We start from the raw sequence: 72089 nt of genomic DNA on the forward strand, positions 1-72089 counted from the left end.
ATACAGTACAGACCAAAAGTTTGGACACACCTTCTCATTTAAAGATTTTTCATGACTGTGAAAATTGTACATTCACACTGAAGGCATCAAAACTATGAATTAACACATGTGGAATTATATACTTAACAAAAAAGTGTGAAGCAACTGAAAATATGTCATATTCTTGGTTCTTCAAAGTAGCCACCTTTTGTTTTGATGACTGCTTTGCACACTCTTTGCATTCTCTTGATGAGCTTCAAGAGGTAGTCACCGGAAATGGTTTTCACTTCACAGGTGTGCCCTGTCAGGTTTAATAAGTGGGATTTCTTGCCTTATAAATGGGGTTGGGACCATCAGTTGTGTTGTGCAGAAGTCTGGTGGATACACAGCTGATAGTCCTACTGAATAGACTGTTAGAATCTGTATTATGGCAAGAAAAAAGCAGCTAACTAAAGAAAAACGAGTGGCCACCATTACTTTAAGAAATGAAGGTCAGTCAGTGCGAAAAATTGGGAAAACTTTGAAAGTGTCCCCAAGTGCAGTTGCAAAAACCATCAAGCTCTACAAAGAAACTGGCTCACATGAGGACCGCCCCAGGAAAGGAAGACCAAGAGTCACCTCTTCTTCTGAGGATAAGTTTATCCGAGTCACCAGCCTTAGGAATCGCAGGTTAACAGCAGCTCAGATTAGAGACCAGGTCAATGCCACACAGAGTTCTAGCAGCAGACACATCTCTTCAACAACTGTTAAGATGAGACTTTGTGCAGCAGGCCTTCATGGTAAAATAGCTGCTAGGAAACCACTGCTAAGGACAGGCAACAAGCAGAAGAGACTTGTTTGGGCTAAAGAACACAAGGAATGGACATTAGACCAGTGGAAATCTGTGCTTTGGTCTGATGAGTCCAAATTTGAGATCTTTGGTTCCAACCACCGTGTCTTTGTGCGACGCAGAAAAGGTGAATGGATGGACTCTACATGCCTGGTTCCCACCGTGAAGCATGGAGGAGGAGGTGCGATGGTGTGGGGGTGCTTTGCTGGTGACACTGTTGGGGATTTATTCAAAATTGAAGGAATACTGAACCAGCATGGCTACCACAGCATCTTGCAGCGGCATGCTATTCCATCCGGTTTGCATTTAGTTGGACCATCATTTATTTTTCAACAGGACAATGACCCCAAACACACCTCCAGGCTGTGTAAGGGCTATTTGACCAAGTAGGAGAGTGATGGGATGCTACGCCAGATGCCCTGGCCTCCACAGTCACCAGACCTGAACCCAATCGAGATGGTTTGGGGTGAGCTGGACCGCAGAGTGAAGGCAAAAGGGTCAACAAGTGCTAAGCATCTCTGGGAACTCCTTCAAGATTGTTGGAAGACCGTTTCCGGTGACTACCTCTTGAAGCTCATCACAAGAATGCCAAGAGTGTGCAAAGCCGTCACCAAAGCAAAAGGTGGCTACTTTGAAGAACCTAGAATATGACATATTTTCAGTTGTTTCACACTTTTTTGTTAAGTATATAATTCCACATGTGTTAATTCATAGTTTTGATGCCTTCAGTGTGAATGTACAATTTTCATAGTCATGAAAATACAGAAAAATCTTTAAATGAGAAGGTGTGTCCAAACTTTTGGTCTGTACTGTATGTTGTAGATAGAGAAAACCGCCTCCGGCGTAGATATTATTACGTGGGCCAGTCTACCCTCACTGTCCGTTTGTTGGCTAATGATTTGGTGTGTGTAATGTTTATTAATGAGGATTAGGACCCCAGCCCTTCTGTCCACTGAAGAGGAACCATATACAGTACAGACCAAAAGTTTGGACACACCTTCTCATTTAAAGATTTTTCCGTATTTTCATGACTATGAAAATTGTACGTTCACACTGAAGGCATCAAAACTATGAATTAACACATGTGGAATTATACACTTAACAAAAAAGTGTTAAACAATTGAAAATATGTCTTATATTCTAGGTTCTTCAAAGTAGCCACCTTTTGCTTTGATGACTGCTTTGCACACTCTTGGCATTCTCTTGATGAGCTTCAAGAGGTTGTCACCGGAAATGGTTTTCACTTCACAGGTGTGCCCTCTCAGGTTTAATAAGTCGGATTTCTTGCCTTATAAATGGGGTTGGGACCATCAGTTGTGTTGTGCAGAAGTCAGGTGGATACACAGCTGATAGTCCTACTGAATAGACTGTTAGAATTTGTATTATGGCAAGAAAAAAGCAGCTGAGTAAAGAAAAACGAGTGGCCATCATTACTTTAAGAAATGAAGGTCAGTCAGAGCTAAAAATTGGGAAAACTTTGAAAGTTGTCCAAAAGTGCAGTTGCAAAAACCATCAAGCGCTACAAAGAAACTGGCTCACATGAGGACCGCCCCAGGAAAGGAAGACCAAGAGTCACCTCTGCTTCTGAGGATAAGTTTATCCGAGTCACCAGCCTCAGAAATCGCAGGTTAACAGCAGCTCAGATTAGAGACCAGGTCAATGCCACACAGAGTTCTAGCAGCAGACACATCTCTTCAACAACTGTTAAGAGGAGACTTTGCACAGCAAGCCTTCATGGTAAAAATAGCTGCTAGGAAACCACTGCTAAGGACAGGCAACAAGCAGAAGAGACTTTTTTGGGCTAAAGAACACAAGGAATGGACATTAGACCAGTGGAAATCTGTGTTTTGGTCTGATGAGTCCAAATTTGAGATCTTTGGTTCCAACCACCGTGTATTTGTGCGACACAGAAAAGGTGAACGGATGGACTCTACATGCCTGGTTCCCACCATGAAGCATGGAGGAGGAGGTGTGATGGTGTGGGGGTGCTTTGCTGGTGACACTGTTGGGGATTTATTCAAAATTGAAAGCATACTGAACCAGCATGGTTACCACAGCATCTTGCAGCGGCATGCTATTCCATCCGGTTTGCGTTTAGTTGGACCATCATTTATTTTTCAACAGGAAAATGACCCCAAACACACCTCCAGGCTGTGTAAGGGCTATTTGACCAAGAGGGAGAGTGATGGGGTGCTACGCCAGATGACCTGGCGTCCACAGTCACCAGACCTGAACCCAATCGAGATGGTTTGGGGTGAGCTGGACCGCAGAGTGAAGGCAAAAGGGCCAACAAGTGCTAAGCATCTCTGGGAACTCCTTCAAGATTGTTGGAAGACCATTTCCGGTGACTACCTCTTGAAGCTCATCAAGAGAATGCCAAGAGTGTGCAAAGCAGTCATCAAAGCAAAAGGTGGCTACTTTGAAGAACCTAGAATATAAGACATATTTTCAGTTGTTTCACACTTTTTTGTTAAGTATATAATTCCACATGTGTTAATTCATAGTTTTGATGCCTTCAGTGTGAATGTACAATTTTCATAGTCATGAAAATACAGAAAAATCTTTAAATGAGAAGGTGTGTCCAAACTTTTGGTCTGTACTGTACGCTACCCACCCACAGCTTCTTCATCCTGGGGAAATCAACTTCCGGAAGGTGTGTCTCCTGTAGGAGGGCTATGTCAGGTTTTAGGCGTTTTAAATGCGAAGAATTTTCATGCCTTTTTGGGGGGATCTCAGTCCTTTAACATTCCAAGTCACAATAGTCATATTCAGGGTTGAAGTAGATAAGTATAACTGGAGAGACAATCATATGGCGATGATGGCATGTAGTTAGATTACATAAAAGAAAGCAAAAACAAACAAGAAAACAGACATAGAATTCAGCCTTATATACTAACATATATAACACAACATATTAGTCCCAGCAAGAGCGGGAACATTTTGCTCCTACTCGCCGGGAATTGCTACTAGTAATTCCGTCCTTTACATTATGTTATATTTCTTTTCTTTCCTTTGTCCATGCTTTCGCCTCACCCTCACCTCTCCCCCTTCCACCAAATGCAATATGTCAAAAAGCCCCAAAAATTCGGAGATGAAGGGGGCAAAAGTTCCGATAATAATATGACAAATAAGACGACAGTCTACCTCAGTATGTCTGAAAGGAAGGAAAATCATTTCTTATTTAACTTTACTTGTCACCTTATTATTAGTTTTCTGTTCTCCTTTGCCCACCTGGTTCGTAGATCTTTCTGGGGTCTGTGAGTAGTGGGACCCGTTGTCCATTTGTGGGGGTCGTTTTAGGTTGTCTCTTGGGCACAACACCTTGTTGACAAAGACCTCCACCTTGTCAGGTGAAATAAATTCCTGGAAGGATCCATCTGAATCTTTCAATCATAATGTGGCTGGGTATCGGAGTTGGAAGCGGATTTTTTCTTTATGGAGTCTGGTGCAAATGGGGCTGAAAGCCTTGCGTTTTCTGGTTACCTCCCTGGAATAGTCTTCAACAAACAAGACTTTATGACCCTGGATGATCAGTGGGTCGTTTAGCTGTTTATATGCCCATATGATGTCCGCTTTATCATTGTAATCCAGGAATTTCATGATGACCTGACGTGGTCTGGATGCATCCCGGTCTGTGGAGGTAGAAGGTGGAGGGCCAATCCTGTGCACCCTCTCTACCTTTTTACCCTCTGGTAGCTTTAGAGCTCTCGGAACGTCGTTTTCGCATAGTGCCTTCAGGGTGCTCTGAGTGTATGACTCCGGTAGCCCCACTAGACGTAGATTGCTTCTACGGGAACGGCTTTCCAAGTCATCTATACGGTCCCTCAAAATTCGTTTTTTGCGGGCGATGTCTGTCATACTGCTGTGGTCATCTTTTAAGTCGTCCTCTATAGTTGAAATACGTGCTTCCAACTCAGTCAACTGTTTGGCTTGTTCATCCTGCCTATCCTGTAGACCCTTTAAGGCAGAGTTAAGCGTAGATTGGATTATAGCTTTAATTTCCGGTAGTAATTTAGCCGTGACCTCAGCTGCTAGATCGTAAGGATTCACTTGTGTCTCCCCCTTTTTTGACATAGAGGAACAGGGTAATTTAAGGTTAAGGTCTGACTCCTTCCTCCCTTCTGTTTGGGAGAATTTCTCATCTTGATCAAGAATAGGAGCCATCTTGGGGGTGCAGGAGTCGTCGATGTGGTGAGAAGAGATTGGCTGTTTTTGCCCGCTACGTAGGAGATAGTGGTACATATGAGTAGGTGTTATTTTTTAGAGGATGTCTTTAGTTCAATATCAACTACTGTAGCTAGGAGGGTGTAGAAATCGAGAGTCAGGCTTCTGAATGAAATGGACGGAGGGAGAGCATAAGCGGTATATCAAGGTTCACATGGTCGGTGCCTGAACCGGAAGACTCACAGATTTATCATTTGTCTCTGTTTTGTCTCCTGTTTAGAGAGAGAAAAGGTACCCAAAGCAGGTTGTCTATTGTCCGGGTATACCTTTTAGTTGCATTGTCTAGATCAATATAATGATGGTTTACAGGATTATTTCCTAGAGTGGTTGCTTTTTCAAATGTCCAGTAGATGGCGGTGGCGTGTAATTCTAGATGAAAGTGTTCATAAAGCAGTGAGAGGAAATGAGAGGTGGAACTGGCACTGAAGCGCTGTTTAATCAAATGTCCAGCAGGTGGCGGTAGCACGCAAGATTAGGTGGTTATGTAGAACTGTGATGTGGTACTAATATTAATCTTGACGAATTAATAGAATTAGAATAGTTTTGATGTAATCAAAGATTTTGTTTTATATGGCGTTGTCCAGGTCTCTTTTGGAGGAGCACAACTAGTAGAATGGAGAAAAAGTTGTCTGTTTGTGGAGATACAAGGCTAATCTTCTGGGAGTTAAATGCTGTACTTATTATAAAGATGGAGTCAGCTTTCTTCATAAAGCAGTTACAGGGCAGTTTGGCGCCCAAAAAAAAGACTAAGGGTACCGTCTCACATAACGACGCACCAGCGATCCCGACAACGATGTGACCTGGCCGGTATCGCTGGTGCGTCGCTAAGTGATCGCTGGGGAGCTGTCAAACAGGCAGGCTCACCAGCGATCAAGGGAGCAGCGACATCGTGGAAAGAATCTTTCCACAATGTCCTGCTCCTGGTTACCAGCCTGCTGAAGCAGGAGCAGGCTGGTAACCATGATAAACAGCGGGTTACTAGGGGCACACGCGCACTTAGTAACCCGCTGTTTATCATGGTTACCACTCTGCTACGGTGAGTGGGAGGTTACCGCTAACCGTAGCAGAGTGGTAACCATGATAAACAGCGGGTTACTAAGTCCGCGTGTGCCCCTAGTAACCCGCTGTTTATCATGGTTACCAGCCTGATCGCTGGTCACACACAGCGATGTGTGCTGACCAGCGAGAGGGCAAGGACCAAAAAATGGTCCAGGACACTTTGCAGCGATCAGCGACCTCACAGCAGGGGCCTGATCGCTGCGAAGTGTCTCACATAGCGACATCGCTGGTGAGACCGTGACTCAGCAGCGATCTCGCTAGCGATCTCGCTATGTGAGACAGGAGCTTAAGAGGTCCACTGTTGTGGGAAAGCTCCCCTATTCTTTTATAGGCTTCTGCTTCTCTGCTCAGCTTAATAGTGATTTGGGAGGCAGAAGGAGGGGGGAAGCACCTTGGGTGTTTGTATGTTTAAGAGGTGAGAGCTCCTTATCTTGTCTCCTCCAGAGCTATGAGCTATTTGTCACAGTGAGGCCTGCAGCTTATCTGATCTCCTGCATGGCAGCAGCTTCCATCGCCTGACACTCTCCACTCTCTTCTGTCAGCCTCTGGAGTGGATCTCCATCTCTCCAGGGGCTGCAGCAAGTTCCCGGTAGGTCTCTGGAGCTTTCCCTTGGTAGCAGGAGGGGGAAGGGGGGGTGGGAGAGCAGACACCCGGCCGTACTACAGTTCTGGAGCCCCTTCTCCTACCTTTCCACCCACGCCGTGTACTCCTGTTCCTCCTTTCTCAGGGTCGGGTCATCTCTTCTTCCTGCGGGCTTCTCCTGCTTCGCTTCAGACTTTGTCCCCGGATTCAGTCAAGTCTGCTCAGTTTTGAGGGAGGCAGGCCAGGCAAGCTGCAGGCTTCACTGCCCAGTATCTTTCTAGGCCCACGTGTCTTCTCCACACCGCAGCTCCAAGAATCCCTCAGGTCCAGCGTCTGACAAGGGGACCTTTATGGAATCAGAGTACTGGGAGGTGGGAGAGGGGTCTCTTATGGGTATTTTGAGGCCAATATAGTAAAATCAAGGAAAAGGATAGGTTTTTCAGAGACTTAGGGACAGGAGGTTAGTTACTGCACATCCTCTCCTGCTGGTGCCTAAGCCACGCCCCGAGCATGTCCTATTTTGATCCTCAAAATCAGATTAGAATAGGACAGTCTCTGACCCTCACAGATCTCATTCTCAGATCTGTGATTTTCACGGATGTGTGAATGGACCTAGAAAACTCTAAAAGTCTGTGTGGCAGCACATGGACATTTCACACGAATTTGGGTATGCAGCCTAAGGGATTTTACAGACAACATTATCACTCCAAGTCACACAGTGCAGATACAGACTAATATTTACATCCAAGAACCTACAGCTGACGTCCCATCTGTTTAGAGTCATGTTCTGCTGCTTCTTCTCCATCTGGTCAGACCTTCATGTCGACATCTCCCAGCGACGACTCATCTTGTCACGATGATCAGTACAGCCCTAAAAATAACAAGGTCACATATATTGTATACATACATACATGTGTCTCCCTCACTCTGCGCCTCTGAATACAGATATGTACCCCAACATTAATATACTATTAGACACGCACCAATCAAAATATATCCATTATTGTCCTCTCCCCCATCTACATCACGGTTCTCCTCCACTTCCATAATTGTTCTCTCCCCCACATCCATCATTGTTCTCCTCCCATCCCCATCATTGTTCTCCCCACCTCCATCATTGTCATTTATCCCACCTCCATCATTATCATCTCCCCCACCCCATCATTGTTCTCCCCCACCTCCATCATTGTCCTCTTCCACACATCCATCATTGTTCTCCCCATCCTCATAATTGTTCTCCCCCCACCTCCATTTTCATCTCTCCATCTCCAACATTGTTCTACCCCATCCCCATCATTGTTCTACCCCATCCCCATCATTGTTCTACCCCATCCCCATCACTGTTCTACCCCATCCCCATCACTGTTCTCCCCCACCTCCATCACTCTCTCCCCCACCTCCATCATTATCTCCCCCACCTCCATCATTATCTCCCCCACCTCCATAATTGTTCTCCCCACCTCCATCATTGTTCTCCTCCATCCCCATCATTGTCTCCCCCACTTCCATCATTGTTTCCCCCATTTCCATCATTGTTCTCCCCACCTCCATCATTGTCCTCTCTCCCACATCCCCATCATTGTCTCCCCCACCTCCATCATTGTTCTCCCCCACATCCATCATTGTATTTTCCCCCACCCCCATCATTGTCCTCTTCCACACATCCATCATTGTTCTCCCCATCCCCATCATTGTTATCCCCATCATTGTTCTCCCCCACCTCTATCATTGTTCTCCCTCACCTCCATCATTGTTCTCCCCCATTCCCATCATTGTTCTCTACACCTCCATCATTATCTCCTCCACCTCCATCATTGTCATCTTACCCACCTCCATCATTGTTCTCCCCCACCTCCATCATAATGGTTCTCCCCCACCACCTTTCATTGTCCTGGACCTCTCCCCAGTGTATTGGTAAAAAAACAACAAAAAAAAAGCGCTCACTTCTCCCGCAGCATCGTCATCGCCGGCAACTTTCTCTCTAACACAGGCGTGCGCTGCATGCCAACGCCATCAAGTTGTGTGTGCACCTGTGTCAGACAGAAAGCGTCGGGCTGGAAGCAGAGGACTGATTCCTGCAGCTCCGCTGCCATTTTCTCCTGTCGGCAGCTGAGTTGCAGGGATCTCTCCCTGCAGGCTTCACATGATGAGGGCAAACTGGCCATGGGCCCCCCTGGAGCCACGAGCTCCGAGAAACAGGCCAGATTGTCCTCATTATTACCGCCCTGCAAGAGCCTCCCTCCACCTCCAGGCCCCGATGCAGCTGCACCAGCGGTATGGCCACCCCTGAGTGCGGTCCCCCAGTGGCCCTGAACAGCTGCTTAGGGACCGGCCCGGGGGGGCATATTCCCCCCCTGCCCAGCCCACTCCTGCCTGACAGGATATGTGTGCCGCTGGTGGCAGCACACAAAACATTATAATGAGGGCAATCTGGCCATGGGTCCCCGGAGCTTCGGGCCCTGGGCGGTAGCCCAGATTGCCCTCATTATAATCCACCTATGGTTGAGCCCATGGATTTGCATACTTGTGGTCAGGTGCCAACTAAACTACTGCTCAATCAAGGTATGATCGTCTTTGGCACCATACCATCACAAATCAATATTGACTCTTCTGTGAACCACGGCAGAATCAAATTAAGGAGTGCGGTGGTGCTTAGCAAAAAAGTTCTGCAGTTCATCCAAGAACAATGAAAGCAGCACTCATTTCCAAAAATCAGTCCTTTATTGCGATACACAGGACATGCAGGCAGCGTGTATGGGAGTGTGGGAAAATCAATGAACAACAGCAGTTTTGTGTCTGATGCAATGCTGCTACAGGTCCAGTAGAAGCGTCGCATCAGACGCGAAACGGCTGTTGTCTATTGATTTTAACTCACCCCCTGCACACTGCCTACAAGTGGTATAATGTCATTCTTTATTTTTTTTTTTGTTTCTTTTAAATGTTTTAAATATACATATATATATTATAAAATAAAAATAAAAAAACTGAATAATGACATTATACCACTTGTCCCATATATAGGAATGCTATTTGTTTAATTATAAACTCATGTCCGCATTAACATTTCATGAAACGTTTTATGAAATAAGTCTTCTAATTTTTAGAAAAAGATCTTTACTTTTAAAACCGATTTGAACCAAGGGTTGGCACAAAGTGCTGTTGTTAATTTGTTGTATGAGCAGATGTGTGAGACCATTTTTATATATGCACTTATAGATTTTATTGATTGCATTATATATTTTTATGCATATGATCAAAGAAAGGAAAAAAATTAAGGAGAGGTATAGAAAAAGGAAAAAGTTCTTCTACAAATCCATAATTAAAAAAGAAGATTTTTAATGAGAAATAAATTAAGTTGCTTATTTTTCCAAGAACTTTCCAATTTTACTCATTTAAGAAGATGACACAACCAGGAGTGTTTGGATTTTGATCAAGTTGTAGATCCATTAGCAGCCATGTTTATGTTCAACAGTACAAATTGCTCTGAGAAAACAAATTTCCTAATATTTGCACCCACAGGGATTTTCATATTGTGAAATAATGTTGCAAACAGCTTTCCATTGTTTTAGGTGGTTTTACACATACATATAATGATGAACATATGGTAAATTGGACAGGATCACTTCTGAACGCCAAACTTGTGTCGGTTTACAACTGGAAAACACAAGAACAAAGTTTCAATAAGCGCAGGTTTAGCACACTGTCCAATAAGATCATGTACAGCATAAACGATAGCCTGGTGGAGGATGTAAATGCTGGGTTCAGTGTGATATCAGTGTAGGTGAGTAATGTATATATATATATATATATATATATATATATATATATATATTAGTATATAAGATAATTAAATATTTAAAGGCAACCTATCATCTGATCCATGCTGCCTGAACCAGTGTGTCCATAGGGAGAGACCTGTGCATCATGGGGAGCGGGCTGGAGAGAGGCCGCCAGGGACCTGTCTTGGACTAGTCATCTTAGACACATTCAGTGGCATGTAAAAGGTTTGACACCCCTGGTCAAAATGACTGGTATTGTGAACAGTTAAGCAAGTTGAAGTGAATTGATCTCTAAAAGGTCTAAAGTTAAAAATGACACATTTCCTTTGTATTTTTGGCAAACAAAAAATATCTATATTTTCATCTTTTACAACTTAAAAATTACAAAACGGAAAATGGTCATCCAGCATGGTTAGTACCTAGTAGCACCCCCTTTTGAAAGTATCACAGCTTATAAACGCTTTTTGTACTTAAACAAGAATTAAAAGACTCTTGTCTGAGGAATTTTCACCCATTCTTCCTTGGAAAATTCTTCCAGTTCTGTGAGATTCCTGGGTCGTCTTGCATGCATTGCTATTTTGAGGTCTAGCCACAGATTTTCAATAATATTCAGATCAGGGGACTGTGAGGACCATCATAAAACATTCAGCTTGCGCCTTTTGAGGTAGTCTATTTTGGATTTTAACGCGTGTTTAGTTAGAATCATTATCCATTTGTAGAAGCCATCCTCTTTTCAACTTCAGCTTTTTTACAGATAGTGTTAACTTTGCATCAAAAATTTGTTGAAATTTCATTGAATCCATTCTTCCCTCTACCTGTGAAATGTTCCCCGGGCCATTGGCTGCAACACAACCCCAAAGCATGATTAATCCACCCCCATGCTTAATGGTTGGCGAGATGTTCTTTTCCTGAAATTCTGTGCCCTTTTTTCTATACATATATCTTTGACCATTGTGACCAAAGAGTTCTATTTTAACCTCATCGGTCCACAGGACTTGTTTCCAAAATGCATCAGGCTTCTTTAGATGTTCTTTTACATACTTCTGACGCTGAATTTTATGGTGAGAATGCAGGAGAGGTTTTCTTCTGATAATTCTTCCATGAAGGCCATTGTTAGGCCGGTACGCAGGAGAAGGGCTTTCTCGCGGCGTCCGGCCAGGCCCTTTCCTGCTGGTCAGTAATTGTCAGCATTTAGGTTACGTTGTAGGGATTCTAAGTGTGGTTTCTGCGTTTCTGCTCATGTGGCGCTAAGCCACGCCCCTTGTTGTCACGTGCCGCTAAGCCACGCCCCCTTGTGATCATGTGTCCCTAAGCCACTCCCCCTTGCGGTCATGTGCCGCCACGCCCCTTGCTGTCTGGTACAGTGTGGTTGGTTGTCCTGGGGGGGGTGGGGCTGTCTCTAGTGCATTTAAGGGCTCCGTGGGTTCCACCCCGGTGCCTAGTCTATCTCTTTCTAACCTGGGGTGAGGTCTCTGGCAGTAAATGCAGTGTGTGAGAGTCGTTGTCAAGGGTTCCTACTGTGTGCTCCCTAGTCATCCTAGCCATCAATTAGGGCTAGCGGAATGCTGTGAGCAGCACGCTCTACCGTGTCGGTTCACCGGTTGGTGTCCACGCCACAGAGGCGTCATTGATACCGATTCAGTATTCCAGGGTCCGCCATTGTATGTGTGGTCACACTGCCGCTTTTACACCCATGTGTTGGGTGCTGCAGAGATTCTCCTCCTCTTTAGGAACTTAGGTTCCAGGCCTTTCCTGGCCTGCAGCTATCTGCAGCTCTATACGCCACCATCTAGTGCTCAGGCGTTTCATGCTGCCAAATCCTTTCTGCTCTGCACAGCGGTGTCTTGCTGTGCAGAAGTTTATTAGTTTTGTTTCTGGAGTGTTGCTAACTCCCAGCATTGTACCTTGTTTAGTTACTACTTGTGTGTGCATTTAACACATTAGTTCATTTCTTTCTCTGTGCTTAGCTGAACATTCCTCTGGGAATTCCTCTGCAGCTCCTCTGCAGTCCGGTGGACCCCGACGTGTCCTTTGAGTTTTATTTTATTTAAGGACACGCCAGCGTAACAGCCATATTTGGGCCGGTGTCTCTGAACAATATAACAATTTACCACAACTCGAGAGTCTGCTAAATCTTTCTGAAGGTCTTTTGCAGTCAAACAGGGGTTCTGAGTTGCTTCTCCAGCAATCCTACGAGCAGCTCCCACTTAAATTTTGCTTGGTCTACTAGACCTTATCTTGACCTCCTCTGTTCCTGTTACTGCCATTTCTTAATTACATTTCGAACTGAGGAAAGTGCAACTTTCTTATAGCTTTCTCCTGCTTTGTGGGCCTCCACCATTTTCATTTTCAGAGTGCTAGGCAGCTGCTTAGAAGAACCCATGGCTGCTGTTTTTTAACACAAGGTTAGAGGAGGCTGGGTTTTTATAAAGCTGGGAAATTTGCATCACCTGGCCTTTCCTATGATGATAGTGAACAAGCCATAACCCTAACAGGCTAATTGAAGTCTGAAACCTTGGTCAAAGTTATCTGAGCTCATAAATCTCCAAGGGTGCCCAAACTTTTGTATGAGCCCATTTTCCTTTTTGTAATTTTCAAAATGTAATTATATACAGTACAGACCAAACGTTTGGACACACCTTCTCATTTAAAGATTTTTCATGACTTTGAAAATTGTACATTCACACTGAAGGCATCAAAACTATGAATTAACACATGTGGAATTATATACTTAACAAAAAAGTGTGAAACAACTGAAAATATGTCTTATATTCTAGGTTCTTCAAAGTAGCCACCTTGTGCTTTGATGACTGCTTTGCACACTCTTGGCATTCTCTTGATGAGCTTCAAGAGGTAGTCACCGGATATGGTTTTCACTTCACAGGTGTGCCCTGTCAGGTTTAATAAGTGGGATTTCTTGCCTTATAAATGGGTTTGGGACCATCAGTTGTGTTGTGCAGAAGTCTGGTGGATACACAGCTGATAGTCCTACTGAATAGACTGTTAGCTGCTTTTTTCTTGCCATAATACAAATTCTAAGTAAAGAAAAACGAGTGGCCATCATTACTTTAAGAAATGCAGGTCAGTCAGTGCGAAAAATTGGGCAAACTTTGAAAGTGTCCCCAAGTGCAGTTGCAAAAACCATCAAGCGCTACAAAGAAACTGGCTCACATGAGGACCGCCCCAGGAAAGGAAGACCAAGAGTCACCTCTGCTTCTGAGGATAAGTTTATCCGAGTCACCAGCCTCAGAAATCGCAGGTTAACAGCAGCTCAGATTAGAGACCAGGTCAATGACACACAGAGTTCTAGCAGCAGACACATCTCTACAACAACTGTTAAGATGAGACTTTGTTCAGCAGGCCTTCATGGTAAAATAGCTGCTAGGAAACCACTGCTAAGGACAGGCAACAAGCAGAAGAGACTTGTTTGGGCTAAAGAACATAAGGAATGGACATTAGACCAGTGGAAATCTGTGCTTTGGTCTGATGAGTCCAAATTTGAGATCTTTGGTTCCAACCACCATGTCTTTGTGCGACGCAGAAAAGGTGAACGGATGGACTCTACATGCCTGGTTCCCACCGTGAAGCATGGAGGAGGAGGTGTGATGGTGTGGGGGTGCTTTGCTGGTGACACTGTTGGGGATTTATTCAAAATTGAAGGCATACTTCAATGACCCCAAACACACCTCCAGGCTGTGTAAGGGCTATTTGACCAAGAAGGAGAGTGATGGGGTGCTACGCCAGATGACCTGGCCTCCACAGTCACCAGACCTGAACCCAATCGAGATGGTTTGGGGTGAGCTGGACCGCAGAGTGAAGGCAAAAGGGCCAAAAAGTTCTAAGCTTCTCTGAGAACTCCTTCAAGATTGTTCGAAGACCATTCCCGGTGACTACCTCTTGAAGCTCATCAAGAGAATGCCAAGAGTGTGCAAAGCAGTCATCAAAGCAAAAGGTGGCTACTTTGAAGAGCCTAGAATATAAGACATATTTTCAGTTGTTTCACACTTTTTGTTAAGTATATAATTCCACATGTGTTAATTCATAGTTTTGATACCTTCAGTGTGAATGTACAATTTTCATAGTCATGAAAATACAGAAAAATCTTTAAATGAGAAAGTGTGTCCAAACTTTTGGTCTGTACTATATATATATATATTATACTGTGTGTGTGTATATATATATATATCTATATATATCTATATCTATATATATATATATATATATATATATACACACTACCGTTCAAAAGTTTGGGTCAACCATACAATTTTGTGTTTTCCATGAAAACTCATACTTTTATTTATCAAATGAGTTGCAAAATGAATAGAAAATATAGTCCAGACATTGACAAGGTTAGAAATAATGATTTTTATTTGAAAGAATGATTTTCTCCTTCAAATTTTGCTTTCGTCAAAGAATGCTCCCTTTGCAGCAATTACAGCATTGCAGACCTTTGGCATTGTAGCTGTTAATTTGCTGAACTAATCTTGAGAAATTTCACCCCATGCTTCCTTAAGCCCCTCCCACAAGTTGGATTGGCTTGATGGGCACTTTTTCCGTACCATACGGTCAAGCTGCTCCCACAGCAGCTCAATGGGGTTGAGATCTGGTGACTGCGCTGGCCACTCCATTACAGATAGAATACCAGCTGCCTGCTGCTTCCCTAAATAGTTCATGCATAATTTGGAGATGTGCTTTGGGTCATTGTCCTGTTGTAGAATGAAATTGGCTCCAATCAAGCGCTGTCCACAGGGTATGGAATGGCGTTGCAAAATGGAGTGATAGCCTTCGTTATTCAAAATCCCATTTACCTTGTACAAATCTCCCACTTTACCAGCACCAAAGCAACCCCAGACCATCACATTACCTCCACCATGCTTGATAGATGGCGTCAGGCCAGGGGCGTACATAGGAATCATGGGGCCCCATAGCAGAAGTTCTAATTGGGCCCCCCCCCCCAACAAAAAAATGTAAAAATGTAAATAATTGTTGGGGTCACAGAAGAGCAGATCTCACAACCTTCCAGCCTTTACATAGTAATTTTCCTTCTGCTGAAGTCCTAGATCCCTTTTTCATTGCCCATAAAGTGTGGTGCCAACAAAAGTGCCCCCCAAACACGGTATGATACTCCCATGGTGAATTCCTCCATATGCTCAGTATAATGACCCTACTGTACCCCACCTCAACTCCCAGGGTAAAGTATGATGACACCAACACAGTATGATCCCCCAACTGCCCCACACCTCTCCACACTCCATAGAGTAAAATGCACTCGCCATGGTCCTCCACACAGTATAAGTCTCTCGCCATGGTCCTCCACGCAGTATAATACACTCCCCATGGTCCTCCACGCAGTATAATGCACTCCCTCGTGGTCTTCCACGCAGTATAATGCACTCCCTCGTGGTCCTCCACGCAGTATAATGCACTCCCACGTGGTCCTCCACACAGTATAATGCACTCCCCCATGGTCCTCCACACAGTACAATGCACTCCCCCATGGTCCTCCACACAGTACAATGCACTCCCCCATGGTCCTCCACACAGTACAATGCACTCCCCCATGGTCCTCCACACAGTACAATGCACTCCCCTAGGTCCTCCACACAGTACAATGCACTCCTCCATGGTCCTCCACACAGTATAAGGCACTCGCCATGGTTCTCCACTCAGTATAATGCATTCCCCCATGGTCCTGTACGCAGTATAATGCAGCCCCCCGTAGGGTAAAATGCAGCCCCAGTCCTCCAGTATTATCAGTACACACTGATTTAAAAATAAATACATACTTACCGCACCTTGTTCCCCGCTGCTTCAGTCTCTGCAGCTCATCACCTCAGCAGCTGCCAGCTCCACTGTCTGACACAGTGTGGCGCGTCATCATGCCGCTGCGTCAGACGCAGAGGAGGAATGATGGGAGAGGGAGTGTCACATGATGCTCCCTCCTCCAGGTTTTCGTGGGCCCCGGGCGAAAGAGTCTCAGTGACCCCGTTAACACATCCAACCTTTCATGATGCACAGATACAGCAGAGAAATTATAGATATAGATATAGTACAATGCCAAAAATTTCACTGACTTCTTACATTTCATGAGTGATATCTTTTGTAAATTCTACAATAGCTCAGAAACCGGTGAATCCTCACAGTGCACAGTGCAGACCAGACAGTATAGTCCTCCATACAGTGTTATGGGCACCACATAGTCCTCCATACAGTATTATGAGCCCCATATAATGCTCCATACAAAATACTGGATCCCATATAATTCACCATAGAGAATACTGCCTGGTCCCCATGTAATGTCATATGCAGGCTGGACCCCATACAGAGGCCCCACAAGCCCGCTGCATCCCCCCCGGGGCCCCCACAAGCCTGCATCCCCCCGGGGCCCCCACAAGCCTGCAGCACCCCCCCCTAGAGCCCCAACAAGACTGTAGCATCCCCCCCAGAGCCCCCACAAGCCCGCAGCATCCCCCCCAGAGCACCCACAAGCCCGCAGCATCCCCCCCAGAGCACCCACAAGCCCACAGCATCCCCCCCAGGGCCCCACAAGCCCGCAGTATCCCCCCAAGGGCCCCACAAGTCCGCAGCATCCCCCCTAGAGCACCCACAAGCCCGCAGTATCCCCCCAAGGGCCCCCACAAGCCCACAGCATCCCCCCAGGGACCCACAAGCCAACAGCATCCCCCCCAGGGCCCCCACAAGCCCACAGCATCCCCCCCAGGGCCCCACAAGCCCGCAGCACCCCACCCCAGAGCACCCACAAGCCCACAGCATCCCCCCCAGGGCCCCACAAGCCCGCAGTATCCCCCCAAGGGCCCCACAAGCCCGCAGCATCCACCCCAGGGCCTCACAAGCCCACAGCATACCCCCCCCAGAGCCCCACAAGCCCGCAGCATCCACCCCAGGGCCTCACAAGCCCACAGCATCCCCCCCCCCAGAGCCCCCACAAGCCCGCAGCATCCCCCCCCAGGGCCCCACAAGCTCACAGCATCCCCCCCCAGAGCCCCCACAAGCCCGCAGCATTCCCCCCAGGGCCCCACAAGCTCACAGCATCCCCCCAGAGCCCCCACAAGACTGCAGAATCCCCCTTAGGGCCCCCACAAGCCCGCAGCATCCCCCCCAGAGCCCCCACAAGCCCGCAGCATCCCCCCCAGAGCCCTCACAAGCACGCATTATCCCTGCATTATTCCCCAGAGCCCCCTAAGAACTCCACAAGCATTAATTAACCCCACCCGACTGCCCTCCAGCATTAACCCCCCCAAATCCCTCACTCGCAAGTATCAAGCCCCCTCACCCCAAAAACAACAAGAAGAAAAGACATCAGACAAGCAATTAATCGAACAATCTCTTGCTTCTCAGCTTAGGATACTGACCTCCTCCTGCAGCTTCACCGGCAGCTCTGTCTCTGCATGAGACTCTGGCGTCTGGTGCTGAACTAGAACATGCCCCCGGAAATGACATCATACCTGGAAGGATGCCATACATTCTAGCGCCTAGGGCACGGGAAGAGGTAAGTATTGTGCCGGCCGGGGCCCGCCTCTTGCCTGGGTGCAGGAGGGGGACCCAATGTGGGGGTACACAGTGCAGGCGACTGCTATGGGGCTCCCCCAGCTCACGGGCCCCATAGCAGTCGCGTGGCCTGCCGCCATTGGCGGGACGCCACTGCGTCAGGCACTCTTCCAGCATCTTTTCAGTTGTTCTGCGTCTCACAAATGTTCTTCTGTGTGATCCAAACACCTCAAACTTTGATTCGTCTGTCCATAAAACTTTTTTCCAATTTTCTTCTGTCCAATGTCCTTGTTCTTTTGCCCATATTAATCTTTTCCTTTTATTGGCCAGTCTCAGATATGGCTTTTTCTTTGCCACTTTGCCACTTTGCCCTGAAAGCCAGCATCCCGGAGTCGCCTCTTCACTGTAGACGTTGACACTGGCGTTTTGCGTGTACTATCTAATGTAGCTGGCAGTTGAGGAGCTGTGAGTCGTCGATTTCTCAAACTAGAGACTAATGTACTTGTCTTGTTGCTCAGTTGTGCAGCGGGGCCTCCCACTTCTCTTTCTACTCTGGTTAGAGCCTGTTTGTGCTCTCCTTTGAAGGGAGTAGTACACACCGTTGTAAGAAATCTTCAGTTTCTTGGCAAATTCTCGCATGGAATAGCCTTCATTTCTAAGAACAAGAACAGACTGTCGAGTTTCACATGAAAGTTCTCTTTTTCTGGCCATTTTGAGAATTTCAGAGAACAAACAAATGGAATGCTCCAGATTCCCAACTAGCTCAAAGGAAGGTCAATTTTATAGCTTCTCAAATCAGCCAAACCGTTTTCAGCTGGTCTAATATAATTGTGCAAGGGTTTTCTAAACATCCATTACACAGTTAGCAAACACAATGTACCATTAAAACACTGGAGTGGTGGTTGTTGGAAATGGGTCTCTATACACCTATGTAGATATTGCAATAAAAACAAGACGTTTGCAGCTAGAATAGTCATTTACCACATTAACAATGTATAGAGTGTATTTCTGATTCATTTAATGTTAGCTTCATTGAGAAAAGTGCTTTTCTTTCAAAAATAATGAAATTTCTAAATGACCCCAAACTTTTGAACGGTAGTGTATATATATATATATATATATATATATATATATATATATATATATACAGTACAGACCAAAAGTTTGGACACACCTTTTCATTTAATGATTTTTCTGTATTTTCATGACTATGAAAATTGTACATTCACACTGAAGGCATCAAAACTATGAATTAACACATGTGGAATTATATACTTAACAAAAAAGTGTGAAACAACTGAAAATATGTCTTATATTCTAGGTTTTTCAAAGTAGCCACCTTTTGCTTTGATGACTGCTTTGCACACTCTTGGCATTCTCTTGATGAGCTTCAAGAGGTAGTCACCGGAAATGGTTTTCACTTCACAGGTGTGCCCTGTCAGGTTCAATAAGTGGGATTTCTTGCCTTATAAATGGGGTTGGGACCATCAGTTGTGTTGTGCAGAAGTCTGGTGGATACACAGCTGATAGTCCTACTGAATAGACTGTTAGAATTTGTATTATGGCAAAAAAAAAAGCAGCTAAGTAAAGAAAAACGAGTGGCCATCATTACTTTAAGAAATGAAGGTCAGTCAGTGCGAAAAATTGGGAAAACATTGAAAGTGTCCCCAAGTGCAGTTGCAAAAACCATCAAGCGCTACAAAGAAACTGGCTCACATGAAGATCGCCCCAGGAATGGAAGACCAAGAGTCACCTCTGCTTCTGAGGATAAGTTTATCCGAGTCACCAGCCTCAGAAATCGCAGGTTAACAGCAGCTCAGATTAGAGACCAGGTCAATGCCACACAGAGTTCTAGCAGCAGACACATCTCTTTAACAACTGTTAAGAGGAGACTTTGTGCAGCAGGCCTTCATGGTAAAATAGCTGCTAGGAAACCACTGCTAAGGACAGGCAACAAGCAGAAGAGACTTGTTTGGGCTAAAGAACACAAGGAATGGACAATAGGCCAGTGGAAATCTGTGCTTTGGACTGATGAGTCCAAATTTGAGATCTTTGGTTCCAACCACCGTGTCTTTGTGCGATGCAGAAAAGGTGAACGGATGGACTCTACATGCCTGGTTCCCACCGTAAAGCATGGAGGAGGAGGTGTGATGGTGTAGGGGTGATGGTGTAGGGGTGCTTTGCTGGTAACACTGTTGGGGATTTATTCAAAATTGAAGGCATACTGAACCAGCATGGCTACCACAGCATCTTGCAGCGGCATGCTATTTCATCCGGTTTGCGTTTAGTTGGACCATAATTTATTTTTCAACAGGACAATGACCCAAAACACACCTCCAGGCTGTGTAAGGGCCATTTGACCAAGAAGGACAGTGATGGGGTGCTACGCCAGATGACCTGGCCTCCACAGTCACCAGACCTGAACCCAATCAAGATGGTTTGGGGTGAGCTGGACCGCAGAGTGAAGCAAAAGGGCCAACAAGTGCTAAGCATCTCTGGGAACTCCTTCAAGATTGTTGGAAGACCATTTCCGGTGACTACCTCTTGGAGCTAATCAAGAGAATGCCAAGAGTGTGCAAAGCAGTCATCAAAGCAAAAGGTGGCTACTTTGAAGAACCTAGAATATAAGACATATTTTCAGTTGTTTCACACTTTTTTGTTAACTATATAATTCCACATGTGTTAATTCATAGTTTTGATGCCTTCAGTGTGAAAGTACAATTTTCATAGTTATGAAAATACAGAAAAATCTTTAAATGAGAAGGTGTGTCCAAACTTTTGGTCTGTACTGTATATATATATATTATTTTTGTTTTAACTTTAGCCCTTTTGGAGATCATTTCATCTTCAACGTGCTTAACTTTTCACAATAACAGTAATTTTGACCAGGGGTGCCCAAACTTTTACATGTCACTGTAGTGCCCGGCCGGCTTTTTGAAGTATGTTTTTTCTGCCCCAGCATTTCAGAGTAAAACATACACGGCTGCAATAACGTAGCCGGTCTATGATTGATGTCTTATGTGGTTCAGGCAGCATGAATCACATGACAGGTTCCCTTTAATCTTGGGTGACAAAATGTGACAGGTGTGACTGCAAAGGACAGTCCGCACCCTACACCTATTTAGCGAGCAACATAGGCAGTTACTAAAAGAGGATTTGTCACCAGGACCTGTTTTTGCTTTTCTATTATTCCCACTGCTTCCCTGAGTATTCTGGGGGGTTTACTGTTCTTTTTAAATGCATCATATTGATCCAGAGATATGGGGCTTTTTATTTAGAGCTAATTTTTATGGTCATTTAAAGGGGACATGTCTTCAGCCTGCTCTGCATAATTACCCTGTGAGCAACATCTCTTTGGCATGAAATAAAAAGGCTCATATCTCTGGAAACATATGACAGATTTGGCAAAAAAACACGACATAATCGGGAGCAGCGGGAATAAAATGAGAGAAAAACTGGCCACAATTGACCTGCTCTTTAACAGATTACCCCTTTGCCAGATTCAGCCAACTTTGGTAATTTATCACACAGAATACCAAATGTGTGGCAGAAGAGGGTCAAAATCAAGAAGCAGAGATGCCACTTCTTAAAGAAATAGTTGAGCATTTTGCAACTTTTGGCGTTTCTAATCCAGTTCTGACATCTTTTTGATAAGTAGGCAGATCTTACCAGGCAATTCATCATTATTTAACACCACAGAAGTGGCTTAAATTATAACAGAAATCTAATCCACTGAAAGACTTGTGCACATTTCTTGCGCGGCAGCTGACAGATGTACCAAAATCATTGAGACACACTAATGAATTTGGCGCATATTAATCCAGCACCTTGGATCAAGACGGGAAAACAAAGCACCAGTCTTGAATATGGAGGGAATTCATTAAGACTGGTGTTTGTAATCCCCTTCTACTAAGCACCAGCCACTTTTCAAAATATTGGATGAGCTAGAATAAAAACGACCAAATGATGCTAAAAAAACTACACATTGCCCAAAAGTTTTCTACTTTGCTACGCAAATTTTCTGGCAAAAAAAAAGGCTTGATGAATTGACTCCTAAATGTCTTTTATTTTTACAGTGAACGTCTATCAGTACAATATGTCCAAATAATCATAATGACAATTTCCCAGTGTACATGCACAAATAGATCTACTAAAATGTGTGGTTTATCTGAATCAATTGTAAAAAAAAACTAAGCGTTATTTCAAGCGTATCATTAAATGGTAATGCCTTATGAATATACAAAACCTATAGTACGGCTATATTTTTATGGAACAGCAAGAACTCTTTCACGTATATTTTTTCGTTACAGTGAACATTAAAAGTAAGCAAAAATGGTATCCACAAAGTTCTTACTATCTTCTTGTTTCTCTGCAGGAAATCTTAACGTAAACATCTCAGTTGGTTTACAATCCCTAAACCACATCCATCTGCTATTTATTAGCTGTGTGTACCATGCTTTTATTAAACTATATGATACTGTAGTATCTAAAAAAAAAAGTTACAACCTTTGCAGCATCTTGTGTGCTATTCATGCACTTGTTATTGGCCATTTTGGGGTGAATATTTGGAATCTATCGCTGTATTTGTCAACCTATCAAAATCTCAATCAACAGATAAAAACCCTAGACTAACTATATATGAAACCAAAAAGATTTTTTCCAATTGAGAAAAAAACAAAACATATGAGTAATGTACCTAATAAAGGAAAAAAGAACAGATAGGGGCAACCAATTATATATCAATAAGTAAATAATGTTTATTACTAAAGAAATACATAAGGGTTGAGAGAGGTCAGACTAAAAGACATGCATCAGGCAAGAATAATAGATAATGATCCATAACAAGGGGCATATGGGGTATCCATAGGGGCAGCACGATGGTTCAGTGGTTAGCACTGCAGCCTTGCAGTGCTGGGGTCCTGGGTTCAAATCCCACCAAGGACAACATCTGCAAAGAGTTTGTATGTTCTCGCAGTGTTTGTGTGGGTTTGCTTCTTTCCCCTTCTTATTTTCACTTACCATAGTCTTTACCAAGAACAGGCTGATCTCTCCATATAAATGAGCCCCACCGAGCAGAGTCCTTTAGCCGCTGAGATGGCTGGATTGGGTCATACCATGCCGTCTCCCGAAGAAGCTGAGAAGCACCTAGAAAAAATTATTTGTACATTCTATTATGACATCCAAAAGCACATTTCCAAATGACCCTGAATTCAGAGGAGGACTTGGTAGTATAATAGCTAATACTGAGCTGTACTACACAAGCTTGAACTATTGGCCCTAAAGGCAAAAAAATATGGGAGACAATTTCCATTTATTTCTGTTATTTCTGACCTTTGTATTTTTTACATCTTACAATCAGTAATTTGTTACAGTTCATCATCTATCTATATAATTGTCTTATCCCGTCTGTCTGTCTGTCTTTCTGTCTGTCTGTCTGTCTGTCCTGGAAATCCCGGGACGCTGATTGGTCCGGCCGCGGCCAATCAGCGAACCGGCATTTCAGAAAAACATGGCGGCCATTAGCGGCTCATGTGCGGCACGGAGGTCAGCGGCGATGCAGCCAGGAGATGCAGCCGGCTGCTCGCAGCATAAGTCCCCCGACCGCAGGCGCCGCTGACCTACATGCAGCTATCGTCGGAAGATCAGCGGCTACAGCCGCTTATCTCCCGAGGACAAGTGTGACGCCCCTCCCCTCTCCTCCTCGTCTCCTCTCCCCTCCCCTCTCCTCCCATCCCTCCCCCAGCTCGATCAGGACCCCGGCACCCGGCTTCATACTTACCCCTCCCCTCCTCTCCCCTCCCCTCCCCTCCCTTCCCCTCCTCTCCCCTCCCCACTCCTCTCCTCCCGTCCCTCCCCCCGCTCGATCAGGACCCCGGCACCCGGCGTCATACTTACCCCTCCCCGTGCCTCCGTAGCTGCTCCTGAGTCTTCCGCTGATGCTCTGTGACGTCTCAGGTCAGAGGGCGCGGTGACGTCCTTACACCGTGCTCTCTCCTGACCGGTCACAGCGCACAGCGTGAACATGCCGGCTACGCTGGAGTCCAGAGAAGCAGTGAGGTGAGTATTGGATTTTTTTTTTGTATGTGGCAATAGGGGACCTGCATGGGGCACTATGGGGGGATGGGACATCCTGCATGGGGTATTATATAGGGGGGATGTGACAGCCTGCATGGGGCATTATATGGGGGGAGAGGTGACATCCTGCATGGGCCATTAAATGGGGGGGAGAGGTGACATCCTACATGGGGCATTATATGAGGGGGGAGAGGTGACATCCTGCATGGGGTATTATATAGGGGGGATGTGACAGCCTGCATGGGGCATTATATGGGGGGAGAGGTGACATCCTACATGGGGCATTATATGAGGGGGGGACAGGTGACATCCTGCATGGGGTATTATATAGGGGGGATGTGACAGCCTGCATGGGGCATTATATGGGGGGAGAGGTGACATCCTGCATGGGCCATTATATGGGGGGGAGAGGTGACATCCTACATGGGGCATTATATGAGGGGGGGGAGAGGTGACATCCTGCATGGGGTATTATATAGGGGAGATGTGACAGCCTGCATGGGGCATTATATGGGGGGAGAGGTGACATCCTGCATGGGGCATTATATGGGGGGGAGGTGACATCCTACATGGGGCATTATATGAGGGGGGGACAGGTGACATTCTGCATGGGGTATTATATAGGGGGGATGTGACAGCCTGCATGGGGCATTATATGGGGGGGGAGAGGTGACATCCAGCATGGGCCATTATATGGGGGGAGAGGTGACATCCTACATGGGGCATTATATGGGGGAGAGGTGACATCCTGCATGGGGTATTATATAGGGGGGATGTGACATCCTGCATGGGGCACTATAGTGGGATGTGACTTCCTGCATGGGGCATTATATAGGGGGGATGTGACATCCTGCATGGGGTATTATATAGGGGGGATGTGACATCCTGCATGGGGCACTATAGTGGGATGTGACATCCTGCATGGGCTATTATATAGGGGGGATGTGACATCCTGCATGGGGCACTATAGTGGGATGTGACTTCCTGCATGGGGCATTATATACGGGGGATGTGACATCCTGCATGGGGTATTATATGCATGGGGTATTATATACGGGGGATGTGACTTCCTGCATGGGGCATTATAAAGGAGGGTCAGGAGACATATGCTAGAATACCCGATGCGTTAGAATCGGGCCACCATCTAGTTTATTGTTATAACTGGGGTTGCCTTGAACTTTAAATGTGTTAAAACTTACTAACCTGCTTTATTGTAAGAGTTCCACCAATTAAGAGAGGCTTGCGAAAGTATTCACCCCCTTGACTTTTCATCTATTTTGCTACCTTACAACCTGCGTTTAAATATATTTTTAATCTGATTTGTGTGTGATGCATCAGCGCTAAATAGTTTAAGTCGGTAAAGTGAAGTGAGAACAATATAGACATATATTAATTTTATGGAATCAAATAAATAAAAATTGGCATGTGCATATGTATTCACCCGTTTTGCTGTCAAGCCCCTAAAAATTTCTGGTCTAAGCAATTACCTTCATAAGTTACATGCTTAGTGAAAGGAAGTCCACCTCTGTACAATCTAAGTGTCACATGGTCTGTCAGTATATACGCACCTTTTCTGAAAGGCCACAGAGGCTGCAACACCATTAAGCAAGAGGCACCACTAACCAAACACTATAAAAACCAAGGAGATCTCCAAACAAGTCAGGGATAAGGTTGTTAAGAAGTACAAATAAGGGATGAGTTATAAAAAAAAATACTCCAATCTCTGATGATTCCCTAGAGCACCATCAAATCCATTATCATCAAATGGAAAGAACATGGTACCACAACAAACCTGCCAAGAGAGGGTCGCCCACCAAAACTCTCACCCCAGGTAAGGAAGGCATTAATCAGAGAGGCAACATGGAGACCAGGGAGATGCAAAACCAGGAAATTCCAGGTTGCGAGGCAGCAAAACATGAAAAATGCCAAGGAGGGTAAATACTTTTGCAAGCCACTGTATATAACTGTATCTTGAATATGTTTTGGTATACAGTTAAAATGTCAAAACCAGTGTCCCTGTCCAAATATTTCTGGGCCTAACTGTATATACTCCAGCTCCAGTGTCGTCTCCTGTGATATATATGCTCCAGCGCCAGGGTCTCCTCTTTGATTTATATTCTCCATCCCCACTGTCTCCTATGTGATGTATATGCACCAGTCCCACGTGAGCAGTGATGAATTTCCAACTGCAAGGAAATATGCATTGTTTTATAAATCTGTGCTTGAAACCACTTTCTGCTGCAAATTCTTTACAAAACTTATCAGAAAGAGTCAACTGCACTCCAGACAGACACAAACCTGGAAAAGCAGTTGCAAGTAGCCACATCATAACTACCACCTAAAATCACAGCTGCACAAAAGAGAAGCAGTTCCAGCTGTCACATCAGGGGTGACTTAATTTATTATTTGACCAAATATACCAGGTTGATAATTTCAATTTGATAATTTAGTATGGCCCCTGAATTATGTTATAAATATTAAATGGCCCTTGGCAGAAAAAGGTTCCCCACCCCTCATCTACTACAATCTGCTTTAGTGGTCTCCAGCTGGAGAGGAAACAATGACATCCCATACTTTGGTCACTATGATCTCAGGCGACTGTAACAAAACCTCATCAGATGTGCTTTTGCTGATGCCCTGTAACAGGCCTTAGTTGTCAAGTGGCCAAAGAATGAATATGGGGCTGTAGTATTTCACTGAACATTGAGAGAATCAGGAAGTGAAGCTAGTCGGCACATGACTGTAAGCAGGCAAACCACATTTGAGCATTCACATGAAGACTACTCAAACAATTTAAGCTATGTAAAGAAGGGGGCGCCAGACTGAAATCCTAGATTTGCCTCTGCTTATCACTAAAACTAGTAGAACCAGTGGTTATGGTTGTCCAAGGAGAATGTCATTCACTTCTTGAATAGGACACATAGGTAAACTTTGACAAGACATACTGGACTCAGGAAGTTTTCAGTTATGGGCTATAAGGCCCTGAATAAAATAAGGAAAGGGCCTAAGACTGTAAGGGAGTTGGTGGTGAGTCCCCTTGAGGGTTAATTAAAAGTGCGGGAAATGGCTGGGGCTGCAGGAGAGATTTGGGGGCGTGGTATTCAAATGATTATACATATGAAGGAAAGGCGGCAAAGATCAGTCACACAGCGTCTTACCTGACAAGAAGAAAGAAGATGTCAGGCTTGGAAGAGCTTTTAAGGGAGAAGATAGCCCAGGAAGGAGTCGGCTGGTTGCAGGCATTCATAGCTAACCCCCCTCAACCCCCAGAGGCCGTGGGTGAAACACAGGACACCAGATTATAGCAGGGTAGTCCCAGACGGCGTGCAAGGCCTCCAACACGTCTTAGCCCAAGTCCAAGTCCAGGTCCATGTACAGGAAGACGTCGGACTCGCATGGATGACATCAGCGGAAGTAGCTCAGTTCAGAGAAAAGGACGTTCATCTACCAGGACAGGACAGGAGAGGAATGCAGCTGAGCTGGAGAAGCACAGGGAGCAGTTTAATGATATAGATAAGGGGGGAGCTGGTAGCAGCCATAGAGAGGAGACAAGGGGAGGAATAGGCTGCCTAGAGAACTGGAGGGGGGATGTGACAGTAGGCAATGCAATGTTAACCCCTTCAGGAGTTATGCAGATGGAAATGACGCGCCCCCTGGGCCATATTCTTTAGGGGAATACCCGGAGCCGGATCAGATGGGGGTTGTAGTCTTCCGAGTGGCTGTGACCCGGTCCGTGCCCAGGGTGTCAAGCTCAGTTGTATGTGGCAGTCCTACAGATGTTATTAAGTTCTTAATGTCGACTACGCCACCCGTTGTATTGCGGTCACTATGGCCGCCGCTGCAGCAGGGTCCGCTGAGGCTGATGGTGTTGGTGCAGCTTTTGATAGTATAACCCCCAACGGGTGGGGTATAGCCTCAGGGGGTCAGGTGCAGAGGATGGGGGTTGTGGTGGTGCAGCATAGATGTTAAATGAAGACAGAGTCGGGTTGTGCAGTTTAGGGTATTTACTCACTGCTGATGTTCCGGTCACTCCAGCTTCAAGTGACCACCCGAGCCGTGCTGCGTCCACCAGGTCCTGGATTCAGCAAACCCCCAAACAAGTCCGGAGCGTGACCCTGAGCTCTCCTTCTGTCCTTTCCTCTGGCCGTCCCCACTAGTGATCCACCTAGGTCCAGCTCCCTCGGGCCTTCTGTTGGGACACCCTTGGCCTTGGGTTCCCTGACCCTCCACGTGGTATGCCTTCAGGGTGGATGTAGTGGGTGGCCGTGGCAGACGCTGCCCACGGCCTCCGGTCTCTGGCTAGGGTGTGCTTTTGCCCCCACCAGTTTGGGATCCGGTACCCTATTGCCGACTCTTCACCCGGGGATTGAATTTGGGTTCTCAGAGTCCTCTCTTTGTCTCCTCTGGGTCTTTCCTTCTCTGCTCCACTCTCTCTCTCTCTGGGGCTTCTCTGCTCCTCTTCCTCCTCTGACTTCTCTCTGCAAAAGGCTGGCAGACTGACTGACCCTGTTCTTAGTTGGTGCCCACCTTATATACACCCTCTATGTGTGAGCTCAGGCGACCAGCACCCAATGAGCTCCTAACTTTACCCAGGCTGCTCCCCCTATCTGCCCCTACACTACTTGGGATGTACCACCCCCCTCCCACTCCAGCCAGGAACAGACTCGGTCATACCTGCACATTTCTAAGTGGGAGTACCGTCGGCCTGCTCCTCGGAAATGGGATGTGTGTAGTGCATGCAGCCTACCGAGCTCAGGTCCACACTCCATCCTTACCCGGGAGTGGAATATCACACCTCTGGGTTGAGGTGCAATACCCCTGTAGCAGCCGAATCCTCAGGGTGCTACAGAAAGTAATATACAAATGGACACAGAACAGATGTCAGGAAGAGAAGAATCAATGGGTAGAAGGGTGCCTTCCACAAGTAGGAGCAATTTGATCAATAGTCAAGGCAGGGGTTGTGTTTTTGATCACACAACAAATAGAGCTCGGTCCACATATAGATGTGGAGCTGAATGTTATAAAAAAGTGAATATTATATCGGACAGGGATGATCGCGGGAGTTGACGCTCTCATCACATGAACGGAGATTTTTCGGAAGCAGTTTCGTCTTCGGATAATTCTTTTGCAGGGTCCGGCAGAATTACGGAAATGAAGGCACAGAGACGGAGTGTGATAAGGTGACATCGCAGTTACGGTAGAAGACGACATGAAGGGAAAAGAATTTCACCGGTCGATAGCCGCTCATCCTCTCGGTCTGGCATTTCGGTCTCTTCACCTGAAAAAGAACAGCATAGGCGCCACATGGTTCCTTGCGGACGCAGGGATGATTGTTTCGCGGCACGGGGAGATGGAGCATCTGCACGGTCGGTGACGGGAGTTTCTACACAGAGAACAGAGCTGGATATACAACTCAGGGAGCCGGCTGGTGCAACATCAAGGACACAGATCGGGAGTCGTATGGAGGGTGAGTGTCCCATGCTACGGGCATGGTCCACACCACTTCAAACACAGAATACAAATAAGGATTTAGTTGCGGTTTTAAAAAATGCGATAAGTTTGGAACAGGAAAGTGGGCAGTGTATCCCACCATTAACACAGGGTGGGGAGTGTTCTCCTCAGCCTGGGGTGGATTCTATAACACAGAGTTTGATTTTCAGGGACTCCGTTTATTGCGGAGTAGCACCTTTGGGTACTCACCTGGTCGGGGAAACAAGGGAGAAGATCAGGGGCGGTGAATATATTGATATTTGACCTCTTCTTTTCGCTGATCAGGTGACTATTGATAAAGAACGTTCTTTTTCTTGTCTTGGCTCATGAGACCTGTCGGTTGCTGCCAGAAAAAGGTCCTGAATTGATGGTTTACATGGACACCATATTTAGTGCCCATAAATTACACGGGGGATCGGCCTGGTGGAAATACGATGAGGAGTTCTGCCGACGGGGATGGTTGGGCCACAAAAGCAACGGATGTATGGATTCAATTAATTTTGGCCCAGAGACCACAACAGCGGTCATTTCCCGTTAGCTCATCTTCCACCAGTCAGTCCCACGTGTCAGCTACACCAAAGCCTAGTGGGACATGTTGATTATACAATGAGGGACACTGCCGATTTTATGCCACGTGCAAATTTAAGCATGAATGCACAGTATGTGGGGGAGCACATGCCGCATTGCGGTGTTTCCGGAGACAAAAACAGAATACGAGAGTGGGTTCTGCCGGTGCAAATGAGAACACCAGTGAAAAAGAAAGCTCTACTGTATTGGCTAGATCAGTATCACAAGAGGGAGGAAGCAAAGGTCCTGCAGAAGGGGTTTTGTGAGGGTTTCAGGATACCTTTTCAATTTTCAGCAGTGTCTCTGTTCAGTTCAAACTTAAAGTCAATTCAAGATAAAAAGGATATAGTGAAGGAGAAACTGATGAAGGAGGTGGAGCTTGGGAGAATGGCCGGACCATTTTCGGTCCCTCCAATTGAAAACCTGAGAGTGTCTCCTCTGGGTTTAGTACCAAAAAAGGAGCCTGGCAAGTACCGCCTCATTCATCATTTGTCATTTCCACAAGGGTTATCCGTCAACGATGGTATATCGAAAGAGGAAGCAGGGGTGAAATATACACCTTTTGATATGGCAATATTCTTGGTCAAACAAGCAGGTAAAGGTGCTTTATTAGCAAAGTCAGTCAGTGAAGCAGCCTTTAGGCTCTTGCCAATACATGTGGATTGTATACACTTACTGGGTTGCCATTTGGATGGAGAGTTTTTTGTAGATATGTGCCTACCAATGGGATGTTCTATATCTTGTTTTTTATTTTGAAATGTTTAGTTGTTTTTTAGAATGGTTGCTGAAGTGGGAAACAGGGTTATGTTCCTCGATGCATTACCTTGATGATTTTTTGTTCGTAGGCCCAGGTGATTCCCAGATTTGTCGGTACTTGTTACATACTTTTCGTAAGTTGATGAAGACATTGGGTGTCCCTTTGTCAGAGGAGAAGACAGAGGGCCCAGTGAGTTGTTTGACGTTTTTAGGGATAGAGATCGACACAGAGCAGTTTGTTTTGCGGTTTCCCATGGAGAAAGTTGAGATATTGCAATTTTGCGTGTATCAGGTTAGCAGTTATAAAAAAGTTACACTGCACCAATTACAGGTTTTGCTAGGTTTGTTGAATTTCGCGTGTAAAGTGATACCAATGGGCAGAGTTTTTTCCAGGAGATTGTCTCTTGCAACCAGAGGCATTGGGCAAGCGCATTACTTTATTAGGGTGACACGGAATATGAAGGATGATTTATTGGTCTGGAAAGAATTTTTGCTCACATTCAACGGCAGAACGTTATTTCAAGAGGAGGAGGTCTCTAGTGATGATATGGGCTTATTCACGGATGCAGAGGGGATGCATTTGCAGCGATTTTTGGTAATCAGTGGTGTAGGGAGCAATGGCCTCAGCATTGGCGTGATTTGGGTCTGATCAAGAATATTGCACTATTAGAGTTATTCCCAATAGTGGTGGCTTTGGAAGTTTGGGGTAAGCAGTTTAGTAGTAAAAGGATTTGCTGCTGGACAGATAAAATGGCGGTCGTATCGGCCATTAATTCACAAATGTTGTCATCCCCACCGGTCTTAGCTTTGATAAGACACTTGGTGCTCAGGTGTCTGCATTTAAATATTTGGTTTAGGGCCAAACATGTTCCGGGATCACAAAATGTTGTGGCTGATACTCTATCTCGTTCTCAAATGCAGGTTTTTCGGGAACTTCATCCATCAGCGGATCCGGTGGGTTGTCATTGCCCTCATTTTCTTGTGGAGCATAGTAGAGGGGAACTTGGCGATTTAGTCAGGAATTCCATATCAGCTGATACGTGGCAAGGACACGAAATAGTGTGGATGGATTGGTTAGTATGTTCAAACGGCAAAGCTTCTGATGAGCCTAGGGATTTGTTATCGGTAACTTTGGATTATTTAAGAGTTTTAAGGCAGGTGAGTGCTTCGGCAAGCAAGGTGACAAAGTGTCTATCGGGCATAGCTTTCTTTCTAAAATTGCATGATAAAAGGGATGTGACAAAAATTTTCGCAGTGCGACAAATAGTAAAAGGATGGCGCAAGAAGACAGTGGTTTTGGACAAGTGCCGCCCCATATCTTATCAATTATTAGTTAAATTGATGAGGATTTTGGTTCTGATTTGTAGGGACAAGGAGGAGGTATCGCTATTTAGAGGAGCTTTCTCATTAGCATTTTTCTGAGCATTAAGGATTGGAGAGTTAGTTCCACATTCAAAGAAATCGACAAACGGGCTGTTGGTGTCGGATGTGGTGATTTGCGGGAGAATATTTAAAAATATGTATTAGAAGATCTAAGACGGATGTGTATGGACGGGGCACTTGGTTATCTGTTAATGAGTTACAAACTGATTTCTGCCCAGTAAAATTGATAAAGGAGTATATAGCGATAAGAGGTGAGTGTATTTTTTCTTGTTACACAGGGATAACACACTTATGACTCGTTACCAATTTTCAGCAGTTTTTAAAAAGGCTATTGGTGAATTAGGATTAGATCCCTCGGAATTTGGGACACACTCTTTTTGTATAGGCGCAGCGACGACAGCAGACGCGTGCGGTATGTCATCAAGGGAAGTCAAAGCACTGGGTAGATGGAAATCGGATTGTTTTAGAAGATACATCCATCCCGATTTAGTGATATAGTTGTTATGTTTATGGTAAACATCAAGTGTTTTTATAGTTGGCATAGCATTTTGACTCTATGGTTAGTCGTTTTTGTCTCTTTCTGTTTCAGGTTTCGTGCCGAAACAAATGCTTTTTGTGATAGGACATTCTTTCATTTTTTGGGCGGAAAAAAGAGCAGGTATACGTCCATTGGGTCTTAATTTGTGATCTTTCTGTCTTTTGGAAGGGGGTCAGAGGTCTTCGATGAACACAGGTGCTGCCCTGTGTTAGAACCCTCCTGTTAGTTTTTTCTATCTTGTGTTTTGCGGTCACATGACCATCTGCCTATATATTCCAGCTCCGCCCTTCTGGCTTTGCTGGACTTCAGTGTTGTTTGACTGTTTTGCTAGCCTGGTGCTTCGGTGCCTTTCTCTGTCAGTTTGCTTGGTCCTCTGGGACCTCTAGTACTTTTTGTCAGTTTGTCTTTTGTGTTCTACAACAATTTCTGTTTAGGAGGTGTCCCATTTTTGTCCCAGTCCTTAGTTCTTTTAGGGACCCCTCCCTTAATTCTATAGGTCTTCGTTCAGACTAGCCGAGGACGAAGGCGGGTCTGTTCACTAGGAACAGGCAGCCCGCTACATCGTAGGGATTCAGCTTAGTCTTACTGTAGGGACAGCTTTCCCCTATCTTTCCTTAGTTCTTGTTGCAGATCATAACAGTAAGTCCAGCCCAAAAAACTTAAAGGAAAGAAATTCGGGGATCAGTATGGTTTCCGTCCAGGATTTGGCTCAACGCCTGCAGGGATTGTCTCTGGAGGTGGCCGAGCTTCAGCAACACGTGAGTAGCTGTCCTGGAGCGCATTTTGTCGAACCGAAGCTGGACTGCCTGATGTTTTTTATGGTAAACAGCAAGATTTTTTTTCCTTTAAAAATGCTTGTTTGTTATATTGTCGTTTGAGACCAAGGTCCTCTGGGAATGAATCACAGCACATTGGTTTTATTATGTCACTTTTGCGCAAAGAACCACATGGTTGGGCCTTTTCTCTCCAGCCTAATGATCCGTGTTTAAGTTCTGTTGAAGAATTTTTTTCTGCTATGGGGCTATTATATGACGATCCTGATCGAATGTCATCTGCTGAATCAGAACTTAGACGTTTGAATCAGGGGTCAGATGATGTTGAAAATTATTGCACACACTTCAGGAGATGGGCCTCAGAAGTTAACTGGAATGATTCCGCGCTGAGATGTTTATTTCTTGCTGGTCTGAGTGAAAGGGTTAAGGATTTGCTAATTGCATTCCCTGCACCTGAGACTCTGCAGGAAGCTATGCAGTTAGCTGTTCGTGTGGACAGGAGACTGAGGTCCAGGGTGAATGATGTAAAAACTCCTGTAACGTCAGGTCCTAGTTCCCAGAAATTCTGCTCTGACAGCGGAGAACCAATGGAGGTGGGGGCAATGTCACTCCGCTCTCAGGAAAGAGACCGGAGATTCGCCGAGGGTTTATGTCTTTATTGTGGTAAAGCTGACCATTTGATTAAGTATTGTGAGCGTCTTTTAAGTAAAGAAAAAAAAAAGGTCAGTTACGCCCGTATAGCTTGTTTACGCTCTGCAGGAGTATTTCTTTCTGGAAGGAGGGTGATGAATGGAAAACTGCTTTTAACAATCCGGTGGGTCATTTTGAGAATCTGGTGATGCCTTTTGGTCTTACCAATGCACCTGCATTTTTTCAGAACCTTATTAATGACATCCTGAGACCTTTGATAGGTAAGAATGTGGTTGTGTATTTGGATGACATTTTGATTTATTCGCCAGATCTGGAGTCCCATTGGCAGAGTGTACGTGAAGTTTTGCAGTTATTGATTGATAATTCACTCTTTGCTAAACTGGAGAAATGTGAGTTCGCTGTGCAGAAAATTAGTTTTTTGGGCTACATTGTCTCCAGCGAGGGCTTTGAGATGAACCCTGTGAAGGTTCAGGCTGTGCAGGAATGGCCTAGGCCTATTGGTTTGAAATCTATACAGAGATTTTTGGGTTTTGCCAATTATTACAGGAAATTCATTAAGAATTTTTCTGTAATTGTTAAACCTCTAACCGATCTCACCAAGAAAGGTGCGAATACGGCCCAGTGGACTACTGAGGCCATTGAAGCGTTTGAGTATCTCAAAGAGAGGTTCAGTTCTGCCCCTATCCTTATGCAGCCTGATGAGACCAAGCCTTTTTTGGTCGAGGTCGATGCTTCATCGGTGGGGGTCGGACCAGTTTTGTCTCAGGAGAACAAGGGTGGAGTGCATCTTTGTGCCTTCTTTTCGAGGAAATTTTCAGAAACGAACTGAATTATGATGTTGGAAATCGGGAGTTGCTGGCTATTAAACTTGCGTTTGAACATTGGCGTCATTTTTTGGAAGGCGCTAGATTTCCTATTCAGGTTTTCACAGATCATAAGAATTTGATCTATCTGGATGCTGCCAAGAGCTTGAATGCCCGTCAAGCTAGGTGGGCGCTTTTGTTTTCTTGGTTTCATTTTTCTGCTACCTATATCCCTGGTACTAAGAATGTTAAAGCCGATGCTTTATCTTGCAGCTTCTCTCCTACGGTCGGTGCCAAGGAGGAGGAGAGCATTTTACAGAAAGGAGTTGTGGTGGTGGCTTTGGACTCCGTTTTGGAGAATGGGATTCTGAAAGCTCAAGATGATGCTCCATCTAACACTCCCCATGGGAGGTTGTTCGTGCCTAGAGCCTTTAGGAGAGATTAGTTTGTGGAGTGTCATGAGTCTCGGTTGGCAGGTCATCCAGGAATTTCGGAAACTAAGAGACTTATCAATCACAGTTTTTGGTGGCCTGGATGGCAGAAGGAAGTCATCAAGTGGGTGAGTCAATGTACTGTGTGTGCTAGGTCAAAGGCTTCACATACTCTTGCTGCGGGGTTGCTTTGCCCTCTGGAAGTTCCTAGTGCGCCTTGGACGCATCTCACAATGGATTTTATTACTGATCTTCCTTTGTCCGAGGGTTTTGCTGTCATCTGGGTGGTCGTGGACCGTTTTAGTAAGATGTGTCACTTGGTTCCGTTCATTAAGTTGCCCTGCGCCAAGACACTCGCTAAGGCGTTTGTTAAGGAGATTGTCAAACTCCATGGCGTTCCCACAGATATTGTTTCTGATAGAGGACCTCAGTTTGTGGCTCGCTTTTGGCTTGTTTTTTGTGACAGGTTGGGAGTCCATTTGTCATTTTCGTCTGGGTATCATCCTGAGTCTAATGGACAGACTGAAAGAAAGAACTAGGATGTTGAACAGTTTTTGCGTTGTTTTGTGGCAGAAATTAAGAGGTGTGGTCTGAGTTTCTGCCTCTCGCAGAATTTGCTCTTAACAATCATACATCCTCCTCTGCTGGGTGTTCTCCTTTTTTTTGTTGTACTGGGAGACATCCGTCTTTTGGTTCATTCTCCAAATTAGGGTCGGCGGTGCTGGAGGAGGAGAATTTTTCCGGTGATTTGCAGAGAGTTTGGACTAATGTACGTTGCAACCTTCAAGAGGCTAACAAGAAGTCCAAGAAGTATTTTGACAGGAAACGTAAAGTGTTTTTTTTTTACTGTGGGTGACATGGTTTGGTTGTCCTCGAAGAACCTGCAGTTGAGGATTCCCTCTAAAAAACTGGGTCCTAAGTTTGTGGGTCCATTTAAAGTGCTTCAGATTGTTAACCCGTCTGCTGTTAGGTTGGATGTTCCTACTTCCTGGAAGATTAATCCTGTGTTTCATGTTTCCTTGTTGAAAAAGGCTGACGTATCTGATAGGGACGCCACTGTCACAGTTCCTCCTGTGGTGGAAGACGGCGAATTTGAAATTTCGCGTATCTTGAATTCTAGATGGCATAGATGGAGATTACAGTATTTTGTCTCCTGGAAGGGTTTCGGTCTCGAAGACAACTCCTGGGTAAGGACGGATGATGTCTCTGCTCCAAGGCTTGTTAAAGCTTTCCACAAGAGGTTTCCGGATAGGCCTGGGCCTGGGGGATCCGGAGGATCCTCATAAGAGAGGGGGTACTGTTAGAACCCTCCTGTTAGTTTTTTCGATCTTGTGTTTTGCGGTCACATGACCATCTGCCTATATATTCCAGCTCCGCCCTTCTGGCTTTGCTGGACTTCAGTGTTGTTTGACTGTTTTGCTAGCCTGGTGCTTCAGTGCCTTTCTCTGTCAGTTTGCTTGGTCCTCTGGGACCTCTAGTACTTTTTGTCAGTTTGTCTTTTGTGTTCTACAACGATTTCTGTTTAGGAGGTGTCCCATTTTTGTCCCAGTCCTTAGTTCTTTTAGGGACCCCTCCCTTAATTCTATAGGTCTTCGTTCAAACTAGCCGAGGACGAAGGCGGGTCTGTTCACTAGGAACAGGCAGCCCGCTACATCGTAGGGATTCAGCTTAGTCTTACTGTAGGGACAGCTTTCCCCTATCTTTCCTTAGTTCTTGTTTCAGATCATAACACCCTGCTGCCCATGGTGGTACAATGCAGCCGACAGTTTGGAGGCAAGGTAATTTTTATAATTCACGCAGGGGGTAATGACCTGTGCAAGGTGAAGGTAGGACATTTGTTGTCCTTGATGAAGTAAGATTTTGACAGATTTAAAGAATTCTTTTCAAGTGCAACGATAGTATGGTCAGAAATTGTGCCTAGAAGCAATTGGCGAGAGGCAAGGAGCGTAGCTGGGGTCGAGCGAGCAAGACAATTGTTGAATGTTAGGATTTCAAAACACGTTCAGGCTTTGGGCGGGGTGGCAGTGAGACATAGGGAGTTAGAAGGGGACAACAAGGATTTACTTAGGAGTGATGGGGTTCATCTTAATGAGACAGGTATGGATATTTTTTTGTCAGGACTACAGGATGGATTGGAAAGGGCGTTATTATTTTCGGGTGGGGTTGGTCGGAATTCAATGTAGGTTTACATTGCCTTCCGCCGTGGCGGTTCTCGTCCATGCTCGATAAGTTTTATTCACAAGGCCCGCTATAAACCAGCGGTTGGCCTTTGGCATTTTATTGTTGGTTAAAAAAGCAGAAAATGAGCATGGACGATGGAGGTTTTTTGGCAATGTATGTACGGTGTTTTTTTGGTTAAATAAAAAAGCTGTGGCCAACCCACATAACCCAACATTGGTTTTACAGTATCTTTATTAAAGGTGGTTCCTCAGGACGCCGTCAATGTTTGGTTAATGCAGCCCGAGGACACTGGTAAGAAAAGGTATGGTGATGTGTTACACTTCTCACAGTCAGAGGTACACTAAGCACATATTAACTCAATGTGCATTGTGTCCAGATTTACTAGTGGATTACACTACTAAATCATTACAGAATCCATAGGAAATCCTATGGCCATACAGTGCTGGCCAAAAGTATTTGCACCCCTGCAATTCTGTCAGATAATACTCAGTTTCTTCCTGAAAATGATTGCAATCACAAATTCTTTGGTATTATTATCTTCATTTAATTTGCTTGCAAGGAAAAAACACAAAAGAGAATGAAGCAAAAATCAAATCATTGATCATTTCACACAAAACTCCAAAAAAGGGCCGGACAAAAGTATTGGCACCCTCAGACTAATACTTGGTTGCACAAGCTTTAGCAAAAATAACTGCGAACAACCGCTTTCGGTAACCATCAATGAGTTTCTTACAATGTTCTGCTGGAATTGTAGACCATTCTTCTTTGGCAAACTGCTCCAGGTCCCTGATATTTGAAGGGTGCCTTCTCCAAACTGCCATTTTGAGATCTCTCCACAGGTGTTCTATGGGATTCAGGTCTGGACTCATTGCTGGCCACCTTAGAAGTCTCCAGTGCTTTCTCTCAAACCATTTTATAGTGCTTTTGGAAGTGTGTTTTGGGTCATTGTCCTGCTGGAAGACACATGACCTCTGAGGGAGACCCAGCTTTCTCACACTGGGCCCTACATTATTCTGCAAAATTTGTTGGTAGTCTTCAGACTTCATAATGCCATGCACACGGTCAAGCAGTCCAGTGCCAGAGGCAGCAAAGCAACCCCAAAACATCAGGGAACCTCCGCCATGTTTAACTGTAGGGACCGTGTTCTTTTCTTTGAGTTTCCTGTACACTCTATGTTGATGCTTTTACCCAAAAAGCTCTACTTTTGTCTCATCTGACCAGAGAACATTCTTCCAAAACGTTTTAGGCTTTCTCAGGTAAGTTTTGGCAAACTACAGCCTGGCTTTTTTATGTCTCGGGGTAAGAAGTGGGGTCTTCCTGGGTATCCTACCATACAGTCCCTTTTCATTCAGATGCCGACGGATAGTACTGGTTGACACTGTTGTACCCTCGGACTGCAGGGCAGCTTGAACTTGTTTGGATGTTAGTCGAGGTTCTTTATCCACCATCCGCACAATCTTGCGTTGAAATCTCTCGTCAATTTTTCTTTTCCGTCCACATCTAGGGAGGTTAGCCACAGTGCCATGGGCTTTAAACTTCTTGATGACACTGCGCACGGAAGACACAGGAACATTCAGGTCTTTGGAGATGGACTTGTAGCCTTGAGATTGCTCATGCTTCCTCACAATTTGGTTTCTCAAGTCCTCAGACACTTCTTTGGTCTTCTTTCTTTTCTCCATGCTCAATGTGGTACACACAAGGACACAGGACAGAGGTTGAGTCAACTTTAATCCATGTTAACTGGCTGCAAGTGTGATTTAGTTATTGCCAACACCTGTTAGGTGCCACAGGTAAGTTACAGGTGCTGTTAATTACACGAATTAGAGAAGCATCACATGATTTTTCAAAGGGTGGCAATACTTTTGTCCACCCCCTTTTTTAGGTTTGGTGTGGAATTATATCCAATTTGGCTTTAGGACAATTCTTTTTGTGTTTTTTTCATTGAAGACAAATTAAATGAAGAGAATAATACCAAAGAATTTGTGATTGCAATCATTTTCAGGAAGAAACTGAGTATTATCTGACAGAATTGCAGGGGTGCCAATACTTTTGGCCAGCACTGTACATGTTAGTGGGGTATTTTATGCCTCATTCTGTTCTGTTTTTTTCAGAGCTTGTGAATAATGACTAGACCACATAATTTATAATGTGCAATATGCTCATTATTAATACTGATTCTTTGCTTTAGATGTGCATATTTTTAGGCTGTGTGTGGTCTGTCATGCGCACAGACAGCACATGGACCAATTGTAGCTAGTGTGTGACGCGCCCCCAGGGCCGTGGGGTACTCGGCAGCCGGGCCTCTGGATGCCGGTTGGGGAATATCACGGTGGCTGGCCCGGTCCGTGACACAGGGCGGTCAGTGCAAAATGGGAATATTTTTAGAAAGTTCGTGACGCCACCTGTGGTGCCTGGTGAGGATCACCAGCGCTGCAACAGTCCTCTGAGGCAGATGTTAGGGCAGCTTGTGATGGAACGGCTCCCCACAGGTGGAGCAGGCCTCAGGGCAGTGAAGTGAGAGTGGGTTGCGCTGGGCGTTGTAGTGCAGGGGGAACAATGGCGCCGATGAAAGAATGGACGGAGGCAGTACAGTGCAGTCACCCGAGATTTTACTCACAGTTCGTAAGACAGCCCACAGGCGCACTGTACAGGTGAAGGCCTCCCACGTTGCCCTGCGTTCACTGGGCAGGGGTTCAATCCTTCCTCAGGCAGCTTGGGAACACCTGGCAGAACCCCACTTTCTCATGTTCCTATTTTGACCGTCTTCACACTGGGTCTTTATCCCTCCTGCCCTGCGCTGCCCAATCTGAATCCTGTTCGGGTACTCTCAAGTCCCTCCTGTCCGTCGGAGTTACACAGACTAGCTTGACCCTCAGGGGACTAGAATGCGGCTTACGATCCCCCTGTCTTCTGACAGGTGCGGGGCGTACGGGGGCCATCCTGCACGCCCCGTACCCCCTAAGATCCCCTCTTAGAACGGAGCCTACTCCCTGCTCCCCTCCTGGGCCTCCAGACTTGGCCCTACTTGTGGAGCAGAGCTCCTAATGAGACTCTGCTCCCGGGCTGTTCTTCTGAACTGTCCCGAGCTGTTTTTCTGAACAGCTCTCACTTATCTGCTCATCTACTCAACTGTCCTGCCACCATAAGATTGCTTCCCTATTTTATACTCCTACCAAAGTGCTCCCTCTAACTACTTCCTCCACCCACACCCACTACTGGTTCCCCCTACCTTTGGGTTCCCCCCACTCCAGCCAGGGTCAGGGCTCAGCAGCTGCGCTCTGCATGTTGCCCATCCAGCCGGCCTGGAGTAGTGTAGTGTTGGATGCAGGTGTTTGGGGTTCCGGGCAGCACTCCCTCCTTACCTGAGAGAAGAGAGACACCACACCTCTGGGTGAGGTGCAGTACCTCTGTGGTGACTGAACCCTCAGGGGCGCCACATGTGCTAGCGCACATGAGCAATTTTCTGCATGTGTAAAGTGTCCGAGAGCAGTACTTGTGACCACGCTGCTGTCCGATTGCGCTCTGGCACTTTACAGACAAAGGGTGTCGCATCCCCAGTGTGCGGTAGGGTGTGGGGTTCATCACACTCACTTGTAGGCGGCAGGCCTCCACTGTCTCCAGGCTTCCATCCTCAGGAGCTGCCGCACACAATGCATGGGATACTAAGTTCTTTGTAACAGTCAAACTTTTACAGTCCAAGTTCATCAGGTGGGAACAAGTGGGATAGGGCACAGCCATTCAGACTTCCTTCTTCCTTAGTACAACTTCTCTTCTGTCTTGCCACATGTTTATTATGGACTACCTCCAAGCCCGCTGTCTCCATCAGCCTCAGGGATTCGTTGTCCACTCCGGCAGTCCACATGTCCCCCACATAGTTCCACGTCCACTGACCTCGTAACGTCAGAAGACCATGCCCGCTCCAAAGTACCTGGCCCGAACCCTAGACTCCAGACGCTGTTGGAATGTCCATCAGGGAAATCCATTTGGCCTCATACTGCCTCGAACGTTAGGCCCATGCTGCTCCTAGCAACCCACTCCACCTGAACTTGAACTCCACTATACACTTCCCTAGCTGACATTGAATTCCCTCTAACCAGGAAGTGACCCCCTTTTTATCAGCACTAGTGCCCAATAGGCTAATCCTATTCTTAACCATTTCCTGTTTTATATGCTAAACCTACTGATCCTAATTCTATATCCTATGCTGTCCTAAGCTTATACTTATGCTTTACTCACATTATTATTTAAAGCAAGTGTAGTGCTACAAAGAGTTAAAACTTAACATTTATTACAACTGAATAAAAAAGTAATACACAAGTCCAAAGGACCTAAAAACAAGTATAAGCCTGTCTGTGATAGTGAGTGACCCTAACAATCAATAGCTCATTATGTCCAGGAATATAACCATATGTGATACCAACATAGTCTACCTGTAACATCACACAGAAAATGGCGGGAAAATAGTAACGGAGCTCTCAAGACAGTGTCTCAAACGTATCGTGTCTCAGCCCACAAGACTCTTAATACATTTACACAATTGATGGTGAGCCTTTAAACACCTATAAATATGTTAATGGAACGACCTCACCAGATAGAATGTTGGTTCTTGCTCTCTGGCTTTAAGACAGCTCCATGTGATGGAGATTAGACTGTCTAATGGATAAGCTGAGCGTTTGATGCCAGCTTCTATACCGCATGACACCCTCTTCTCCCCTGATGATTAGCTGAGGCAATGAAACGCGTTGGGAGCGCTGTGCTGTGAGTTGCTGGAGGCTGAATAAGGTTTTGGATGCCCCATCACATGGAGCTGTCTTAAAGCCAGAGAGCAAGAACCAACATTCTATCTGGTGAGGTCGTTCCATTAACATATTTATAGGTGTTTAAAGGCTCACCATCAATTGTGTAAATGTATTAAGGTTCTTGTGGGCTGAGACACGATACGTTTGAGACACTGTCTTGAGAGCGCCGCTACTATTTTCCCGCCATTTTCTGTGTGATGTTACAGGTAGACTATGTTGGTATCACATATGGTTATATTCCTGGACATAATGAGCTATTGATTGTTAGGGTGACTCACTATCACAGACAGGCTTATACTTGTTTTTAGGTCCTTTGGACTTGTGTATTACTTTTTTATTCAGTTGTAATAAATGTTAAGTTTTAACTCTTTGTAGCACTACACTCGCTTTAAATACTCATTTTTCCTGTGTGGTTTTCTTGAACCCCTATTGCTGTACCTTGTTTACTCACATTATGCATTAACACTACATATACTGTACATCACCATAATACATTACATAAGACACACATTACTTTTACATATAATACCGCACAACGGTATACACATAGCGCGTCTTTTGTCTTCAGGGACAGGAACAGGGTAAGACAGTCCACATCCCTACACATGGAGTGAAGGTCCACATGCAAGCAATCACAGCATGCGCTATTATTGCAATTTGCGGATGTGACTGGTCCAGTTTTTAACATGCCTGCCTATTTCCTGCTGTCTGTGCTGCAAATTACTGGAAATAGGAAAGCCACAGCATTTTTTGTCTCGAGAGTTACAGCAGAGAACAGCACAGGATCTCGAGAAAACCCTGTTCACGTACATCAAACGTTGGGAACAATTAGCCTTATTAAGGTAAAGACTAAAATTCATTTTATTTAGACTTCTCGATAAATACTTACTGGGCTGGAGTGCCGCTTGCTCTCTTTGTCTGTGTTCATTTTGCCATCGAAGGAAGGGCTCCCGTTTGGTAGTAAGGAAAACATTTGATTTAACATCTACACCCCAAGGACCTGTGGTGAAGGAAACTGCCTGGTGCAGGATGGGGGAGTTGGTAGGTCCATGGAGTGATGCAGGCTTAACACTAGGAGAAAAATAAAATGTAACAGACCTGTTTTCTACAACTTGTATGGTTTGAATGGAGAGCCGTATACATTGTCTTTGTAAAGTATTTAAAGAAGCCCTCCTCCCATCAAAATGTTTATCCTTTTAATATATTGCAGTCATCATATTATCTAACACTGAGTACTTACAATTGCTCATTTTGCCTTTCTACCCAGTAAATTCTTCTCTTTTCTTTGCTCTATGTAGAAACAGGAAGTCTCTTGTCCCTGCATTTATCATTCCCCTCTTCACCTCCTGACCCAGCTGCTCCACTCCTTCCCCCTGCCAGGGACTTTTACAGTGACTTATGACACATACAGGGAAAATTAACCTCCCGTTTCTAAATACAGCTTAAAAGGGTTCAGCTAGTCAATTTTTAATCACGTGATGTCATAGCCCTAACGGAAAACAGAAAAATTAACCCTTTAGAAAGGCAAAATGGGCAATTATAAGTACACAGTGCTACATATGACGATTGCAATATATTATGAGGACTAAAACCTTTGATGGGAGGAGTGCTTCTTTAAAATACATGGGTGCATTAAAAACCCCTGGGATGTTTCTGAAAACTTTGCTTGCTTATTTTCTATTCAACATGTTCAATATGTATGATCAGCTTCGCAATCTACCTCAAACCCCATAAATCACCAATAATAAAGCAAAATGATCAAAAGAAGAATACCTAGATCAAACATGACATCTACGGTATTTGTCATTAAATATGTGTTCTTTATGATACAAATGCTGTGATATACCTTAAAACTATATAAAACATTATGGACAATATTTAATTTCCTATTTTCTCTTGTGCAATAATCCGTGCAAGGAATTTCACCTAGAAAGCAACTCTAGTAGAGCTGAGCGGATCTTTTGAAATTAAATTAGCTGAATTTTCCCCAACAATTTGATTTGTGGCAAATAAATTGTGTGCCAATCTTAATACTGGAAAGCTTGTAATTACGGTACTTGGAAAATACACATGGGAAATAGAAAGAGAGGACCTTGCTGACCATAAGAGCTTACACTTTACAAGAGAGAGAGGACTCCGCTGACCATTAGAGCTTAAACTCTACAAATGAGAGAGAGTACCCCACTGACCATAGGATCTTACACTCTACAGATGAGAGAGAGAGAGGACCCCGCTGACCTTAAGAGCTTACTCTACAGAAGAGAGAGAGAGGCGCTCACTGTCCATAAGAGCTTACATGCTACAGACGAAAGTGAGGAAACCACTGATCATTAGAGCTTACACTCTACAGGAGAGAGAGAGGGGACCCCACTGACCATAAGAGCTTACAATCTACAGATGAAAGAGAGAGGGGACCCCGCTGACCATAAGAGCTTACTCTACAGGAGAGAGGACTCCGCTGACCATAAGAGCTTACATTCTACAGATGAGAGAGAGAGCTCACTGTCCATAAGAGCTTACACGCTACAGACGAAAGTGAGGAAACCTCTGATCATTAGAGCTTACACTCTACAGGAGAGAGAAAGAGAGAGGACCCCACTGACCATAAGAGCTTACACTCTACAGATGAGAGAGAGAGAGGACCCCGCTGACCTTAATAGCTTACTCTACAGAAGAGAGAGAGAGAGGCGCTCACTGTCCATAAGAGCTTACATGCTACAGACGAAAGTGAGGAAACCTCTGATCATTAGAGCTTACACTCTACAGGAGAGAGAAAGAGAGAGGACCCCACTGACCATAAGAGCTTACACTCTACAGATGAGAGAGAGAGAGGACCCCGCTGACCTTAAGAGCTTACTCTACAGAAGAGAGAGAGAGGCGCTCACTGTCCATAAGAGCTTACATGCTACAGACGAAAGTGAGGAAACCTCTGATAATTAGAGCTTACACTCTACAGGAGAGAGAGAGGGGACCCCACTGACCATAAGAGCTTACACTCTGCAGATGAGAGAGAGAGGGGACCCCGCTGATTGTAAGAGCTTACTCTACAGGAGAGAGGACTCCGCTGACCATAAGAGCTTACATTCTACAGAAGAGAGAGAGAGCTCACTGTCCATAAGAGCTTACACGCTACAGACGTAAGTGAGGAAACCTCTGATCATTAGAGCTTACACTCTACAGGAGAGAGAGAGAGAGAGGACCCCACTGACCATAAAAGCCTACACTCTACAGATGAGAGAGAGAGGGGACCCCGCTGACCATAAGAGCTTACTCTACAGGAGAGAGGACTTCGCTGACCATAAGAGCTTACATTCTACAGAAGAGAGAGAGAGCTCACTGTCCATAAGAGCTTACACGCTACAGACGAAAGTGAGGAAACCTCTGATCATTAGAGCTTACACTCTACAGGAGAGAGAAAGAGAGAGGACCCCACTGACCATAAGAGCTTACACTCTACAGATGAGAGAGAGAGAGGACCCCGCTGACCTTAAGAGCTTACTCTACAAAAGAGAGAGAGAGAGGCGCTCACTGTCCATAAGAGCTTACATGCTACAGACGAAAGTGAGGAAACCTCTGATCATTAGAGCTTACACTCTACAGGAGAGAGAGAGAGAGGGGACTCCACTGACCATAACAGCTTACACTCTACAGATGAGAGAGAGAGAGGGGACCCCGCTGATCGTAAGAGCTTACTCTACAGGAGAGAGGACTCCGCTGACCATAAGGGCTTAGATTCTACAGAAGAGAGAGAGAGCTCACTGTCCATAAGAGCTTACACGCTACAGATGAAAGTCAGGAAACCTCTGATCATTAGAGCTTACACTCCACAGGATAGTAGAGGAGGATAATATCACGTTGAACGGGCTGCGCTGCGGTAAATGAGAAGCCTTTTGTGTTCCAAAATGGTTCTTTATTGTGCCAATGTGTTTCGGCACATTTCTCAAGGTAAAAAAAAACAAATCTACATTCTACAGGAGAGATGACTAAAGTGATCATAAGAGCTTACACTCTACAGACGAGAGAGAAGACCCCACTGACCATAAGAGCTTACACTCTACAGATGAGAGAGAGGACCCCGCTGCTCATAAGAGCTTACACTCTACAGGATAGTAGAGGAGGATGATATCATGTTGAACGGGCTGTGCTGCAGTAAATGAGAAGCCTTTTGTGTTCCAAAATAGTTCTTTATTGTGCCAATGCATTTTGGCACCAGATCGGCGCCTTTCTCAAGGTAGAAAAACAAATCTACACCCTACAGGAGAGAGGACTCCAGTGATTATAATAGTCTACACTCTACAGAAGAGAGAGAAAGAGGACCCTGCTGATCATACTGTTACGGGTCCAGATGGTGGAACCACTGTGCCGTGGTACAAGAAGAGACCAGAGGGGCGTAACTAAGTGCCTACCCGGACCGACCCTGGCTACACGGCGGCTTAGTCGACTCCATGAACAAAGGAGGGACCGGGAAGGCGAACCAGATGCTACTCTGAGACCAACCTCGTGTGAGAGCAGGTGACTCCCACGGGGCTGATAGCCGAAGCGGACTGGCATGACAGATGGGCTGACATGTGCACGGCTGATAGGCAGGCGGATGGAGCTGACTGACGGACAGGCTCGGCTGGCAGGCAGGCACAGCTGATAGACAGACTAGCAGGCAGCACTGGGACCTGAGGGCTAGAGAGAGTGTTAGCACACAAACTACAACATTGCACATGCACCTCCATTCTGGGAGAGGTGCCTTAAATACCAGATGTCTCCCGGCCATTGGCTGGGGACATTTTAGGACGGCGCACGCGGCTCTTTTAAGAGGCAGGGAGCGCGCGCGCGCCCTAAGCACTGTGCCCGGGGATCTGTGCGCACCCTGGGCCAGCACAGCGTCGGGTTCACGGTGGTAAGGAGATCAGCGTCTCTGCCTCCTGCCCGGCAGAGATGCCGATGCTACACATAAGAGCTCACATATTACAAAAGAGAGAGAGGACCCCACTGACCATAAGAGCTTACAATCTACGAGAGAGAGGAACCCGTTGACTATAAGAGCTTACAATCTACAGTAGGTATATAAAATGGCATGTAAAAGTTTGGGCACCCCTGGTCAAAATTACTGTTATTGTGAACAGTTTGGCAAGTTGAAGATTAAATTATCTCTAAAAGGCCTGAAGTTAAAGATGACACATTTATTTTGTATTTTAGGGAAAAATATATATATATAGTCAGTTTTTTTCATTTTAAAAATCACAACAAGGAAAATGGGCCAATGCAAAAGTTTGGGCAACCGTGGAGATTTGTGTGCTCAGGTGACTTTGACCAAAGTTTCAGACCTTGATTAGCATGCTATGGCTTGCCTTAATTAGCCTGTTATGGCTTGTTTACTATCATCGTTAGGAAAGGTCAGGTGATGCAGATTTCCCAGCTTTATAAAAACCCAGCCTGCTCTAACCTTGTGGCAAAAAACAGCAGCCGTGAGTTATTCTAAGCATCTGTCTAGCACTCTGAAAATGAAAATGGTGGAGGCCCACTAAACAGGAGAAGGCTATAAGAAGATACCAAAGCATTTTCAAGTTGTCCTTTCCTCAGTGCAAAATGTAATAAAAAAATGGTAGTTAACAAGAACAGTGGAGGTCAAGATAAGGTCTGGAAGACCAAGAAAAATTTCAGTGAGAGCTGCTTGTAGGATTGCTAGAGAGGCAAATCAGAACCCCTGCTTGATTGCAAAAGATCTTCAGAAAGATTTAGCAGACTCTGGAGTTGTGGTACATTGTTCTACTGTTCAGAGATACCTGCACAAATATGGCCTTTATGGAAGAGTCACCAGAAGAAAACCTTTACTGCGTTCTCACCATAAAATTCAGCATCAGACGTATGCAAAGAAACATCTAAACAAGCCTGATTCATTTTGGAAACAAGTCCTGTGGACTGATGAGGTTAAAATAGAACTCTTTGGCCACAATGATCAAAGGTATATGTGGAGGAAAAAAGGGCACAGAATTGCAGGAAAAGAGCATCTCAACAAACATTAAGCATGTGGATGGATGAATCATGTTTTGGGGTTGTGTTGCAGCCAATGGCAAGGGAAACATTTCACGGGTAAAAGGAAAGAATGGATTAAATGAAATTTCAACAAATTCTTGATGCAAACATAACACCATCTGTAAAAAAGCTGAAGTTGAAAAGAGGATGGCTTCTACAAATGGATAATGATCCTAAACACACGTCAAAATCCAAAATGGACTACCTCAAAAGGCGCAAGTTGAAGGTTTTACAATGGTCCTCACAGTCCCCTGATTTGAATATCATTGAAAATCTGTGGCTAGATCTCAAAATAGCAGTGTATGCAAGACAACCCAGGAATCTCACAGAACTGGAAGAATTTTACAAAGAAGAATGGATGAAAATTCCTCAAACAAGAATTTAAAGACTTGTCTGGCTACAAAAAGTGTTTACAAGCTGTGATACTTTCAAAAGGGGGTGCTACTAGGCACTAACCATGCAGGGTGCCCAAACATTTGCATAGGCCCATTTTCCTTTTTGTAATTTTTAAAATGTAAAAGATGACAATATATTTTTGTTTGCCTAAAATACAAAGGAAATGTGTCATCTTTGACTTAGGCCTTTTTTATGGTCAGCAGGTTCTTCTCTCTCTACAGTGGCATGTAAAAGTTTGGGCACCCCTGGTCAAAATTACTGTTATTGTGAACAATTAAGCAAGTTGAAGATGAAATGATCTCTAAGGGTATGTGCACACGGTGCGGATTTGCTGCGGTTTTGACACTGCAGAATTTCTGCACCTTTTCCGCACCCAATATGCAAATTAGGTTACTTGCGGTTTTTGGTGCGGTTTCTAGGCTAAGTGCCCACGTAGCGTTTTTCAAGCGTATATGCTGCGGAATTTCCGCAGCGTAAACGCTTGTTAAACGCTAGGTAATCCGCCCCCCATGGTCCCCAAGGGGATTCCGCAAGTTCTATGCCCATGCTGCGGATTTTTCCGCAGTGTTTATGCTGCGCTCAAAAATCCGCAGAATGTTCATTAATTTTGCGGAAGCACGGCGTAATCGCCGCCATTGACTTGCATTGAGACGCACATAATCCGTGTCAGTACATTTGTACTCACGGATTATATGCGTTTCAATGTGCGGATGGTACCCAGTTCTGGAGGAGAGGAGACTCTCATCCAGACCTGGGTACCTGGGTACCATTGTACCTGTAAAAAAATGAATAAAATAAAAAATAAAGTTTATATTCACCTTCTGACGGCCCCCGGTCTCCTTCCCTGTGCTTGCGGGCAGGACTGTAGGACCTGCGGTGATGTCACAATCATGTGACCGCAGGCCCTTCAGTGCAGTGTCCTGCGATCAGCTGGCAGACAGGAGCGAGCGCAGCTACACATGCCGGGCCATCAGAGGGTAAGTATAGGTTTATTTTTTTATTTTTAAACATTCTTTACAGTCACACTATATAAATCCATGCCAGTTGCATGGATTTATATAGTGTGACCTAGTTGTCAAGCACTTTCCAAGTGATGCTAAAATCGCCTGGAAAGCGCTTGTCAATCCGCATGCAGAAACGCATGTGAATAACGCTTCAAATCCGCATGTATTTGGCAGGAAAAACGCATGCACAATCTGCATGTGTTTTTTCTGCCAGGGAGATGCAGAAATGCTGCAGAAATTTTCTGCTTCATTTCTGCATTGTGGGCACATAGCCTTAGGCTGTGTGCCCACGTAGCGTTTTTCAAGCGTTTATGCTGCGGAATTTCCGCAGCGGAAACGCTTGTAAAACGCTAGGTAATCCGCACCCCATGGTCCCCAAGGGGATTCCGCATGTTCTATGCACATGCTGCGGATTTTTCCGCAGCGTTTATGCTGCGTACAAAAATCCGCAGCATGTCATTTAATTTTGCGGAAGTGCAGCGGAACTCCCGCCATTGACTTGCATTGAGACGCACAGAAACCGCGACTGTACATTTTTACAAGCGGCTTCTATGCGTCTCTATGTGCGGATGGTACCCAGTTCTGGAGGAGAGAAGACTCTCATCCAGACCTGGGTACCATTGTACCTGTAAAAAAAGAATAAAATAACAAATAAAGTTTATATTCACCTGTCCGGCGTCTTCTCTCTGAATGCCAGCAGCGCTGAAGGACCTTCGGTGACGTCACAGTCATGTGACCGCAGGCCCTTCACCGCTCTGTCTCGCGATATGCCGGCAGCCGGGAACCAGCCAGGAACGAGCGCTGCTGCACACGCCGGGGCCTCGGGGGTGAGTATAGCTTTATTTGTTTTAATTTTTACGGTTCACACTGTATAAATCAGGGGTCTCAAACACGCGGCCCGCGGGCCGCATGCGGCCCCTGAGGCTGCTTTATGTGGCCCGCAGGCACAGACCCCTTGACGATCCCGACCTGGTCCAGGAGGAGCCGCTGACAGCAGCGCTGAATTGCCACACACAGAGACTGTCTCCCAGCACAGCATTTCCAATGACAGCCGCCGGCCAATCAGAGGCCAGCAGCTGATATCTGCGTGTCGGCGCAGCGAGTATGACGTCATTGCCATATGCAGATGTCAGCTGCTGGCCTCTGATTGGCCGGCGGCTGACATTGAAAATACTGTGCTGGGAGACAGTCTCTGTGCGGCAATGCAGCGCTGCTGTCGGCGGCTCCTCCTGGACCAGGTCGGGATCGTCAAGGGGTCGGACTCTGTGGTGCCTGCGGGCCACATCTGCAGGAAGGCCGCCGAGGGAACGGAGGACAGGTGAGAATCATCTTTTTTTTTTTCTATTTTATGTGTGTGAAGAACAGCACAGGGGGCACATAGCCACAAGAGGGGACCTGGATGGGGCACAGAGCCACAAGAGGGGACCTGGATGGGGCACAGAGCCACAAGATGGGGACCTGGATGGGGCACAGAGCCACAAGAGGGGACCTGGATGGGGCACATAGCCACAAGATGGGGACCTGGATGGGGCACAGAGCCACAAGAGGGGACCTGGATGGGGCACATAGCCACAAGATGGGGACCTGGATGGGGCACATAGCCACAAGATGGGGACCTGGATGGGGCACAGAGCCACAAGAGGGGACCTGGATGGGGCACATAGCCACAAGATGGGGACCTGGATGGGGCACATAGCCACAGGATGGGGACCTGGATGGGGCACATAGCCACAGGATGGGGACCTGGATGGGGCACATAGCCACAAGAGGGGACCTGGATGGGGCACATAGCCACAAGATGTGGACCTGGATGGGGCACAGAGCCACAAGATGGGGACCTGGATGGGGCACATAGCCTCAAGATGTGGACCTGGATGGGGCACAGAGCCACAGGATGGGGACCTGGATGGGGCACATAGCCCCAAGATGGGGACCTGGATGAGGCACATTAGTACAAGATGGGCGCCAGGATGGGGAACGTTGCCACAGGATGGGGACCTGGATGGGGCACATAGCCACAGGATGGGGACCTGGATGGGGCACATTAGTACAAGATGGGGACTTGGATGGGGAACATTACTACAAGATGTTTTCCATTATTACTATATGATGCTAATTGTAAGACAATATTACTGTATGTGGCCAATTGGGGGAAATAAAATTGTAAAAAAAATAAAAAATAAAATAAAGCATGAAAAAATATTGGGCACTAAAAATGCTGTTTTATATGTAAACTAAAGTAAACACAAAAAAGTGCACGTTTATTATCGCCACATCCATAACGACCCGAGCTATAAAAAAATAAACACGGCAAAAATGTTCAAAAGGTGTATACAAAAAAAATGGTATCACTAAAAATGTCACATTGAACAAAGAATGCGGCCCCCCAAATTCAAATTTTTTCCATGTGCGGCCCATATACCCAGCCGAGTTTGAGACCCCTGGTATAAATCCATGCTATTTGCATGGATTTATACAGTGTGACCTAGTTGTCAAGCACTTTCCAAGTGATGCTATCGCCTGGAAAGCGCTTGTCAATCTGCATGCGGAAACGCATGTGAACCCGCATGTGGATCCGCATGTATTCTGCAGGAAAAACGCATTCACAATCTGCATGCGTTTTTTTCTGCCAGGGAGATGCAGAAATGCTGCAGAAATTTTCTGCTTCATTTCTGCATTGTGGGCACATAGCCTTACATGCGGTTTTGCCGCATGCGTTTTTTGATTCAGTTTTTATGCATGCATTTTTCATGTCGTCATGTTGAAATTAAAGATTAGTTTTTTTTTAAACAAACTTTATTGATCATCATGTAGCGTTATCGTGTGCGTTTCCGCTGCGGAAACGCACACAAAACACACATGCGGTTTTTACGCATGCGGATTTTCCTCATCTAATGCAAGTCTATGAGGAAAATCCGCATGCGTTTCCACAAGAGAAATAGACATGCTGCGGATCTGAAAAACTCACCTCATGTCAGTTTCCGCGGGTGCACGGGGACACATAGTGGACATGAGATTTCTAGAAATCCCATCCACTATACTGTAACATCTGGCCGCTGCGGTTTTGATGCAGCATAAAAACACAGCATCAAAACCGCAGCAAATCCGCACCGTGTGCACATACCCTAAGAGCTTACAATCTACAGGAGAGATATAAAGAGAAAGGACCCCACTGACCATAAGAGCTTACCCTACAGAAGAGAGAAAGAGATAAGACCCCGTTGACCAGAACAGCTTGCACTCTACAAGAGAGCGAGAACCCCATTTATCATAACAGTTTACACACTACAGAAGACAGAAAACCCTACTAAGCATAAGAGCTTACACTCTACAGGGAAAATAGAGGACCTTGCTGACCATAAGAGCTTACACTCTACAGAAGAGAAACACTGAACCAGTGACTTTGCAGATGGAAAACTACTCTACTGTACAATCTGTGCTCCACTGGAACGGCTGATCTGTGATGGCCCCGGTACTGACCATTACTGTACTGCTAGATGTCATAGCTGGAGGGCATTTTTCAGCAATGCACAATTACGTTAGCCTGCTTTCTGACTCTTCAGCAGTGTGGGAAATATTGCCAGGCAAGGTTCTTTTTATTTATTTTTTTTGCGAATGAAATCACAAAATGTTTACATTTGTGTGAAACTGCGAATTTCAGGAAATTTGACTGGATCTCGATCCTCCACAATTCTATCTGCTCATCTCTAGACTCTATCCTTACCCACAGTCATCACAAAACATAAATATCAAAGCTTGCAACTAAACTGTTGATGTTGACGCATCCTAATATATCTGTTATTAGCCATCTGCATTTTTTCCTCTTACCTATTTATGGATTTTGGAAATTCTGTTTCCAGCGACCTGCACGACACAACATTTTCCCCTATAGGCAGCTCCATGCTAGTGACAGTGATCTCGCGCAGACAATGTGAGGCCCGTGAATGTTACTAGTTATGTATTGTGTTCTACAATGCTCACCATGGCAACCACAATGGTTACTAGGCGCAGTAACAAGAGCACTCAGAGCCTGGATTTACTACTGCCGCTTTATGACCAGGAGGCTACATGTCACTCAGAATGCTGCTATCTACTCTGCATGTAATAAAACCTTTAACTAGTTAATGTGTTATTCCCAGAATCGCTTTATTTTTCACAAAGTACTGTAAATACATACTTATTACTAATATACAGACAAAGCCAACATAACGTTTCTTTTTTGTACCTTTGTGTCTTTTTTACAAAATAATAAGCACCCAGCGCCTTTTTAGACGAATGATCCCAGAAAATCCAAGGTTTCTTAAAACATCCGTTTATTTCTTTATATTAAAAACAGGTAACAAGAAGGTCAGGCAGTTTGGATACACTCATAATTGCAAAAAAGGCATAGAAAGCAACATGTTTTGACCCAAACAGGTCTAAGGCTATGTGCCCACGTTGCATTTATGAAGCAGAAAATTTCTGCTGCATAAATGCAAGTCCTCTCCCGGAAAAACGCATGCGGAATTCCGCACGCGTTTATCGCGCATTTTTCGCGCATTTATCACGCGTTTTCCACATGCGGAATTGCCTTGCGTTTTTTATGCATTGGACAAAGGCAATTCCGTTTGCGGAAACGCAAAATTAAATGACATGCTGCGGATTTTTGAACGCGGCATAAACGCTGCGGAAAAATCCGCAGCATGTGCATAGAACTTGCGGAATCCCATTGGGGACCATGGGGTGCGGATATACATGCGTTTTTCAAGCGTTTACGCTGCGGAAATTCCGCAGCATATACGCTTGAAAAATGCTACGTGGGCACACAGCCTTAATCATGGAGTTGCATCTGTATGTCTGTTTAAAAGTCTTATAAAGAAGTCCAAGTTTCACAATTTCTTTCCGGGGGAAAGGAACCGCCCCTTTCCGGCCCAGTTGGAGTCCTCATCACCTGTGTTTCATTAGTCCCTGTTCTCATTAGTTTGGGCAATCTGCCTACTATTTTACACCAGTTTCATGTTATACATAGATCACCTCTGTACAACATATAAAAGCAAAATGATAAACATTCACACAATAAATGAATAAAAACTATCTGTATGCATGCCCTCTATTTCTATTTTCCTATTTTTTAACCCATAAGGAACAATGACCACATATTGAAGCGTTTAGATCTGCCTCCTTTAGAATTTAATACCACTGACACTCTGCAGCTATATGCAGCGGTTTAATGCTGATTACTGCTGCATTCATTATATACAATGTCCTATGCATTACTTATCCATCTGTCTATCACTGTGAGGCTATGTGCCCACGATGCAGAATTGAAGCGGAAAATTTCCGCTACATTTCTGCATGTCCTTGCCAGTGAAAACGCATGCGTTTTTGAAGCGTTTTGACATGCGGATTTGCCATGCGTTTTTCTAATGCACTGAGTAGGCAAATCCGCATGCGTAAACACACAAATAATGGACATGCTGCGGACTTTTCCGCACATAAAATCCGTCACGGAAAAATACGCAGCATGGGCTCAGAACATGCAGATTGTCATTGGGGACCATGGGGCACGTATTACCAAGTGTGGTAAAAGCGTTTCCGCAGCAGAAATTCCGCAGCAAAAACGCTTGAAAAACGCATCGTGGGCACGCCGCCTTATACACATGCAATTTCACTCAGAAATTTTCATCTCTATGTGACCTTGTGTGCATCCAGCTTCACACATCAGAATGGGCAGTCCTATTCTTACACTACATTTTTCAGCAGCACTTGCTTCTTCTGAGTGCAGCAGACCTATCCCTACTCTCCTGTGTACATCTGATGCCAACCGAGTGCAGTCCAATGTTTTCCACAGACTCACTGACTTGCTTGGCTGAGCGCGATCCAATAATCGGATCTAACTCGGGCATGCAGCATTTGGACTGGCTCGGTCTGAAAAATTGAACATGTACATAGCCCCATAGAGTAACATTTGATCCGGGTGTGATCCGATGTTTTGTCGGTTCGCACTCGGACTGAAAATACGGTCATGTGCACGAGACCTAACAGAAGATAACAAAGGTCTACAAAAAATATTTTTTGTAATCATTGCAGTTGACCTTGTACTTTTCTGAATCATTTTTTTTGTTCTGATTTAAAAAATGTATATAGTTTTACTGTAGCAGGTATAGTTTCCACGGAGCAGCATCATTATTATAAGGTATAGGAAATATACTGGCGACATTAAGAAAACAGTAATCTACATATCAGAATAAAATGCTTCACCTTACAAAATAGTTTTTATTGAACCAAAATAATTTCACATGCAAAATAGAAACCAAAATATGAGCAAAAATTAAAAGTGCATTAAACTGTCGTTGATACGATTTTTCAGGGTTGTCCCTATATAACATCCAACAGTAATCTGCCATCATTGAGTCATTCCAAAAACCCTGGTAGCGGTGTTCCATTACTTTAATGTCCTGGTGAAACCGCTCACCTTGTTCATCGCTTACATCCCCAAGATTTGGAGGGAATAAAACTAAATGTGAATGCAAAAAGTGCATTTTCAGAGACATGCGACATCCAAGACACTGGTATGCATTTAGCAGTTCCTCAACATCTTCAACATATTCTGGAGATTTATTTTTTCCTAAGAAGTTTTCACAGATCCACTTGAAGCTTTTCCAAGCTCTCAATTCCTCATCATTCAGGCTAAGTGCCAACGTAGCGTTTTTCAAGCATATATGCTGCGGAATTTCTGCAGCATAAACGCTTGTTAAATGCTAGGTAATCCGCCCCCCATGGTCCCCAAGGGGATTCCGCAAGTTCTATGCCCATGCTGCGGATTTTTCCGCAGCGTTTATGCTGCGCTCAAAAATCCGCAGCATGTCCATTAATTTTGCGGAAGCGCGGCGTAATCGCCGCCATTGACTTGCTTTGAGACGCATATAATCCGTGTCTGTACATTTGTACTCACGGATTATATGCGTTTCAATGTGCGGATGGTACCCAGTTCTGGAGGAGAGGAGACTCCCATCCAGACCTGGGCACCATTGTACCTGTAAAAAAAAAGAATAAAATAAAAAATAAAGTTTATATTCACCTTCCGACGGCCCCCGGCCTCCTTCCCTTTGCTTGCGGGCAGGACTGAAGGACCTGCGGTGACGTCACAGTCATGTGACCACAGGCCCTTCAGTGCAGTGTCCCGCGATCAGCTGGCAGACAGGAGCGAGCGCAGCTATACACCCCGGGCCATCGGAGGGTAAGTATAGGTTTATTTTATTATTTTTAAACATTTTTACGGTCACACTATATAAATCCATGCCGGTTGCATGGATTTATACAGTGTGACCTAGTTGTCAAGCACTTTCCAAGTGATGCTAAAATTGCCTGGAAAGCGCTTGTCAATCCGCATGCAGAAACGCATGTAAAAACGCTTCAAATCCGCATGTATTTGGCAGGAAAAACGCATGCACAATCTGCATGCGTTTTTTCTGCCAGGGAGATGCAGAAATGATGCAGAAATTTTCTGCTTCATTTCTGCATCGTGGGCACATAGCCTTTGGCTATATGCCCACGTTGCATTTATGAAGCAGAAAATTTCTGCTGCATAAATGCAAGTCCTCTCCCGGAAAAACGCATGCGGAATTCCGCACGCGTTTATCGCGCATTTTTCGCGCGTTTATCACGCGTTTTCCACATGCGGAATTGCCTTGCGTTTTTTATGCATTGGACAAAGGCAATTCCGCTTGCGGAAACGCAAAATTAAATGACATGCTGCGGATTTTTGAACGCGGCATAAACGCTGCGGAAAAATCCGCAGCATGTGCATAGAACTTGCGGAATCCCATTGGGGACCATGGGGTGCGGATATACATGCGTTTTTCAAGCGTTTACGCTGCGGAAATTCCGCAGCATATACGCTTGAAAAATGCTACGTGGGCACACAGCCTTAGAGTTCCTTCAAACACATCATCTCTCATAAACTCCCTGATGTGAGGACCAACAAATACCCCTTCCTTCAGTTTTGCTGGTGAAATGCTGGAGAATTTCTGTGAAATGTACTGGAACCCTTGTGAATTTGTCTTTTCCATGGCTTTCACAAAGTTTTTAATCAATCCCAACTTTATATGTAGTGGAGAAAGAAAGATTTTTGTTGGAGCAACTAAAGGATTATGCTGTACATTGTGTCTACCTGGAGCATAGATGTTTCTCTTTCCCCAATCTCGTCGAACATAATGCTCTACTGTATTTCTACTGTCCCATAAACACAAGAAGTAACAATATTTTGTGAAACCTCCTTGTGTGACGCCCCTGAGGGTTCAGTCGCCACAGAGGTACTGCACCTCACCCAGAGGTGTGGTGTCTCTCTTCTCTCAGGTAAGGAGGGAGTGCTGCTCAGAACCCCAAACACCTGCATCCAACATTACACTGCTCCAGGCCGGCAGTAGGGGCAACATGCAGAGCGCAGCTGCTGAGCCCTGATCCTGGCTGGAGTGGGGGGAACCCAAAGGTAGGGGGAACCAGTAGTGGGTGTGGGAGGAGGAAGTAGTTAGAGGGAGCACTTTGGTAGGAGTATAAGATAGGGAAGCCATCTTAGGGCGGTGGTGAGAGAGATAGTTCAGAGAAGCAGTTCAGAAGAACAGCTCAGGACAGTTCAGAAGAACAGTCCGGGAGCAGAGTCTCAGTAGGAGATCTGCTCCACAAGTAGGGCCAAGTCTGGGGACCCCGAAGGCTCCGTTTTGAGAAGGGATCCCAGGGGGTACGGCGAGTGCAGGAAGGCACCCGTGCGCCCCGCATCTGCCAGAAGACAGAGGGATCGTGGTCGCATTCTAGTCCCTTGAGGGTCAAGCAAGTCTGTGTAACTCCGACGGACAGGAGGGACTTCAGAGTACCCGAACAGGATTGAGAGTGGGCAGCGCAGAGCAGGAGGGAGAAAGACCAGTGTGAAGACGGTCAAAATAGGAACACGAGAAAGTGGGGTTCTGCCAGATATTCCCAAGTTGCCTGAGGAAGGATTGAACCCCTGCCCGACGCGGGAGGCCTGCACCTGTACAGTGCACCTGTGGACTATCTGAGGAATTGTGAGTAAAATCTCGGATGACTGCACTGTACTGCCTCCGTCCATTCTTTCATCGTCGCCATTGTTCCCCCTGCACTACAACGCCCAGCGCAACCCACAACCCACGCTCACTCACTTCACTGCCCTGAGGCCTGCTCCACCTGTGGGGAGCCGTCCCATCACAAGCTGCCCTAACATCTGCCTCAGAGGACTGTTGCAGTGCTGGTGATCCTCACCAGACACCACAGGTGGCGTCACGAACTCTCTAAAAGTAATTCCCCTTTTGTTGACCGCCATGGGCCACGGGCCGGGCCAGCCACCGTGATATCCCCCGGCGACCAGAGGCCTGGCTGCCGAGTACCCCACGGCCCTGGGGGCGAGTCACTTGCATTCCCATTAGCAGACCAATTACTTTCAAATCTCCACTGATATTCCATTGATGATGCTTATATTGTATAGCATCCAAAACAACTGACAGATTTTCATAACTTTCCTTTAGATGACATGAGTGAGCAATAGGGAGTGATGGTTTCATATTTCCATTGTGAAGGAACACTGCTTTCAAACTTCTCTGGGATGAGTCATCGCCAATCTGCAACAAAATACTCTTGATTCAGTTCTTCAAAGAGGCCATTCACATTGTTACAGTACACCATTGGTCCATCAACTGTATAAAATTGTGTTACACTGTTATTTCTGTTTCTGTAATAACACACTGACATCATCATGAAGAAGATTCCTCTGTTTCAACCTAGATGCTAGAAGTTCGGCTTTATCTTTTGACAATGACAGGTCTCTGATGAGATCGTTTAATTCGTTTAATTCATGTTGAGTAAAGCGTTCTGGCTGCTCCATCAGGTACATACTCATCTTGACTTGAGGTCTCCATGCCTTCACTAGTAGCTTCAGCTCCATATTCTACTATAATTTCATCCAATCCAGACAACGGTGGTACAGGAACTGGCAAGAGATCATCATGCGGAACTGGCCTAATCGCAGATTCATGTTCAGGGTAATTAATCTTATGTTCGTTCTTTGTAGAAAAGCCTTTCAGTTTGACAAAACAAAAGTAGCAGTCATCACTATGATTTTTGGGTTCTCTCCAAATCATGGGAACAGCAAAGGGCATAGCCACTTTTCTCATATTCAACCAGTCACGAAGACCATTTGAACAACTTGAGCATATCACATGAGGGGCCCAGCTTTTGTCTTGATCGCCAAGTGGACAGTTAAAGTACATCTGGTACATCATTTAAATATCATGAGTGATTGAACGTACTTGGCCTTTTGGTGTAAAAGAACCACACCCATAGCAGAACCTGTCCTGATACACTGTCAGGGCATTCTTCTCCTTTAAATCAGATCAAACAGTTCAAACAGTTCAATGGTGGTGACAAACTCAAAAAAAAAATGCGATGAGACAGTATGTAGATATTTCCCCAGAGATGACAGAGGCAGCTTGTATTTAGAACTGATTTTACTGAAGGTAATCTGGTAGATAACTATATACAGGTGTGAGGTAAGCGGGTCAGCCTATTCCTTACAGATGAACTCTTGCAGACAGGCAGTTTCTCAGTGTGGTATTGGCTGCTTTCAGGTTCTCTCTCTGTGGAGACCCTCACTCAGTTACACCTCAGTGTAAGAGGCCTGTAGAGGCCGGTCTCCTGTCACAGTCTCACATACCGGTCCTTGCTGCCATCACCATCCTTTTCTGACTGACTCAAATCTTACCACCTCATAACAGTTAGCTCCTCCCCATAACATGTGACTTTCCGAGAAGCCGTCATTGGCTGACTGCACTGTCAATACTCCTTCCCATAAAACTCACTAAAAACTTTACTGATGTTGTCCCTGTAAGAAAATTTACAATTAAGTACGACAAGCAAAGAAATGGGAATAACATAGAAAAACCACATACATTGAAAATGTAGAAATAACGTAATAACAAAAATGCTACTATATCAGAAACTTTATGTGATAGAGCAAAACTAAGCATATGTTTGGAATCAGCACATCAAACTCCATAAAACAGACATATTACCTTTGCTGATGATTTTTTTGTGTTGACCAGTGTAATCCTCTGCAACATTTGCAGTTTCACATCACTGGTCTCTCAGCAGCAATCAACACACAGCTCAACTAATCACAGTCCCGTTTTACAGTTTAACTCTTTTCACCCTTCCACACTGAACCCATCTTTAACCATATTATCCTTTCTGTCCTTTTATACACAGCCCCATCCTACAGTATATACAGTATTCCTTTCATCTCCCTGTGCACAAACTCACCCTGCAGTATATGGCTCCTTTTAGCCCCACCTGCAGTATATCTCTCCTCTCATCTATATACAGCTCCTACCTGCATTAAATCGCTCCACTTAAGCTGCATTTACAGTGAAAGATAATCGTGAATGAGTGTTATTAAGAACTCTTGTTTCACCATCATCTTTCAGTGTGAATTGGCTGAAATAATCTTTTGCACAGTGGGAAAGATTATCTCTGTAAACAGGACTTGCACTCGAGAACAATGGCAGACTATGTGCACTGAGCGATCTATTACAGATTGCTCAGTGTACATCATTTAATTTGGTCTGCCTGTATAAATAGGATATTAAATAACCGCCTATTGGTAAAAGTTTCAAATAAGATTCAAATAAAATAAAATTACAATTTTTAATTTTCCTCATCATGATACCACAAAATCACAGAAGGGATCAAAATAGCAATGAAAAGGAAGGGCTAAGCTTTCCAGAACTGCACAAAGGACACCCTTGCCAGATCCCAGTCTTTGACATCTCAGTGCCACACTTACAGTGTTTCACATACATGGATGATGTGGATAAAGAAGTGGCATTTCAAATATTCTGAAGAGAAATTTGAGCCCTTTTTGCCCAAAGTGTGGAATATGTACTGAATAGAGTGTGCCCTTATTGTAAAAAGAGGAGGAACTCATTCCACTACATTAGCTTCAGCATTAAAAGCCAAGATCTCATAGGCTGTCAGTATCAAAGGTTATGTAAGGTGCCCCAGCGAGGTAGTCGTGGGTGAGCTGTGGCCCCTGCTCACTCTGGCACCCTACAGACAATGTGTGCCCTCTCTCTGATGTGCTGCGGCGCATGTGGTGCTCTCCATTTACTTCAGACCATCTGGTCGCGTCTGTCTCCAGGCATTTCTCTTCTGGAACTAGGGCAGCAATAAATTCAGAGGACACGAGGTTCTTAACCATAACTGGGACTTTACTTGGGGAAGAGGAATATGTACAATATTTCCAGGCAGATATAATGGATAAGGCCTAATGGGTTGTCATCTTTCCCACAGGTACTGGAAACAACTTCAGCCCTGGTTCCCTCTTAAAGTGAAGCATCTCTGTTGCTCTATTCTATAGCCCTAGAGAATCTTCCTCACCAGTGACAGTATATGCGGATCCTAGTTCTCCCCACGTCCTAGCCTTGAGTCCTAGCTTCTTCTGCAGCCTGCAGACAGATTGTGCCCCCGGGTCCTCAGTACCTTTGTTGAGTTTCTCCGGCCGGCTAAGGGGACTCTTGTGGAGGGAATCTTCAGTCTGGTGATCCTACTGTCTGGGGTATGGGGCCCACGTCTGCTCTAGCAGCCAGTTATGCGAAGCCTGTCTGGCCTGTCCCAGGCACTACACAACACTGACTCATCATTTCCTGCTTCTGGAAACTAAGCAGAAATTTTCATAACATGCCCACCCTCTATGGGCTGTCCTCACACACAATTAACCCCTTCACTGTCTGCAATACTACTGGCAGACTTAACCTGACATCTGCACCCGGGACAGTGGCATCTTGTGGATGGTTACGAATACTACAGCCCACAAGGAAATATATCAGAAACAAAGCTTTATTCACATTCTATGCTTGATTATGGCACAAGGTTCCCCCTCTACTCTACTGGCTGGATTATCACAGCTAACCCCTTAACTGGACCTAACTGCAGCCCAGGGAGATTTAACTACCGGGAACATTCTCTTTTAACTCTTTCAGTGCCATAGGGAAGCTACGTCCTTCCCCACTACTACATTCCCCCACGCTTTAATGATGGTCGTCCTCAACCATACTAGGCAACCGATCACATATTAACACTTATAACATCATATCACATTACTAAAACATTTTAGTACAAGACTGGTCCTGAAGTCTTCTTCTTGTGTGGGGGCCGGTCCTTCTCGGTTAAGGGCCCTGGAACAGCAATCAGGACAGTTCATTGTCACAACGTTCAAAACGTTTCAAGAATACCGCTCCTCCTTGGTAAGGACCCCGGAAACACAGTGTCCATGTTCATTTTATTAATACAGGTTAACTCACCAACAACCCTTCATCTCCTTAAGGGCTGTATTCTGAGGCACACAGTCATGGGGAGCACCCCATGAGTCCTTTTCTTCCTGGCCCTAGTGGGGGTCACCGGTTCTTCCCGCTAGGCCGCAAGTCTCTTAGTGGCAGAGGACATCAATCTTCAAGGTGTGCCTCAGTCCTGCAAATTCCAGCAGGAAAAAAGGCGCAAATCAACCTTCAGCCGTCTGCGGCTACTTTCGGCCCACCTTGCCTCAAGAGTATCTTGAACAGTCCCTCCGATTCCTTTTAGAAAAAACAAACCGGCCTTTTGGCCACAAAGGTGAAACAGCAGTCCCTCTGATTATTTATGCAAAACAGTTCCCAACTTGAAAAAAAAAAGGGCAGTTTGCCCCTAGCAGACATTTTCACAGTCGCCTCACCTGAACAGTGTGAGATGGGTCCCTGCAAAACTTTTGAAATGGGGCTGGTTAGCCCTAGGCCATCTCCCCTTCACTTTTTCTTCCAGGCCTCCCTCTGCTCCTTCATGAAGGCAGCCCAGGCATTGGGGATGGGTGGTTCTCTCCATCCCCAGGGTTGGTCGGAGAACATACTGGGCCCGTGGTGTCCTTCCGCCAAAGTGGCGCTCCCGCAACCCACTTGAGTGGGACCATAGCTGGTCACTCAAAACTTCTGGACCACCTGGCCCGCCACTACTTCACGCCACTGTTCTCCCGGCGGCTTACAACGCTCAAATGGAGCCATCTCTTCCGGCTCCTGAGGCCTGCCATGGCCCCACTTTTCACTGGGTGGGGTCCACCCCGACTCACAATAGCTCGGTTTGTCAATCTTACCAATTCCAATTTGTGCCTTCTTTGGCACACTCTGATCACCCCAGCAGTCCATACCATACTCACGGACCACTGGAGCCATTTTCATGGCCTCTCCACGGCCTCGGTCCACCGGTTTTCGGGCCTTCGTCGCCGCTGTGACGCCGGGGATTTTCTCTCCCTGAACAGAGGGCATCTCCTCCTCTGCATCTATTTCTTCCTTGGTAATGTCCATAGGCCGGCAGTCATGGGGCACACTCGAGTCTCGACCGCCATGTGCCATCGTCGTTCGGAACTTTCCATTCAACTTCTCACCTCTCATGCGTTGAGAAGAAAATGGCGCTTGTCGCTTACTGGTGACACGTGTCCTGGGCGTCCGACTCCTTCTCTTTCTGGGCCGGTCGTCTGACGAGACCGCCGCATCACGCGTCACTCTCGGCAGCTCCATCCTCAGCCGCGCCCCTTTTCTTGACGCGCTGATACTCTTGGGATGAAGACTGTGGTACAGTTTGGAATGAGGTGAGATGGTATTGGGTCAAGTTCACAGGTGGTGAGATGTGATTTGGAGAGTAAAGATGATCTTCCGTGATGGCGGAGAAACTTGGCCAGACTTCACTCTACGCCGCGCCCTCTTCTTCACTGTACCTCCCATCCTGGGATGAATCTTGGCTGCTGGACCCATCCTTCTTTGGGCTGGAACTCGTAGGGGCTGGATACCTTTTCACACTCTCCAGCACTGTCCACTCCTACGATAGGCGGTTCTGCTTCTGCACTTTACCGCCACTGTTGCCATCTTGGAATCCATCTTGGGCCGCATGTCCTCCAACGCTCTCTCTTCAGTGTTCTGAGTTGGCTCTTCCCCGTTTTCTTCATGCGAGGAGCTCGCATCCTGCCGACTATGCCAAATATAAGGTGCCCCAGCGAGGTAGTCATGGGCGAGCTGTGGCCCCTGCTCGCTCTGATACCCTACAGACAATGTGTGTCCTCTCTCTGATGTGCTGCGGCGTATGTGGTGCTCTCCACTTCCTTAAGACCATCCGGTCGCGTCTGTCTCCAGACATTTCTCTTCTGGAACTAGGGCAGCAATAAATTCAGATGACATGAGGTTCTTAACCATAACTGGGACTTTACTTGGGGAAGAGGAATATGTACAATATTTCCAGGCAGATATAATGGATAAGGCCCAATGGGTTGTCATCTTTCCCACAGGTACTGGAAACAACTTCAGCCCTGGCTCCCTCTTTAAGTGAAGCATCTCTGTTGCTCTATTCTCTAGCCCTAGAGAATCTTCCTCACCAGTGACAGTATATCCAGATCCTAGTTCTCCCCACATCCTAGCCTTGAGTCCTAGCTTCTTCTGCAGCCTGCAGATAGAATGTGCCCCCGGGTCCTCAATACCTCTGTTGAGTTTCTCCGGCCGGCTAAGGGTACTCTTGTGGAGGGAATCTTCAGTCTGGTGATCCTACAGTCTGGGGTATGGGGCCCACGTCTGCTCTAGCAGCCAGTTATACGAAGCCTTTCTGGCCTGTCCCAGGCACTACACAACACTGACTCATCACTTCCTGCTTCTGAAAACTAAGCAGAGATTTTCATAATGTGCCCACCCTCTATGGGCTGTCCTCACACACAATTAACCCCTTCACTGTCTGCAACACTACTGCAGACTTAACCTGACATCTGCACCCGGGACAGTGGCATCTTGTGGTTGGTTACCAATACTACAGCCCACAAGGAAATATATCAGAAACAAAGCTTTATTCACATTCTATGCTCAATCATGACATTAGGTTCCCCCTCTATTCTACCTGGCTGGATTATCACAGCTAACCCCTAAACTGGACCTAACTGCAGCCCAGAGAGATTTAACTACCGGGAACATTCTCTTTTAACTCTTTCAGTACCATTGGGAAACTACGTCCTTCCCCACTACTACAGTTATATAGATAGGAGAGCACGGACAAGGCAGACTGCAAGGCAAGGGGAGAGAATAACAGTCTTAGTAGCTATGGACAGTGAGAAGAAAGTGTAGCATCGGCGTCTCCGCCCTCTGCCAGGCAGAGACGCCGTCCCCCTTACCGCCGCGCTCCTGCTCCGGCGTCTTCCGGCCTCCCTGCTGCTGCTGCTGGTGCACGCAGCATCCCGGGCACTGTGCTTAGGGCATGCGCGCGCTCCCTCCCTCTTAAAGGGGCCGCGCGCGCCATCCTAAAAAGTCCCTGGCCAATGGCCAGAGGACTCTCCCTATTTAAAGCACCTCCAATATGGAGGTGCCCCTGCAAGGTTGTTGCTCTGTGATACTTACTTTTCTTCAGCCCTCAGGTCCTTTGCAAGTCAGTCCTGTCCGCCAGTCTGACCTTCAGTCCAGCCCGCCAGTCTGACTACTTTCCAGCCTGACAGTCAGTCCTTCAGTCCAGTCCGCCAATCTGTCTATTGGCTCTGCCCACCTGCTTACCTGGAAGCACTTGCTTGTTACCTGTTGTGCTCCGCCCTCCTGCTTATCTGGAAGCACCTGCTTGTTACCTGCCATTCCCACTTGCCTGCTTACCTGGAAGCACCTGCCTGTTCCCTTTTGTGCCCGCCAGCTTGCCTAACCTGAGCACCCGTCTGGCTATCAGCCGAATCAGCCTGTCTGTCTACCCGGACCACCTGTCAGCCTGCCTGCCGTGCTCATCCACTGTATCAGTCAGTTCCTGCCTTTTGACCCGTGGGAGTCACCTGCTCTCTTACAAGGTCAGTCCCAGAGTGGCACCTGGTCCCTCTGCTCGGTCCCTCCCTGGTTCACGGAGTTGACTGAGCTGCCGTGCGACCTTGGTCAGGCCGAGTAGATACTTATTCACGCCCCTCTGGTCCCTCCTTGCACCGCAGCACAGAGGTTCCACCACCCGGATCTGTAACAGAAAGCATTCAAAGCAGAATCTACAGAAAACAGAAATCACACACTTTTCAGTATCAGGGCTCTTTAACATATCACTTTTCTTGGTATGCGTATCTTTGTTATTTTTGTGTATAGATCACAAGCACATTATGATCAGTGTTTTTTCACAAGAAAAAAAAATAGGTTCTTCAAAGTAGCTGTAACGGGTCCGGGAGGCGGAACCTCTGAGCTACTATACAAGGGGGCAGTCCTTGTAAGGGAGCGGGTGGCGACCAGGCAGGCAGTCACAGCAGGTGACCGGGACAGTCTCTGGAAGAACGGGCAGGAGATCACGACAAGTGACTGGGGCAGTCTCTGGGTGAACGGGCAGATGGTCACGGCAAGTGACCGGGACAGTCTCTGGAAGAACGGGCAGGTGGTCACGGCAAGTGACCGGGGCAGTCTCTGGGTAAAGGGTTGGTACGACCTGTGGCGGCTGATGGTAGACTTGAGCTCCCAGGTGAGCAGGCGAGAGTCTCTGGATAAACGGGTGGTCACAGCATGTGACGGCGGAGCCTCCAGGAAGACCAACAGACAGGCGGCAGATGAGCGCTCCTAGGAGAGCGGGCAGAAGTCTCTGGACAGGCGGGTGGTCACAGCACGTGACGGCAGAGCCTCCAGGTAGGCTAGCAGACAGGCAGCAGATGAGCGCTCCCAGGTGAGCGAGCAGGAGTCACTGGACAGGCAGGTGGTCACAGCATGTGACGGCGGAGCCTCCAGGTAGACTAGCAGGCAGGTAGCAGGTGAGCGCTCCCAGGTGAGCGGGCAAGCTGGTCCATAGACAGACTGACGGGAGTAGGAAGGCAGACCGTCGGACCTCAGGCAAGCAGGCAGGTGGCTGGTGTGCGCTCCCAGGTGAGCGGGCAGGCTGGTCCTTAGACAGACTGACAGGAGTAGCAAGGCAGACCGTCGGACCTCAGACTAGCAGGCAGGTAGCAGATAATCAGGCAGGAATCTGGCAGGTAACTGGCAGGTAACTGGCAACGGGACCTGAGGGCTGAAGCAGAGTAGTGAACAGTGCAACAACATTGCTCGGGCACCTCCATTTTGGAGGAGGTGCCTTATATATGGTAAAGTCCTCCGGCCATTGGCCGGGGACTCCTTAGGACGGCGCGCGCGGCCCCTTTAAGAGGGAGGGAGGGCGCGCGCGCGCGCCCTAAGCACAGTGGCCGGGAAGGAGCGCGCGCTGCCAGCAGAGCGGGAGAGGGACGCCGGGCACGGAGCAGAGCGGTGAGGGGAACAGCGTCCCTGCCTAGCAGAGGGCAGGGACGCCGGCACTACAGTACCCCCCCCTTTAGGCCCCCCCTTTTTTAGGCCAGATAGAAATTTAGCTAGGATGAGAGGGGCATGGATGTTCTCCCGGGGCTCCCACGTTCTCTCCTCAGGACCAAACCCCTTCCAATCTACCAGAAAAAAGGTCTTTCCTCTTACCCTTTTGGTGGCAAGAATGTTCTCTACCTCAAACTCGTCCTCAGCAGAAACCGGAGCAGGAGGCGTACCTGTAGACTTGGAAAAAGAGTTAAGCACCACGGGTTTGAGGAGAGATACATGGAAGGAGTTAGGGATCCGTAAGTTGGCCGGGAGTTTCAATTTATAGGCCACCGGGTTGATCTGACTGATGACCTCCAGAGGACCGATGAACCGAGGCCCTAACTTGTAAGAAGGTATCTTGAGTCGAACATATTTTGATGAGAGCCAGACTTTATCTCCTGGACGAAATTGTGGAGGATCCAGGCGTTTTTTGTCAGCGTGTCTTTTCATACGCTCGGATGACAGAAGGAGTGCGGACCGGGTACTCTCACATATGGAGGAAAATTTGCTAACGAGAGATTCCGCAGCCGGGTTGTCCACAGAGGTGGAGACAGGAAAAGGAATCCGAGGATGCTGACCAAAGACTACAAAAAACGGGGATTTGGAGGAGGATTCGCTCTCGTGATTATTATAAGAGAACTCGGCCCATGGTAGGAGATCCACCCAGTCAGAATGGTGGGCATTAACGAAGTGCCGGAGGTAACTGGTCAGGTTCTGATTGATCTGCTCCACTTGACCATTGGACTGTGGGTGGTAAGCGGAAGAGAAGTCCAGGGTGACATCTAGTAGTTTACAAGTGGCTCTCCAGAAACGTGAGGTGAACTGTACCCCACGATCCGACACGATGTGGAGGGGCAGGCCATGAAGACGGAAGATGTGGCGGATAAAGTCTTTAGCCAGCTCGGGTGCAGACGGAAGGCCTGGCAGGGGAATAAAGTGAGCCATCTTGGAAAAGCGGTCAGCGACCACCCAAATGACCGTACAACCGGCAGAGACGGGAAGATCTGTTATAAAGTCCATTGCTATATGCTGCCAGGGGGCAGCAGGTACAGGAAGCGGAAGGAGGCGTCCGGCTGGCAGATGTCTCGGGACTTTGTTGCGGGCGCAGGACACACAGGCAGAAACAAAGTCTATTATGTCCTTGTGCAGGGTAGGCCACCAATAGTGCCGGGCAATAAGCTGGAGGGTCTTTTTCTGACCGGCGTGGCCAGCTAGTTTAGACGAATGGCCCCAGTGTAGGATCTTCTCCCGATCAGGTACTGAAACAAACGTCTTACCGGGAGGGAGACGATTTAGACTCACGGGAGCCACCTGCATTACTCTGGCGGGATCGATGATATGTTTAGGTTCTTCCTCGAGATCGGACACCAGAAAGGATCGGGACAAGGCGTCTGCTTTGACGTTTTTGTCAGCCGGGCGAAAATGAAGAACAAAATCAAAGCGAGCTAAAAACAAGGACCACCGGGCTTGGCGCGGGTTAAGTCTCTGGGCATGCTGGAGGTAAGCCAAGTTCTTGTGGTCAGTGTAAATTATTACCGGATGAAGAGCCCCCTCGAGTAGGTAACGCCACTCCTCCAACGCCAGCTTGATGGCCAATAACTCTCGGTCTCCTATGGAATAGTTGCGCTCAGAAGAGGAGAAGAGTTTGGAGAAGAAGCCACAAGTTACCATTCTCCCGGAAGATGATTTTTGAGTAAGTACCGCTCCGGCTCCAGAGGAGGAGGCGTCAACTTCCAGGAAGAACTGCTTGTTGCCGTCCGGGCGATGCAGCACCGGGGCGGAAGAGAAGGCCTGTTTTAGGGAAAGAAAGGCCTCCTCTGCTTCGGGCGGCCACTCTTTGGGATTAGTACCCTTACGGGTGAGCACGGAAATTGGGGCAGTCCGGGAAGAGAAGTGCGGGATGAAGAGGCGGTAATAGTTGGCGAAGCCCAGGAACCGTTGAATAGCCTTCAACCCCTCTGGTCGGGGCCATTTCTCGATGGCAGACAGTTTCTCAGGATCCATTTGTAGGCCGGTCTGAGAGATAATGTAGCCCAGAAACGGAAGCGAGGTCTGCTCAAAGAGGCACTTCTCATATTTAGCGTAGAGATGGTTCTGCCTGAGCCTGAGCAGGACCTGACGAACATCCCTCCGGTGAGTCTGGAGATCCGGAGAGAAGACCAAGATGTCGTCCAGGTACACCACTACGCAGGAGTAGAGAAGGTCCCGGAAGATGTCATTGACCAACTCTTGAAAGACGGCAGGAGCGTTACAGAGGCCAAAGGGCATTACCAGATATTCATAGTGGCCGTCCCGGGTGTTGAATGCCGTCTTCCATTCATCCCCCTGACGGATACGAACCAGGTTGTAAGCCCCACGGAGGTCCAGTTTGGTGAAGATTCTAGCCCCTCTCAGACGATCAAATAACTCCGGAATGAGCGGAAGGGGGTACTTATTTTTCACCGTGATCTGGTTAAGGCCTCTATAGTCTATACAGGGACGGAGAGAGCCATCCTTCTTTTTTACGAAGAAGAAGCCTGCTCCCGCCGGGGAGGTAGACTTCCGGATGAATCCCCTGGCCAGATTCTCCTCAATATATTCGGACATCGACCGGGTCTCAGCAGCGGATAATGGATAAATACGCCCACGGGGAGGAGTAGTACCGGGTAACAAGTCGATAGGGCAGTCGTATGGTCTATGAGGGGGTAGTGTCTCTGCTTCCTTTTTATTAAAGACATCAGCATAAGACCAATAAGGAATCGGAAGTCCAGGTAGATTAGCTGGGGTAGGAGAAGGACGGACGGGATGGACGGGAACCAGACAGGTCTTATGGCAGTCCTGTCCCCAGCGAAGGACTTCTCCGGTCTGCCAGTCAAGCACGGGTGCATGTCTCTGGAGCCAAGGTAGACCTAGCAGGAGGGCGTGAGAGAGTCCAGGCAGAACATGAAAGGAGATACTCTCAGAATGCAGCATTCCCACTTGCAGAGTAATGGATTCGGTGATGAGTTGGATGGGGCGTGGTAAGAGACCCCCATCCACGGCAGCAACAGACAAGGGTACAGCCAGAGGTTTGGTGGGGATGCGGTACTTCTCTACCAGGGACTGTGAAATAAGATTCCCGGCTGCTCCAGAGTCCAGTTGGGCTAGTTCGAAATAACGGTTCTCCCCGCAGACGATTGAAACTGACAGCAGCAGAGATGGAGAGGATTTATTCTTGTCTAGGTCGACCTCTCTGAGCGAACCTAGACACAGGCGTTTCCCGACCTCTCTGGGCAGGCACGGATCCGGTGCTCCTTACTGCCACAGTAGAAGCAGCTCCCCTCGGCACGGCGTAAGTCCTGATGGGTTTTGACCATCTTGGTCTGGTCGACCTGCATAGGCTCAGGAGAGTGTACCTGGGGAGAGACGGAGGGAGTGACGGGTTTCTGAAAAGTAGGAGCTAGACGTGGAAACCTCCTCTCACGGGTGACCTCTTTGGCACGCTCCTGGAACCGTAGGTCAATCCGGGTGGCAAGAGTTATTAGGTCATCGAGAGTGATAGGAACGTCCCGACCGGCAAGTTCATCTTTAATACGGCCGGACAGACCCTCCCAGAAGACGGATACCAGAGCGTCGTTATCCCAGGCCAGCTCCGAGGCAAGGGTACGGAACCGTATGGCATATTGGCCCACGGTGAGACTTCCCTGACGGAGGCGTAGCAGAGACGATGCGGATGAGGTCTTCCGTCCGGGTTCATCGAAGACTTTCTGGAAAGCCGTGAGGAAGGCAGGCAGGTCGGACACCAGGGGGTCTCCTCTCTCCCATAGAGGATTTAGCCAGGCCAGGGCCTCCCCGGTGAGATGGGACATGATGAAGGCAATTTTGGCCCGGTCGGAGTTAAACTGGTGGGACAATAGTTCAAAGTGCAGG

The 72089-nt window shown here is 46.3% G+C and overlaps 1 protein-coding gene across 1 annotated transcript; it reads right to left on the reverse strand.

Moving 5' to 3' along the window:
* Positions 1 to 9894: 9894 nt before the first annotated feature.
* TEKTIP1 (tektin bundle interacting protein 1) lies at positions 9895 to 53815 on the reverse strand. Its single transcript, XM_073655190.1, has 4 exons — positions 53668 to 53815; positions 43302 to 43483; positions 22985 to 23110; positions 9895 to 10328 (listed from the first exon to the last, which is right to left on the reverse strand). Exons 1-4 carry the CDS (start codon positions 53739 to 53741, stop codon positions 10294 to 10296), a joined length of 417 nt encoding a protein of 138 aa, XP_073511291.1. The 5' UTR covers positions 53742 to 53815; the 3' UTR covers positions 9895 to 10293.
* Positions 53816 to 72089: the final 18274 nt, after the last annotated feature.

This window comes from Phyllobates terribilis, unplaced genomic scaffold (assembly GCF_046119375.1).
Source record: "Phyllobates terribilis strain yellow unplaced genomic scaffold, ASM4611937v1 Scaffold_1__5_contigs__length_1240528914, whole genome shotgun sequence".
Taxonomy (NCBI): Eukaryota; Metazoa; Chordata; class Amphibia; order Anura; family Dendrobatidae; genus Phyllobates; species Phyllobates terribilis.

What these genes read in the sequence shown, in the direction of transcription:
- TEKTIP1 (XM_073655190.1), bottom strand. Translation starts at nt 53,741, where the DNA reads ATGGAGCTGCCTATAGGGGAAAATGTTGTGTCGTGCAGGTCGCTGGAA. An exon ending in TTTCCAAAATCCATAAATAG is followed by an intron (nt 43,484 to 53,667) that starts GTAAGAGGAAAA and finishes TTTTTCTCCTAG; the next exon opens with TGTTAAGCCTGCATCACTCC. An exon ending in TGTTCTTGGTAAAGACTATG is followed by an intron (nt 10,329 to 22,984) that starts GTAAGTGAAAAT and finishes TGTGTTTTCCAG; the next exon opens with TTGTAAACCGACACAAGTTT.